This window comes from Salvelinus namaycush, chromosome 27, assembly GCF_016432855.1.
Source record: "Salvelinus namaycush isolate Seneca chromosome 27, SaNama_1.0, whole genome shotgun sequence".
NCBI classification, from domain to species: Eukaryota; Metazoa; Chordata; class Actinopteri; order Salmoniformes; family Salmonidae; genus Salvelinus; species Salvelinus namaycush.
Genome location: NC_052333.1, coordinates 36066344 through 36138432, shown reverse-complemented (window position 1 = coordinate 36138432; position 72089 = coordinate 36066344). Strand labels below are relative to the sequence as shown.

General features: G+C 42.6%; 1 protein-coding gene and 1 long non-coding RNA gene across 2 annotated transcripts; one reads left to right on the top strand and one right to left on the bottom strand.

Annotated features, from left to right (window-relative positions):
* Positions 1-3497: 3497 nt before the first annotated feature.
* On the bottom strand, positions 3498-4655 carry LOC120022719. Its single transcript, XR_005472628.1, has 2 exons — positions 4458-4655; positions 3498-4347 (listed from the first exon to the last, which is right to left on the bottom strand). It is a non-coding gene; the product is annotated as an uncharacterized LOC120022719 (long non-coding RNA).
* A 13762-nt stretch (positions 4656-18417) lies between these two features.
* LOC120022718 (plectin-like) lies at positions 18418-70369 on the top strand. The gene is made up of 33 exons (XM_038966703.1): positions 18418-18532; positions 21151-21212; positions 30122-30211; positions 31837-31914; positions 32635-32727; positions 38936-39102; positions 42240-42355; positions 42482-42588; positions 43481-43600; positions 43949-44044; positions 44176-44303; positions 45409-45502; positions 45762-45916; positions 46117-46444; positions 46604-46681; positions 46788-46949; positions 49078-49182; positions 49594-49689; positions 49799-49924; positions 50030-50182; positions 51724-51878; positions 52229-52355; positions 52694-52877; positions 54919-55076; positions 55777-55955; positions 56081-56219; positions 56455-56811; positions 57054-57137; positions 57230-57334; positions 57448-57546; positions 58895-62245; positions 62683-69993; positions 70130-70369. The coding sequence occupies exons 1-32, from the start codon at positions 18418-18420 to the stop codon at positions 69067-69069; spliced, it is 13794 nt and encodes a 4597-aa protein (XP_038822631.1). The 3' UTR covers positions 69070-69993; positions 70130-70369.
* The last annotated feature ends 1720 nt before the right edge of the window (positions 70370-72089 follow it).

Genomic DNA, 72089 nt, shown 5'->3' with positions numbered 1-72089 from the left:
CTAACTAGCTAGTCTTTTCACACCGGTTACACCCGATTTGAAAAAAAAATATATATATACACATTGCGAGATATTTGGCGAAATAGACAGACAGAGTTGTCTATATTTCCCCCATAGGAGACAATGGGAAGACCGCAGAGTTCCAAAATTATTTTTGTTGTTTACATTTTGTTGTTTACATTTGAACTATAAAACAATGTGAACAGGTCTCATTGCCAACAATAGCGAAGCAGGCATTGTGACGTTGAACAATAAGCTGGGAATAGAACATTCAGAAGGCGAGTTGGTGCCACGGTGCTCAATTGAACTAAAAGGAGCTGGCAGGGTGAAAAATGCACTAAAATAAGGCCTGTTTTTTCGCGATTACTTCAAAACAATGGCAAGCAGCTGGGACATATGGTCATATTATGAAGCTGGGCTCCACGGCGGATGCAATGAACTAGTTTTTATCTGAAAAGAACGTTGTTAAAAATGTCATGTGTCCAGCCTACTATCTACACGGATTTCAGAGCACTCTCATCTGAGTGTACCAGAGCACAGAATATAATTACTTAACGAGCGCTCAACACCCGTTGAATATGGCCAGTGTCAGTAAACGTTGGGGAAAAAGCGCAATTAAATTGTTTCCAGCACCACATTTACAGTTACCAACGCTCTGGTTAACACAAACTGCCTTATCAGCTCTGCTAGGGTGAGTAAAATGGTCAGAGTGGTCTCATTTGTGTCTGGAAGTAGCTAGCCAATGTTAGCTTGGGTGCTTGACTGCCGTTCTAAGGCCAAATCAACCCTACTCCTCGGCCTGAACGTCCAGTGTGTGCTCCGAGAGCGAAACGGCCCGAATTGACAAACTGACCAATTTTTTCTGAATGGAAACACCATAATATTAATTAAGGCAAATTTCTTAAAATCAATCCCGTATACTATGTTATTACAAAAAAGGTTTTAAATTCTCTGGTAATGCCAATACGGAATAGTGTCAAATGCTTCTCAAAGATGCTCTCTGGTGGTCAAACTAGTAATAACTTGCAGTAACAGAAGAAATGGCTGAGAATTAAATGACGTGCCACAGAATGCTGCAGCAGCACGCAAGGTGTGCCGCAGTATGACGCAACTTTTAAAGGAGGAACCATTGTATAAGGTCCCACAGTTGACAGTGCATGTCAGAGCAAAAACCAAGCCATTGTGTCGAGGCACATGACAGCCCACTTGCAGTTTGCCAAAAGGCACCTAATAGACTCTCAGACCATAAGAAACAAGATCTGGTTCGATTTAACCAAGATTGAACTCTTTGGCCTGAATGCCAAGCGACAAGTCTGGAGGAAACCTGGCACCATCCCTACATGGTGGTAGCAGCATCATGCTGTGGGTATGCTTTTCAACAGAAGGGACTGGGAGACTAGTCAGGTTTGAGGGAAAGATGAACAGAGCAAAGTACAGAGAGATCCTTGATGAAAACCTTCCCCAGAGCACTCAGGACCTCAGACTGGGTTGAAGTCACATTCCAACAAGACAACGACCCTAAGCACACAGCCAAGACAATGCAGGAGTGTCTTTGGGACAAGTGGCCCAACCAGAGCCCAGACTTGAACCTGATCGAACATCTCTAGAGACCTTAAAATATCTGTGCAACGACACTCCCCATCCAACCTGACAGAGCTTGAAGATCTGCAGAGAAGAATGGGAGAAACTCCCCAAATACAGGTGTGCCAAGCTTGTAGCGTCGTACCCAATAAGACTCAAGGCTGTAATTACTGCCAAAGGTGCTTCAACAAAATACTGAGTAAAGGGTCTCTGAATATGTCAGTTTATTTTATTTTACATATTTGCTGAAGTTCATACAAACCTGTTTTTGCTTTGTCATTATGGGGTATTGTGTGTAGATTGGTGAGGGACAATTTTTTTAAATCAATTTTAGAATAAGGCTGTAATGTAACAGAATGCACTGTATATATTTACAAAAAAAGATATATTGGGGATTGTAAATAATGATAATAATTACATTGATGGAAACCACAATATGTCTGCAATATTAAATCTGCTCTACCCCCCCCCCCCCCCCCCCCCCCCCACCTTTAAAAAATAATAATCAGTAAAGGGGTCAAATATTTTTTCACGACACTGTAGTTGAGGCCTTTTGTTGAGATGTATTTCTTATGAGTCACTCTTGTCCACGTGGTTTAAATGTGGGAGTGTTGATGTGACATCACAAAGCTAGAAGAATATTTTCTTCTGTCAGGTTCTTCATCATGACCATATTGCCCATTCAATGTCCACTTTTAACTTAAATGTGTAGGCCTATTCCATATCCCCTTGACAATTGTTTTGGTCGCTATGCTTTTGGTTGACATTTACCAGCAGGGGTAAAATAGGCAACCCTCAAAATAGCATGAAAGGGACACCCCTCATAATAGAGTTATCAGACAGAGATACGAGAGAAACCACCTCTCTGTCTCTTCAGACCAGGTCTGTCTTTGACATCCTGAATATCTCCTCTTAGGCTAAATATCCCTCTTGCGATATCTTCTATAGATGAAGATCATACCTGGTAGGTTGGTAAAAGTGTGCCTGTGTGTTGCTTATCGTTACTGGGAAACTAGCCTCGACTCCAGGCTTCACACCTTTGACAGAGGTGTAACCGACCGGAAGGTTTGCTAATTTGGCTAGAGCATACTGTATGTAGTTCAGTTTGTAGCCTAAAAGCACTGGAAGCAATACTCTCACTTATTTTGCCCACAGAATAAAGCTTTTGATGTTGTATTTTGGGGCGTGTCATGTGAAGTGTGTCTGTAGGTTTTATTTGTGTGCTTTGTGGCTTTGGGACGGTTACAAGTCATAGTTTGTTTTGTGATGGGGGGGATACGTTCCAATGTCAAGGACTTACGCATTGTGCGGCTCTGCAAAGAGAGCACCTTACAAAGAGACAGCCATGACAACAGGATCCGTGTTTTAAGGAACATTCCTACTCCGGGGTTGGCTTTTCTCTAAGATATTTCACCTTCAGGTCTTTTAATGACGTTCTTTGTCCAGAAAGAATGGGGTAGTTGTTTGGATTTACAGGCAGAAGGCTTAAACCGTGAGTTGGTATTTGGAGGTTGGATGGTTTTTATTGGTTAGTGGTCAAGAAACAAGACCCAGTTCTATAGGCTTCTGGAAACCCTGTGGACATGAGTATGGAGTTAAGACATAGCTTCTAGGAAAATGAAATGGGAAGCTTTCTAAATAGGAACATAAACATTTGGAGAGAAAAAAAAGTGAGATCCTTGGTTTTTATGACTCATGGGGAGGGTGGAAAAATAATTAGTAGCTTCCTGCTAGCAGTTTGTGAGCCTTCCCTTGGAGCAAACCAGATGGAGTAGCAACAGCCAATAGAAGATCACTTCACACTACACTACTTTGACGACAGAAACTAGGTCCAGGAGAGATACTTGTGTAAGTAAAGAGACAGATCGGGATCAACATCTCACTTTATGAGATGTCTCCCACACTACCTTCAGAGATAGTGTTTTATTTCTTTTTATTCATCCTTTATTTAATCAGAGAGGTCACATTTGAAATGTACATCTCTTTTACAAGAAAGACAAGAAAGCACCATACGTAGTAAACACAACATAAAGACACGACATAAAACATAACAATGAATGGAAGTTAAAATGGTGCGTAGTGCAAAAGTAAACTAAAACTGCAGGTTTAAAAACATTATCATTTTTATGTTTGTCTATATAATATGGTATTTACGGTATGCTCATAGCCGCGCTCACACATGAAGCAGGAATGTGGCTTTGGCCACAACACATCCAACTAAGGCTATTGTAAACAGAACAGTTGCAAATCTGATGTGGAAGAGAGATCGATCTGACTAGACATATTTTACTAATGTAAATCCATCCTATGGACTCTTTACTTTGTTACCTGAAGGCTACAATCAATCGACTTAAATGTACCTGGCTAAGTGAAGAAGAAAATAATGCAAGTCTGAGTGGACGAACGAGAAGCAGAGAGATTATGAAAGGAAGGAACGAGCGAGAGAGAGTGGGTGGGAGCTCGGCTACTTTTGCCAGCAGTCTGAGTCAGAAGGAGAAAAAAAGGTTTGAGCGGTGCTCTTTCGCTCTGCTCTCTCGTAAGTTGCAAGCATATTGGCTTCCTCTTTGGTTTGAAGTCCAGGACGGCGGCACCACACCCCTGGCTGGCCCCCCCCTTCCTCCATACACCCTCACCTTTCACCCGGGCCCTCCCACCTGTCTCTGGATCCTGCGAGATCCCACTCGGTCACAGGCCTGATGGCGGCAAGCCCCCCTGGAAACGTATTCCCAACCCTGGTGGTTGTAGGACATATTGTCACTTTGATCGCTGTTTGGCAGTGGAGGCAACGTAGGAGGCAGTTAAGAGAAGGTAAGACCAGCTGGGAAAAAAACTTGTTACGAGGCTTACTGTACTTCAGGAAAGGTAATGCTACTTACTGTAAGTCATATGTCCTTGGGGCACATGAATAGAGATCAGAAGCTTTCTGTGTGAATGGATCTGGTGAGGTCTCTAGTCTTCACCATTTGTCTTAAATGGTCTGCTCTCTCTTCCCTCTCTACTCTCTGTGCTTTTGTGGTGCACGCTGCTCCCCCTCTTTTTCCCCCTCTCATCTCGAATTTCCTGACTGTAGGAGTTGGCGGCGTTAACCCTGTAAATGCTGGCTGTAATATGATGCTGTCGGAGCTGTAGTATTTTGTTGACTGACGTTGCCTCACAGTTGGATTCACGACGTGTAGTTCCGCCTCAACCTTGTCTCACTTATCCGAAGTTGTTATGAAGTTACATGCACTAAGGAGAAATAAATGATTCCCTATCATTGAAAAATAACCCCAAGACAGATATGACCATTTTGTTTCACGTGAAGATCATTTGTTCTATTTGTGAGAGTGGAACATGTATGTGTCGTGGTGTGAAATGGGACAGAGAACGTGATCAAATAAGAACGTTTAATCTATTACATGGTGAATCCGAATGATCTTGTGTAGTATAGACTTGCATACAAGGTGAATGCAAAAGCCCTGAATTGTGATCTTCTTCTTCTTCGAACGACTCTCCTTTTGTTTATGAACATGTCACATTGGTCCTATATGGAATGTTCACAATGTTAAGAGTTATAGACGGGGGCTATTCTCAGGCCTTCTGGTCTCTGAAGAAATATCACACACAATGTGGCTCGGTTAACCTCTCATAAAGTTTAGCTTGCTACGTCTCTGTACCTGTGGCACAGACACCTCTTTCAAATGTAATGTATTGTTGACACAGCTTGTCACAGTGAGCCGGTCAGGCTTTCCTCTGCAGAACAGTGGGACAACCACACCCTTAAGCAAATTACAGGATGCCTGAGTTTAAGGCTGCAGATGTTGAGCGAGAGAGGGGATAATTACCTGCACTTGTGAAATGAGAAACACCCATATACCCCCCTACACTTAATCGATGAGTCTGATTAACAGGACAATCAAGTAAAGTTGTAATGCAGCCAGCTAGCCATAAGAGGATGCTAAAATAGCCAGCAGTCTGAGTAGCTCTTTATCTGATGCACAATCTTCTTTAAATTCGATTTTCGGGTCTAATTTGTTGTTTTCCTGAATCTTGGCAAGGTACCGTACCTTGGCTGGTAATGACTCTTGACCCTAAGCGACTCAGACTGACGAGTCAATCTCACAGGAAGTCACTAGAGGACCCACCTATTTAGATAAGGGATTTCTACAGCGTTGTACTTTATTTATCCTTTATTTAACCAGGGAAGTCACATTGACATTGACATCCCTTTTTCAAGTGAGCTCTACTTGTTTTTTAAAAGTAATATCCTTACTGTATGACCCAAATCGTATTAAGTTCACACTTGATTCTATTGAATCCGCAACTAGACATGCTAACTGATAATATGTTGGTTTGACTGTGAAATGTCAGGCAAACATTTCTTTGCACAACTAGGCTGTGGGTTATCTCTACCTCTGTGTGTTAATATTTAGCCGCTTTTGCATTTGACCTGGTCAACTTTCAGCACTGCACATGTTGCACTGCAGACAGTGCATAGGGAAGGGCAGAAGTCTATCACATTTGTGGTTTCATTGCTAATGCTACCTTAGGTGCAGTGTTTTCACTGGTGTCGTACCGTATTGGACTTCTTTTAGCAGATTATTGGATGGCTTCTGTGTTTGATGAACTTGTTACACGTTCAAGATAAATACTTACAGTTGAAGTCGGAAGTTTATGTACACTTAGGTTGGAGTCATTAAAACTCGTTTTTCAACCTCCACACATTTCTTGATAACAAACTATAGTTTTGGCAAGTCGGTTAGGACATCTACTTTGTGCATGACACAAGTCATTTTTCCAACAATTGTTTACAGACAATTATTTCACTTAAAATTCACTGTATCACAATTCCAGTGGGTCAGAAGTTTACATACATTAAGTTGATGTGCCTTTAAAGAGTTTGGAAAATTCCAGAAAATGATGTCATGGCTTTAGAAGCTTCTGATCAGTTAATTGACATAATTTGAGTCAATTGGAGGTGTACCTGTGGATGTATTTCAAGGCCTACCTTCAAACTCAGTTCCTCTTTGCTTGACATCATGGGAAAATCAAAAGAAATCAGCCAAGACCTCCGAAAAAGAAATTGTAGACCTTCACAAGTCTGGTTCATCCTTCGGAGCAATTTCCAAACGCCTGAAGGTACCATGTTCATCTGTACAAACAATAGTATGCAAGTATAAACACCATGGGACCACGCAGCCGTCATACCGTTCAGGAAGGAGACGCGTTCTGTCTCCTAGAGATGAACGTACTTTGGTGCGAAAAGTGCAAGTCAATCCCAGAACAACAGCAAAGGACCTTGTGAAGATGCTGGAGGAAACAGGTACAAAAGCATCTATATCCACAGTAAACCGAGCCCTTTATCGACATAACCTGAAAGGCCGCTCAGCAAGGAAGAAGCCACTGCTCCAAAACCGCCATAAAAAAGCCAGACTACGATTTGCAACTGCACATGGGGACAGAGATCGTACTTTTTGGAGAAATGTCCTATGGTCTGATGAAACATAAAATATAACTGCTTGGCCATCATGACCATCGTTATGTTTGGAGGAAAAAGGGGGAGGCTTGCAAGGCGAAGAACACCATCCCAACAGTGAAGCATGGGGGTGGCAGCATCATGTTGTGGGGGTGCTTTGCTGCAGGAGGGATTGGTGCACTTCACAAAATAGATGGCATCATAAGGGAGGGAAATTATGTGGATATATTGAAGCAACATCTCAAGACATCAGTCAGGAAGTTAAAACTTGGTCGCAAATGGTTCTTCCAAATGGACAATGACCCCAAGCATACTTCCAAAGTTGTGGCAAAATGGCTTAAGGACAACAAAGTCAAGGTATTGGAGTGGCCATCACAAAGCCCTGACCTCAATCCTATAGAAAATTTGTGGGCAGAACTGAAAAACCGTGTGTGAGGAAGGAGGCCTACAAACCTGTCTCGGTTACACCAGCTCTGTCAGGGGGAATGGGCTAAAATTCACCCAACTTATTGTGGGAAGCTTGTGGAAAGCTACCCGAAACGTTTGACCCAAGTCAAACAATTTAAAGGACAATGCTACCAAATACTAACTGAGTGTATGTAATCTTCTGACCCACTGGGAATGTGATGAAAGAAATAAAAGCTGAAATAAATCATTCTCTACTATTATTCTGACATTTCACATTCTTAAAATAAAGTGGTGCTCCTAACTGACCTAAGACAGGGAATTTCTTACTAGGATCAAATGTCAGGAATTGTGAAAAACAGAATTTAAATGTATTTGGCTAAGCTGTATGTAAACTTCCGACTTCAACTGTATATTGGTCACATTTTGGATGACGGGGGAGGGACAACCATGGCCGCCCTGGCAGAGAGCACTTGTTTAAGGCAGTGCTTTTATTGACATGGGTGCCTTTGACCTAGTTCAGTTATAGGGGAGGTGAGTGTGCAGCTAGCGAAGGGAGTTTACCCCCCAAACAGTTTTAAAAAAGAACTGGCCAACTCACACACACAGCAGAGGTTGGGTGATAGTGCCTTACTCAACCCCGTGCACATGGCGTGTGTTGCGTGTGTATCCTGGATACCACCATAACAGACTGGAAGTTCCCCAGACTGGTTCTGTGGGTCTATAGGCATGTGTGCTATTCAGTGACTGTGTCCCAAATGGCACCCTATCCCTACAAAGTGCACAGCCATATAGGGAATAGGGTGCAATTTAGACACACACAGTGTGTGTGCTTTAATAATTAAAGAACCATTAGCACAGCCACAGTGCAAGGTCTTAGCGTCACTGCTGAGTGAATGTGTGTATTTGTACAGCTTTTACTGTACCTTGTACAGACCAAGAAAACAGTATTTATGTATCAATCTATGGCCCCATTGAAGAGCTTTGGCGTGGGATTTGAGTTGATCTTGGCAATGGCTTCTCCTAATAGTAATTGTGGGTAATAAAGCAATCTGTTCATGCAGCCAAAGCGGTAGACTGTCTTTGTTTACGAGTTTCATTGAGATGTGATGAGAAACACTTCCTGTTGTGTTCTCAGATGTTATTCTTTTACTGCACCTTTATCCTTGATTACTTTGGTATTGTACTTTTCACCCGTTCTTGATCAGTTCTTATAAGCAGTTCTTGATTGAATCTTTATCTAATCCAGGGGTGTCAAACATACGGGCTACGGGTGGTTTGAGTAAAAACTTGAACTCAATATACTTTAAAATGACTAGAGCCAAATTGAAGCTGTGTAGAAAGGATAATGAACCTAAACTCATACTCCTACGTTCAAACAGTTTCTTGACTGTCTAGCTTGCTAATAATCACTAGACAGTCAGGGAGCATTGAAAATTCCAAAAATGATGGATAGAGGAAAAAATTTTGCACATTTTGACAGCAAGGAAATAAAACCAATTTCCAGTGCGGCCTTCTGGACCACGTTGAAGACTGAATGCGGCACCCGGTGTCAAATCAATTCGACACCCCTGATCTAATGTAATAAATGACACACCCTGGCAATATCTAATGCTGTTTGAGGACACTGGGTCTCGAAAAATACACACAATTCCACCAATACAATGTACTCCACCAAGATTCAACCAATACTAAATACTCCACCGAATACACAGTACTCCAACTCCAGAGATTCATATGCACATGTGTGCGCAAAGATGTGCCTACATCTTTGTCTCTCTCCAGCATCTTGGCATGTCCTCAACCTCTCTCATTTGCCGCATGTCCTTGCTGATGGGATGGCACTGTTCCATGTCCAGGTGGCACCGCCTCTCTGAGCACTGTCTAATTGTGTTTCATAGGTTGAAGATCCGGCCACGCCTGCCACAACCCTCATAGAACAAAACTGTCTCGCTCTTTTCAGGGAAATGCCATCAACTACCTCTGCGAAACGCTTGACTCACAACTTCCAACAAAACAGCACTTAAAAGTTTATAAAGATGAGAAGGGAGTATGCCAAATAGATTGATTAATAGATTTATAGTCAGCATTGACAATAAATGCCTACATTGTGTGACTAGTCATTAGGAATGTTTTGAAATGTGAAACTTATAATCTTATCGCCTTAAACATAGTTTGTAGTTTTCTATGAAAGTTTGAATACTATTTTATAGCACACTATATCTTGATCCTATCAGATGTTCTATACATACATTAGGACATTAGGTGACCTGAAAGGGCGGGTTCTAATAAATCCTTTTGTGTAAGCGGTTCAGTCACATATTTTCGTAATTGAATGCAGCCAAACATTCTTTATGGCTCAAAAAGTACATGAACCCTAAATATGCATTTTGTTATGATCCTTTTCTTTCTTTTTCATATTCTCTGTTAGTTAATTTATTAGTTAAAAATGCTATAAAATAGTTTAATGACATGGATGATGAAAATATAAAAAGGGGAAAAAGAGCCAATTTATTCAACATTTTGTGCAATGCTCAGTCTAGCAACCGTGATCTAATCCTGGCTGATTAAGCTGCTGAGTCTAAAACCAACCAACTCACAATGCATGTACACCCAATGTTTCAGTCTGTTACGGCAATATTACACTGAATGCATTGAGGAACTAAGTAAGCATAATAAAGTTTGGAAAATGAACTGACTCCTAATGGATTTTATCCATTTAAAATGGTTTTGGGAATGGCGTCTTCTCACAGGAAATGTACCCATTTTGTTTGTCTTATTTTTAACATCATTAAAAGACACTTTGGAAAATAAATGATGCATTGCTGTTGTCCTTAACCAACACAGCGAGGAGGAAATGAACACATCATCACACTTTCTATTAACTGTCAAACAATGCCCTTGTCAACATGAGATGAAAACCTGGTGGAGAGTAATATTGTACATGAAAGACACCCCTGCCAGTGGAACCTACCTGGTTGAGAGAATGCCAAGAGTGTGCAAAGCTGTCGTCAAAGGGTGGCTACTTTGAAAGAATCTAAAATATATTTTGATTTGTTTAACCCTTTTTTGGTTACTACATGGATCCTTATTGGATCCTTAGAACGCCTTTGTGTTATTTCAAAGTTGTGATGTCTTCACTATTATTCTACAACCTGGAAAATAGTAAAAAATAAAGAAAAACCCTGCAATGAGTAGGTGTGTCCAAACCTTTGACTGGTACTGTATGTAAAAAATAGATGTAATACATTTGACTAATTTAGCACAGTGGTTCCCAACCAGGGGTACTAGGACCCCTGGGGCTACTTGGGCTATCCACAGACGGTACTTGAAGACTTGTGAGACCATAGGTCTACTGGTAAAATGCACAGGGGTACTCCTGCTGAGCAAAATGCTGTTGGAGGTACAGTAACCGAAAAGGTTGGGAAGAGAAATGGTGCCAAAAGGCAGTCTAATATATGAAATAACCAATGAAAATGTGAGACGTTTAACATGCGTCTCACCTGTGGCAACATCATATGGGCATTGGTGACTAGTGCTATTGACACCATTCCTTCAGGGATCATTATGTAAAAGTTGAAAAACACCCTCTAGCAGCTAGTAAAAGAGACATCGCGTGTCGGGCTGAAACCGTTTAAAGTGAAACAGTCCAGGCAGATTGTTATATTGGGGATGGCCTTTAGTATCGCATTTCAATAGCACCGATTAAGAACGCTTTGTCCCGCAGAGGCGGGCGGGTGTAGAATGAAGCTCCGAGAGACTGCGCTCACTGGGTCATGTCATAAATAAAATAATGTGGGCTGGGCTTGAGAAAGTGAATATTTGACTCATTGTAACTTAATACGACAACCCCTTGTTTTTTCGTTGTATGTTGTAGAGATAGAAAATAAAGACGTCTTTTGTTTCGAACGCCGTGTAGTTCCAGGGGAACTTCTTTCGACAAAGCAGAGTGCGCGCGCGACACAACTTGTGCCCTCGGGTGGCTCCGTTTTGGTATGGCGAACGCTAAAGATACTCCTACCGCCGCTGCTATGTCTTCTCGGTATTGCGGTTTTGAACAGGAAATTATTTATGGACGTGCAAATTACATCAATGAAATGAGCTGTGGAGAAGTGGGGTCCCATTTGTACAGCAGAATGTGTTGCGCAGGTAAGCAGTGTCCAACACGCCGTCAATACAGCACTGCTGGACTGGAGAGGAGGAGATCTGGCAGAGAAGCGTTGGTTTGGGCAGATAACGTTAACCTATTCCATGCCATCATTAGTAAACAAGACTGTAAAGGACTGTTGGCTCAGGGTAGCAAAACTGTAAAATCAGACATCTCAGAATAACTGTATAAGTAACTTGTAAGTGATCTCTGCAGTAATATTAAAATACAAGTTATATAGAGTGTATTGTTATAATTGCGGTGTTACTATATGACAAAGTGCTTTATTATTTTGGTGAAGAACCAGTCAACCTCTTAATTATCAAGACCTACAGTGTGTGTTGTTTATTGTATGTGACTTTCACCAGTGTGTCTGAAATAGTTTGTTGATTATATGATTTCCGTGCAAGTAGACCAATGCATAACAGTACAACCTGGACTCTGGGGTAGAGGTAACATAGTAAATGTCAATCTGAGACACTCCAATTACTATGGTATGTTACATTTCGTGTGGTATGTATTAGTTTGTGGATGTCCATCATCCATTTCGTATGTTATGAATTGCAATTCGTACAATATTTGCTAAATATATGAGACGGTGGCTAACATTAGCTAAGCTAGGGGTTAGGGTTAAGGTTAGAAGTTAGAAGTTAGGTTAAAGGGTTAGCTAACATGCTAAGTAGTTGCAAAGTTGCTAAATATGTCCGGAATGAGTTTCGAACACGCAGCCTTTGGGTTGCTAGACATTCGCGCTATATGCCCACCCATCCACCCCGATCAACCGCGCTATATGCCCACCCATCCACCCCGATCAACCGCCATACTTTTGTTTTTGCCGTAAGTAACCTTCCCTTATGTAACCTAGCCCCCCTTTCCCCCCTTTCCCCACTGACTCAGGCTCTATCAGACTTAGGCTTTCTGGTGCTCCAGAGGTTTTTGGACAAAACCACACATCTATAAAATCTAGTTAATGGGCTCCCGGCTCCTGTGTGTTTTGGTTTGTTGTCCTGGAAACAGCTCTCACATTTCATTTTTCCACAGTCTTGCATGACTGTCGAATAACATTTGCCAGAACTCTACTAAATGTTGACCTAGGATGTTAGTAGTCAAAATGCTGATTAGGTGGTAGACTAGACATGCAGAGGAAAAGGTATTGAAATTAAGTTAAGAGGGGGAACTTAGTTCAAGTTTAATTAACCCTGATTAACTTTATGATTTTTTTGTTGTTGAAATTCTTCAGGGTGTCAATAAACAAACATTTCTGTAGTGCCTTGTTTTCAACAGAAGAGGGAGACAGCTAATTCCACTCACTTATGCCTGGGATACAATTTGGCCTCATCGTCATTGAAATATTAGAGAGTAGAGAAATTATAGTAGAGTAGAGATTGTAGACTATTACTTTATTAATCCCAATTTGGGAAATTGTTTTAACACAGCATTCATCATCAATGACAGGACATGCAACAATAACCACCACATTATAACCTGTGGTGGTTATATATATATATATATATATATATATATATATATATATATATATATATATATATATATATATATATATATATATATATATATTTATAAACACATTAAGAGACACAAAGGCACATGCACCAACCATAGTATCCCTAAAAGGAATAGTCTGTTTCAAGTGCTGTTTTCTATCCTACTCGGGGAAAACAGGCAACAACATTTTCCAATAGAACGACCTCATAAAACAGTTAATCAATTACACTCATTAAAAATGACCGTTTTAAATAGACCTCTTCCAAACTGATATATCGGTATTTGAGATCTGTTCCTTGCAGTATTTTTGGAGAAGGATGCATTTAGGAAGTGTGCAGTTTTTACACGTTTAAAATGAAACGTTAATAAATAAAATGTGCGACACATCAGATTTTTGTATACAGCGTACAACCATGTTTAAAAAAAAAAATTGTGTGTGGGCCGATCAATGTCACGTGGCTTTTTTGAGTCATAGGATTGTGTGGTAGTTTTGAATACAATAACACATGTACAATATATGAGATGAGAATATAGTTTGGGTACTGGAGTATTATTTTCTCATGAAAAACCAGGGGCACATATATGCTCTAAGATTCAATTCCAACTCAAATGCTGCGGAGCCAAGAGACTGCGCTGCAGCAATAACAATGACAGTAGTGAATTTTACTAGCTAGTATTTTCTGCCCTCCGATGCCCACGGGCTTCAATACCTTGGCCTTGCTTTAACGAGCTCCCCAAGATTCATAGCATTCCTACATCTACATCATAAATCAGAACCAGCTGTGTGTGAGTCATATTATCTCTTGTGTTTTCTGAAAATTCCTATCTTCATTATTGATGGCCATCACATGCAGAGAGATTTGGTGGGTCGGTGGAGTGGAGATGGCGCCATTGGTGTGTTATCACGGGAAGGAGGTTCCCCGTCTGTAGGGAGGGTGTGTACCGCACACCTACACCCTGAGCAGGAATGTACTATAGAGTGTCAGGCGTCTCCTCCCGCCAGTCATAATAAAACTGTTATCACATCTCTCATGTCTTGGCATTGTATCTGCGGAGGGGGTGGGGGGTGTCTGTTCATATTCAATGGTTACATTTCCTTTTTGAATTCTCATATATATATAAATACAGGTGATCCTAACTGAGCTAAGACAGGGAATTTTTACTAGGATTAAATGTCCGGGATTGTGAAAAACTGAGTTTAAAATGTATTTGGCTACGGTGTCTACAGTTGAAGTCGGAAGTTTACATACACCTTAGCCAAAATACATTTAAACTCAGTTTTTCACAATTCCTGACATTTAATCCTAGTAAAAATTCCCTGTCATAGGTTAGTTAGGATCACCACTTTATTTTAAGAATATGAAATGTCAGAATAATAGTAGAGAACGATTTATTTCAGCTTTTATTTCTTTCATCACATTCCCAGTGGGTCAGAAGTTTATATACACTCAATTAGTATTTGGTAGCATTGCCTTTAAATTGTTTAACTTGGGTCAAACGTTTTGGGTAGCCTTCCACAAGCTTCCCACAATAAGTTGGGTGAATTTTGGCCCATTCCTCTTGACAGAGCTGGTGTAACTGAGTCAGGTTTGTAGGCCTCCTAGCTCGCACATGCTTTTTCAGTTCTACCCACACATTTTCTATAGAATTGAGGTCAGGGCTTTGTGATTGCCACTCTAATACCTTGACTTTGTCCATTTGGAAGACCCATTTGCGACCAAGCTTTAAGTTCCTGACTGATGTCTTGAGATGTTGCTTCAATATATCCACATATTTTTATCCCTCATGATGCCATCTATTCTGTGAACTGCACCAATCCCTCCTGAAGCAAAGCACCCCCACAACATGATGCTGCCACCCCCATGCTTCACAGTTGGGATGGTGTTCTTTGGCTTGCAAGCCTCCCCCTTTTTCCTCCAAATATAACGATGGTCATTATGACCAAACAGTTCTATTTTTGTTTCATCAGACCAGAGGACATTTCTCCAAAAGTACGATCTTTGTCCCCATGTGTAGTTGCAAACTGTAGTCTGGCTTTTTTATGGCAGTTTTGGAGCAGTGGCTTCTTCCACGCTGAGTGGCCTTTCAGGTTATGTCGATGTAGGACTCGTTTTACTGTGGATATAGATACATTTGTACCTGTTTCCTCCAGCATCTTCACAAGGTCCTTTGCTGTTATTCTGGGATTGATTTGCACTTTTCGCACCAAAGTACGTTCATCTCCAGGAGACAGAACACATCTCCTTCCTGAACGGTATAACGGATGCTTGGTCCCGTGGTGCTTATTCTTGCGTACTATTGTTTGTACAGATGAACGTGGTACCTTCAGGCGTTTTGACATTTCTCCCAAGGCTGAACCAGACTTGTGGAGGTCTACAATTTCTTTTTCGGAAGTCTTGGCTGATTTCTTTTGATTTTCCCATGATGTCAAGCAAAGAGGCACTGCGTTTGAAGGTAGGCCTTGAAATACATCCACAGGTACACCTCCAATTGACTCAAATTATGTCAATTAGCCGATCAGAAGCTTCTAAAGCCATGACATAATTTTTCTGGAATTTTCCAAGCTGTTTATAGGTGCAGTCAACTTAGTGTATGTAAACTTCTGACCCACTGGAATTGTGATACAGTGAAATAATCTGTCTGTAAACAATTGTTGGGAAAATGACTTGTGTCGTGCACAAAGTAGATGTCCTAACCGACTTGCCAAAACTATAGTTTGTTAACAAGAAACTTGAGGAGTGGTTGAAAAACGAGTTTTAATGACTCCAACTTAAGTGTATGTACACTTCCGACTTCAACTGTATATGTGCTTTTTATGCTTTCTAAGTTTACCTGCCCTGCGGAGATACAGGGCTTGGCAGAAGAGCAGTGTCAGCACTTCCCACTACTCAAGCCCAAACAAGCCCGTGTCTTAAGCAGGTATCCAAAGTATTCTCTCTGCTCTTCTCCATGATCATGAATGTCCCCTTTGAAAGAGAAATATGTATGGTCTAGAGGGTTGAAGGTGTAAGAGGTATTTGGGTGCTATGCAACACACCTGTGGAGACCTGTGAACGGAGAAGGGGGCTTTCTGCCGCCCGCTAGCATGTCTGCCTGGACTTGTGCTATGGCCTTGACCCCTCCAAATCATCATATGAGTCTTCTGAATGAAGTGCATGTCCAGTTTCAACTTTCACCAGATATATATATTTTTTGTTAGTTATGGACAAATGGGATGTTTTTATCTAGTGAGGCACACTCACAGCACCAAATCAGTATTGTTTTGATGTCCTCCATTAAATTCAGACACTGGCTTCCTTATATAAGGAATAGGGTGGTTTTTGGAACACAGACTTGGAGTCTGCTCCGAGTCAACCCTCCACTGTGTACTGACTCCTTGATGAAAACATGTCTTGATGGAGGTTTCCCTCTAATTATGTACTGATGGAAACAGACCGTTCATAATTGAGGGTTCCCTTGTGATTGTGCCATTTGATGTATTTCCTGATGACTGATTTCCATTGCCTTGTACTATACCCTGGTCTGGTCTGCTATAATACAGGCCTTTCATTCAGAGTGGGCTGTGGTAGTTTTAGTTGCATGTACACTCTTCCTCTCTCTCACCACACGCTTACCACTGGCCAGAACACATGGAGCCCTAAGTGGCTATAGCAGATTCTAGTGGACTGTTACTATATGGTTGTATGGCCAAATCAAATCAAAGTTTATTTGTCACGTGCGCCGAATACAACAGGTGTAGGTAGACCTTACAGTGAAATGCTTACTTACAAGCTCTAACCAATAGTGCAAAAAAGGTATTAGGTGAACAATAGGTAAGTAAAGAAATAAAAACAGTAAAAAGACAGTGAAAAATAACAGTAGCGAGGCTATAAAAGTAGCAAGGCTACATACAGACACCAGTTAGTCAGGCTGATTGAGGTAGTATGTACATGTAGATATGGTTAAAGTGACTATGCATATATGATGAACAGAGAGTAGCAGTAGCATAAAACAGGGGCTGGGGGGGGGGGCACACAATGCAAATAGTCCGGGTAGCCAATTGATTACCTGTTCAGGAGTCTTATGGCTTGGGTGTAAAAACTGTTGAGAAGCCTTTTTGTCCTAGACTTGGCACTCCGGTACCGCTTGCCATGTGGTAGTAGAGAGAACAGTCTATGACTGGGGTGGCTGGGGTCTTTGACCATTTTTTGGGCCTTCCTCTGACACCGCCTGGTGTAGGGGTCCTTAGATGGCAGGCAGCTTAGCCCCAGTGATGTACTGGGCCGTACGCACTACCCTCTGTAGTGCCTTGCGGTCAGAGGCCGAGCAATTGCCATACCAGGTAGTGATGCAACCAGTCAGGATGCTCTCGATGTTGCAGCTGTAAAACCTTTTGAGGATCTCAGGACCCATGCCAAATCTTTTTAGTTTCCTGAGGGGGAATAGGCTTTGTCGTGCCCTCTTCACGACTGTCTTGTTGTGTTTGGACCATTCTAGTTAGTTGGTGAGGTGTTTAGTCCCAGGATCGTTAGCTTAGTGATGAGCTTTGAGGGTATTATGGTGTTGAACGCTGAGCTGTAGTCAATGAATAGCATTCGTTCCTTAACCTTTCCTTCATGAGTAAGAGTGGGGGAATGTCCACTCATCTAGGATTGTTCTTCTTCCATTGACTGTTTGCTGTTTTTCTACTCCTGTTTGCAAACTTAGAAAATCAAATGCCCTTTTGTCTGTCCTGTGAAAGTTTGTCAAGTCGTTGGAATAAAGCAGAATACACTGTCTTGCAGGTGGAGCGCATCAGTATTTTCATGAAAAATGTGTATGGATACGAAACTTTCACAATTATTTCTATGGCGCTTTTAACAAAAACATTTCTTCCAGGGTGAAACCTGTGGTTCTGTATTTTTAGTAAATCTGTCTAAGCCTCCGTATCTGTTCCCTCAGGGAGGTGCTGGGCTAGGCAGAGGTTTGGCCAGGGTGGGCTGGGCTGGAAGGATATGGGATGTTCCCTTTCAGTACACACAACACAGAGCAGTGAATGACGGGCCCTGACATTGTAGCCTGCAGGCATTTTTTTTTTTTTGCAAAGGCAAGAGGAAAAAAAGGCTCAAGAGAGTGAGAACAGAGAAGGGAAAGAGAGAGGGATAAAGGGGAGAGAAGGCGTGTGTAGGGACAGTTTTGAGCTAGAACACAACCACTTGACTACATGCTCTCTCTGCGCTTGTCACGAAGCAGCGTTTTGAGCAGTAAGGAGAAGCAGAAGTCTCAGAGACTAGACAGAGTAAACTTACAAGCTGTATTTGTTACTGTTATTTCTCTGAGTTAACTGCACCTACCTGACAGTGGGATGTCAATGCAGCCGGTGTACAGAACCTACTCCAGTGACAGTGTGGGAAGTGACAGGGTCTTCACTGAGGGATACCACTACCAGGGGATGCTCAAGGCCACCGATGGAAGGAAAGGTAGAATTATCATGGTGTCTAATAGTTTTTACTGGTCTAGTTGGAGTTTTCGTTTTTATCAAAAAAGAAAGACAGATCTTTGCTTGGTTTCATCTGTTAGAAATGCTTCACTTTATTGAGCTTTTATTTGATTGAGGAACTGATGTTTTTTCCTCCGGGTTATGATTTCCTCAAAAATTATGTGACTCATGTATCTGTGTTGAAGTATTTAGCTTTCACTTGTTAGCTTGTATTGCATAGGATTACCTGCGGTTACCCAGCTGTCGGCAGATATGACAATGTAATTATATACAACTAGTCCAAGTTAGTTTGTTTCATGTAAGTAAAATATACAAACAGAGACATTATCCATTGCTGTCACAGCACTGCCATGTTATGGCTCTCAAAGGGCCACACCCCTTTATGTGTCACTGGCTTTGTCCAGCCTTATTGGTTTATTAAAGTGTCACTCAAGTTTACTTTAGCAGATTACTTTAGGACAGCCAATTAAAACATAAGGTTGTGGACCATAACTAAATACCAGTGGTGTAAAGTACTTAAGTAAATATATATATTTTTTTGTGGTATCTGTACTTTACTTTACTATTTATATTTTTGACTACTTTTACTTTTACTTCACTACATTCCCAAAGAAAACGATGTACTTTTTACTCCATACATTTTCACTGACACCCAAAAGTACACGTTACATTTTCAATGCTTAGCGGGACAGGAAAATGGTCCAATTCACACACTTATCAAGAGAACATATCTGGTCATCCCTACTGCCTCTGATCTGGCAGATGAATTGAACACACACACTTCGTTTGTAAAGTATGTGATAGAATGTGCCCCTGGCTATCTGTAAATAAAACATTTTATATAAATCTGGTGTGCTTAATATAAGCTATTAGAAATGATTTATACTTTTACTTTTGATACTTAAGTAGATTTGAGCAATTACATTTACTTTTGATACTTAAGTATATTTAAAACCAAATACTTGTAGACTTTTACTCAAGTAGTATTTTACTGGGTGACTTTTACTTGAGTCATTCTCTATTAAGGTATCTTTACTTTTACTCAAGTATGACAATTGTATACTTTTTCCCACCACTGCTAAATACATGTTTGCTGAGAGAATAGACCAATAAAAATAGTCGTGCTGTTTTTGAAAGCACTATATATTACTATGGCAGTAGGAGTAGACTATGAAGGTTTTGTAGGAGATCGGACACCTTCCCAATGAATCTAACCCTTGTTTCAGTATCTCAGACTATGAAAGGCTATAGCCATGGCTCGGAGTAAAGTGTTCCAGACTGTATATGAGCTTTACAACCAAGAACACACAATCAGGATAAATGGATTTAAGTTCCCATTATTATTTTTTGAACTGGAACGTCTTTGGGCTTGCAACGATGTGTTTTTTTTTAGTTACACCTTGACCTTTGCTTCTGTCGATCATAGTCGGTGTCACAGCAGTGGGACACTTAGTCTGTGTCGCAAATGACACCCTATTCCCTGTATAGTGCACTACCGTTGACCAGATTCCTATGGGTCCTGGTCAAAAGTAGTGCACTATATAGGGAATAGAATGCCATTTGGGTGTAGCGTTACTGTTAAAAACATATCTGAGGGGGATTTGACTTGGCTGCCTACCATGGGGATGCTGCATTGGCACGACAGGAAAGGTTGTGTGGTGCCTCACGATGCCACTTCTGCGTTGGTGCGGTTTTTCCAAGACACCATGCGTGTGTGATTCACAGGCAGTACCAGTAAAGGGATTTGGCATTGGTGGGGCACATCCTCTCCTCTGTTGCCCTGCCCCATGACTCACCAGTCCCTGACATTGTTCTGTTCTTTCTCATTGTCACACAAGTTCTGCTTTGATCTAAGAGCTTATCCTGAGGATGAAATCAAACTCTGTTTCTCAAGTCACAGATGGCTTATGAAGGAATAATAGCTTATGTGTTTCAATACAGTTGAGTTGTACTCGATGTTTACTTTCTCAAGCCGTCTCTATATTTCAACCATAGATACCGTATTATACTGTATGGTCTTCATGCTGCGTTAAACTACTGTACAGAATGAGACTGAATAGGGAAGTGAGAGTTGGGTTGCTTTGGCATTGGACTTGCCAGGCTTGGATCAGGTGCCTTGTTAGGCTGTGTGGAAAACATTATAGTACTCATGTCTGCTGCTGGTAGATGTGGATTGTGACAGCAGGACAGTTTTTACTCTTGCCCCTAATCAGACATGCGTCGACAGTCCCCTAGAGTTAGTAATCACACGGTGGAATCAAAAACCGACCTGAGAACAGTATTACTCAGGGAGGATGCTCTTCCCAGTTGAGCAACAAATGGTCACGCTGTAAAGTACTCCCCCCTCACCCATCTTATGTTTCCATTTTTTTGTTCTACATTATTGTCCTCTCTGATCCAGCACTTGGGATAAATGTGTTATGGATGTGAGCATACCACCCCACTTAACTGTATGAACTATCCACACTTTTTGTGATCCCCATAGACATTACCTCAAAGACGACAGAATTCTATATCTATGTAACTCTTGGTCTCTTAGTTGAAGTTGAGTGTCTGTATGCTGTTGATGTTGACCATCACTTTTTCTCTGTCCCATAGATGAACGAGACCGGGTACAGAAAAAGACCTTCACAAAATGGGTCAACAAGCACTTGATGAAGGTAAGATGAGGACATATAACACCTGACTTGAGCTCATCCCACATCTTCTCTAAACTTGACAATAAACTGTAATGGGGTGTTCCCAAAAAACAACTAGATTCAGCTCGTTGAAACTCATCTCCTCCATGTATTTTATAGGGGTCCAGAATTCATTCAGCAGTAGGAAAGCAGCTACAAGGGAGTTATAACATTGCAGTGCACATACATATGTGATACACAGGACAACATACCAGTTTAGAGTCTCATTGAGAAAATCACTTGTAACTAAGTGATTGTGCTCTGTGGCTCTGATCTGGATAGATAAATTACATTCTCCACTGGAATAGGATATACTGCTAAAATATTAGAGAAGGTTTACTCATTACATGGTAAAGATAGTGTGTGCATCCCAACTGGCACCCTATTCCCTATACAGTCCATTCAGAAAGTATTCAGACCCCTTTACTTTTTCCACATTTTGTTATGTTACAGCCCTATTCTAAAATTGATTAAATTGTTTTTTTCCCCCTCATCAACCTACACACAATACCCCATAATAACAAAGCAAAAACAGGTTTGTGATTTTTTTTTTTGCTAAATTATAAAATAAATAAACTAAAATATCACATTTACAGTACCAGTCAAAAGTTTGGACACACCTACTCGTTCAAGAGTTTCTTTATTTTTACTGTTTTCTACATTGTAGAATAATAGTGAAGGCATCAAAACTATGAAATAACATATATGGAGTCATGTACAGTCGTTGCCAAAAGTTTTGAGAATGACACAAATATTAATTTTCACAAAGTCTGCTGCCTCAGTTTGTATGATGGCAATTTGCATATACTCCAGAATGCTATGAAGAGTGATCAGATGAATTGCAAGCTGACATCATGTCAGTGATTCTCTCGTTAACACAGGTGTGAGTGTTGACGAGGACAAGGCTGGAGATCACTTTGTCATGCTGATTGAGTTCGAATAACAGACTGGAAGCTTCAAAAGGAGGGTGGTGCTTGGAATCATTGTTCTTCCTCTGTCAACCATGGTTACCTGCAAGGAAACACGTGCCGTCATCATTGCTTTGCACAAAAAGGGCTTCACCGGCAAAGGTATTGCTGCCAGTAAGATTACACCTAAATCAACCATTTACGCACAGTGAGGCGAAGACTTTTGGAGGATGGCCTGGTGTCAAGAAGGGCAGCAAAGAAGCCACTTCTCTCCAGGAAAAACATCAGGGACAGACTGATATTCTTAAAAAGGTTCAGAGATTGGACTGCTGAGAACTGGGGTAAAGTAATTTTCTCTGACTCCCCTTTCCGATTGTTTGGGGCATCCGGTAAAAGCTTGTCCGGAGAAGACAAGGTGAGTGCTACCATCAGTCCTGTGTCATGCCAACAGTAAAGCATCCTGAGACCATTCATGTGTGGGGTTGCATCTCAGCCAAGGGAGTGGGCTCACTCACAATTTTGCCTAAGAACACAGCCATGAATAAAGAATGGTAACAACACAACTTCCGAGAGCAACTTCTCCCAACCATCCGGGAACAGTTTGGTGACGAACAATGCCTTTTCCAGCATGATGGAGCACCTTGCCATAAGGCAAAAGTGATAACTAAGTGGCTCGGGGAACAAAACATCGATATTTTGGGTCCATGGCCATGAAACTCCCCAGACCTTAATCCCATTGAGAACTTGTGGTCAATCCTCAAGAGGTGGGTGGACAAACAAAAACCCACAAATTCTGACAAACTCCAAGCATTGATTATGCAAGAATGGGCTGCCATCAATCAGGATGTGGCCCAGAAGTTAATTGACAGCATGCCAGGGCGGATTGCAGAGGTCTTGAAAAAGAAGGGTCAACACTGCAAATATTGACTCTTTGCATCAACTTCATGTAATTGTCAATAAAAGCCTTTGACACGTATGAAATGCTTGTAATTATACTTCAGTATTCCATAGTAACATCTGACAAAAATATCTAAAGACACTGAAGCAGCAAATTTTGTCAAAATTAATAGTTGTGCATTCTCAACTTTTGGCCATGACTGTAGTAAGCAAAAAAGTGTAAAACAAATCTAAATATATTTTAGATTTTAGATTGTTCAAAGTAGCCACCATTTGCCTTGATGACAGCTTTCCACACTCTTGATATTCTCTCAACCAGCTTCATGAGGTAGTCATCTGGAATGCTTTTCGAACAGTCTTGAAGGAGTTCCCACATATGCTCGGCACTTGTTGGTTCCTTTTCCTTCACTCTGCGGTCCAAATCATCCCAAACCATCTTAATTGGGTATAGGTCAGATGATTGTAGAAGCCAGGTCATCTGATGCAGCACCCCATCACTATCATTGTGTTTTTTGTCATTGTCCTGTTGAAAAACAAATGATAGTCCCACTAAGCGCAAACCAGATGGGATGGCGTATCGCTGCAGAATGCTGTGGTAGCCATGCTGGTTAAGTGTGCCTTGAATTCTAAATAAATCACAGACAGTGTCACCAGCAAAGCACCCCCACACCATCACAGCTGCTCCTTCATGCTTCACAGAGGGAACCACACATGCGGAGATCATCAGACCAAATGACAGATTTCCACCTGCTCGTGTTTCGTGGCCCAAGCAATTCTCTTCTTGTTATTGGTGTCCTTTAGTAGTGATTTCTTTGCAGCAATTCGACCATGAAGGCCTGATTCACGCAGTCTCCTCTGAATAGTTAACGTTGATGTGTCTGTTACTTGAACTCTGAAGCATTTATTTGGGCTGCAATTTCTGAGGCTGGTAACTCTAATGAACTTATCCTCTGCAGCAGAGGTAACTCTGGGTCTTCCTTTCCTGTGGCGTTCCTCATGAGAGACAGTTTCATCATAGCGCTTGATGGTTTTTGCGACTGCACTTGAAGAAACTTTAAAAGTTCTTGACATTGTCCGATTGACTGACCTTCATGTCTTAAAGTAATGATGGACTGTCATTTCTCTTTGCTTATGTGAGCTGTTCTTGCCATAATATGGACTTGGTCTTTTACCAAATAGGGCTATCTTCTGTATACCACCCCTACCTTGTCACAATCCAACTGATTGGCTCAAATGCATTACGAAGGAAAGAAATTCCACAAATTAACTTTTAACAAGGCACACCTGTTAATTGAAATGCAACCCAGGTGACTACCTCGTGAAGCTGGTTGAGAGAATGCCCAGAGTGTGCAAAGCTGTCATCAAGGCAAAGGGTGGCTAGTTTAAAGAATCTCAAATATAAAATATTTTTTAGGTTTAACACTTTTTTGGTTACTACAGGTTTCCATATGTGTTATTTCATAGTTTTGATGTCTTCACTATTGTTCTACAATGTAGACTTTTTTTTTTAAATAAAGAAAAATGTGTGTGTCCAAACTTTTGACTGGTACTGTACATAAGTATTCAGACCCTTTGTTGAAACACCTTTGGCAGCGCTTACAGCCTTGAGTGCTCTTGGGTATGATGCTACAAGCTTGGCACACCTGTATTTGGGGAGTCTCCCATTCTTCTCTGCAGATCCTCTCAAGTTTTGTCAGGTTGGATGGAGAGTGTCGCTGCACAGCTATTTTCAGGTCTCTCCAGACGTTTTCAATTGGGTTCAGTCCGGGCGCTGGCTGGGCCACTCAAGGACATTCAGAGACTTGTCCCGAAGCTACTCCTGCGCTGTCTTGGCTGTGTTCTTACGGTCATTGTCCTGTTGGAAGGTGAACCTTCGCCCCAGTCTGAATTCCTGAGCGCTCTGGAACAGGTTTTCATCAAGGACCTCGCTGTACTTTGCTCTGTTCATCTTTCCCTTGATCCTGACAAGTCTCCCAGTCCCTGCCGCTGAAAAACATCCCCACAGCATGATGCTGCCACCACCATGCTTCACCATAGGGATGGTACCAGGTTTCCTCCAGACGTGATGCTTGGCATTCAGGTCAAAGAGTTCAATCTTGGTTTCATCAGACCAGAGAATTTTGTTTCTCATGGTCTGAGTCCTTTGGTTGCCTTTTGGCAAACTTCAAGTGGGCTGTCATGTGCCTTTTTACTGAGGAGTGGCTTCCGTCTGGCCACTCTACCATAAAGGCCTTATCACGTCACCCCGCTCCTCCGCTCTCTCCACTGGCTTCCAGTTGAAGCTCGCATCCGATACAAGACCATGGTGCTTGCCTACGGAGCTGTGAGGGGAACGGCACCTCCGTACCTTCAGGCTCTGATCAGGCCCTACACCCAAACAAGGGCACTGCGTTCATCCACCTCTGGCCTGCTCGCCTCCCTACCTCTGAGGAAGTACAGTTCCCGCTCAGCCCAGTCAAAACTGTTCGCTGCTCTGGCACCCCAATGGTGGAACAAACTCCCTCACGACGCCAGGTCAGCGGAGTCAATCACCACCTTCCGGAGACACCTGAAACCCCACCTCTTTAAGGAATACCTAGGATAGGATAAAGTAATCCTTCTAACCCCCCCCCCCCCCCCTTAAAAGATTTAGATGCACTATTGTAAAGTGGCTGTTCCACTGGATATCATAAGGTGAATGCACCAATTTGTAAGTCGCTCTGGATAAGAGCGTCTGCTAAATGACTTAAATGTAAATGTAATTTGGTGGAGTGCTGCAGAGATTGTTGTCCTTCTGGTAGGTTCTCCCATCTCCACTGAGGATCTCTGGAGCTCCGTCAGAGTGACCACCGGTTTCTTGGTCACCTCCCTGACCAAGGACCTTCTCCCCCAGGTCAAAGATGAGTCTTGGTGTTTTAAACTTCTTCCATTTAAGAATGATGGAGGCCACTGTGTTCTTGGGGACCTTCAATGCTGTAGGCATTTTTTGGTACCCTTCCCCAGATCTGTGCCTCGACACAATCCTGTCTCGGAGCTCTACGGACAATTCCTTCGACCTCATGGCTTGGTTTTTGCTCTGACATGCACTGTCAATTGTGGGATCTTATATAGACAGGTGTGTGCCTTTACAAATCATGTTCAATCAATTGAATTTACCACAGGTGGACTCCAAGTTGTAAAAACATCACAAGGGTGATCAATGGAAACAGGATGCACCTGAGCTCAATTTCGAGTCTCATAGCAAAGGGTCTGAATACTTACGTAAATAAGGTACTTCTGTTTGTTATTTTTAATACATTTGCAAAAATTTCTAAAAAGCTGTGTTAACGTCATCATTATGGGGTGATGTGTGTAGATTAATGAGAAAATACATAATTTAATCCATTTTAGAATAAGACTGTAACGTAACAAAATGTGGAAAAAGTCAGGGTGTCTGAATACTTTCCGAATGCCCTGGTCAAAAGTAGTGCACTATATAGGTAATAGGGTGCCATTTGGGACGTAGCCAGAGGGCCTTGTTTTCTGTCAGTGGCCGCAGATTAATGTTTCTGTTATGAGTCGCTACTCTGACTGACTGGAGGGCACGCGGTGCAAAGCTACTTGCTAATGCGTGCTCTCTGCCTCTTGGCAAACCGTTGACCAAAAGCTTTTGAAAATGCATCAATTGATCATATGAGCAGGAAAGAGTTTTTTTTATTTCATTGCTGCAATTACAGCATGTTTCTTGACTCATCTTGGTTCACTCAAAGCCCACAGCTGTTCACATGATAGCGACTTTGAAAACCGCAAGATAGGAAAAAACAAATGTTGACCATTACGTTGATTAGAAGCAAATTAGGTCAAATATTTGATGTTCTGTCCAACCGTCCATCTCTGAATCTACTTTTGATGTAGACGGTACCATAATGATACTTTATAACGATGCCAATGGCCAAATTACTGCATCCATCCGTCACTACAATTACCACTGCTTGAGCAGTGTAAGTGCAGACTATTAGGGGTCTACTTAACGATAACTGTAGATAAGTGAAAGGACCTCAGATGGCCTGAGATGGCCTAGAGAGCCTGTACAATGGTTCCCATAAAGGCCACTGTCATATTTCCATAGTGGCCGTCACAAAAACATATTTTGGTTGCTTGTTGTTGTAGTCTATGGTATGAAGAGGAAAACACAGGCCTGTGGTGCTGCATTAATAGTATGAAGCATCAGACATTCCTCAAACAGAAGCTTGGTTTACATAAAAACGACTTGGAAAACCACTGTACTTTCACTGGAAAACATGGATATGCACCATTACATTTCCACCGTGACTCACATCGTCTCCCAAATAAGATTTGGAGCTACGTGAAAAATAAACACCCTACTTGAAAACGTATTTTTCGTACCAGTTTTGATTCTGTTCTCAGCACAGTGGCAGTACGTACGCGCATGCTATTTCTGTGCTATGTGTGGGAATGAGTCACAAGCATCTGGTCTCGCTTTAGCTCTATGAGGGAGAGCGAGGCGGGCTGGAGTTTTGGGCACGGGTCATGTTCCACACACATCTGGCCCACAGACAGTCTGGCTTCTGGGGCTGTATTGTGCGTCCCAAATGGCACCCTGTTCCCTATATAGTGCGCTACTTTTGACCAGGACCCATAGGGCACAGTTCAAAAGTAGTGCACAATATAGAGAATAGGGTGGCATTTGGGACGTAGCCCTGCAGTGGGCAGACTGGGCGAGAGAGCACCAGGGTGGAGGTGATGGACCCCTGAGGGTTTCTGGCTAGTGGGACACATGACAGAGTTTTCAATTAGTTTGTCTTGGAGAGATGTTTGTGTTACTCTCAGTAAATGCTGAGGCCCCTTGCAAGGGACTCTATGGGCCTCGTACAGTATGGATGGACAGTTGCTGCTGCTATCCCACCCTCCTCAGAAGAGGGTGGAATATACTGTATATAGGGACTGTGTAAGTGTCAGTGAACAGGAAATGTGTGAGTTCACATATTTGAAACGATGTGGAATCAACCAACTAACTAAACCGCCCCAGCAGTCTGCTGTACTGTATCTCATTGCTGAACCAGAGAAGTCAAAGTAAGGAGTCTCTATTTCCTTCTTCTTTTAGTTTTTCACCGGTGAACTCAAGTGTGTCAAACGCTGTGTGAAATGTCTGTGCGATTCATGCGATAGGGGGCGTAGATATGCTCTGGCACGGGGACGGTTGTCCTGAGTTGGTACTCCATTGTAAAGGAAATCCCTCTCGTGTTGATGCGGTGGACCTGCGTGGTTCAGGGCTTTGGCTGCCCCCGGGCTGTGTGGGCCTCGTTCAGAAAAGGACCATGGGATTAACTGGGAGGGAGATACACAGGTCTAGTTGTGGATCATTGCCAGTCAGACACCTCTCATTCCTGAGGGCTGTTGTTCATGCAAAGTCAAATGTCACATCGCACTCTTCTTATGGACTTTTTCACTATGGTAAAATATAGATTTAAGTTCAGTGCATACATCTTGCTCTGACAAACTATTTTACATATGATTGGCATGATACGAAAACAAAAGCATTCGGCAATACTGTGTTTTACCCAAACAGTCTGTCTTTTTGAACATCTCTCCAACTGTCAGTCAAATGAACGTCCACCTTTTTGCTCATTCTTCTTTCCTCTCCTCCGTTTCTCATCCTGTCTTTCCATCCTTCCATCAGCACTGGAGAGCAGAGGTAGGTGCAGACTGTCTGTGAGCCTGTTCAGAGTGCTGAGTGGACATGCATTGTTTTCTGCATGGGTTTCTTTCGCTGCTCCTCTCCTTAGGCGTTCTAGCCGGGCACCTAAATCTCTAACCTCTGTCCTGTCTGTGTCTCTTTCCCTCCTCTCTTAACTTCCTAATGTAATCGCTGCTTCAGCCTCTCTGCAGAGTAAAGTGGCTGATCAGAGCATGTCCCATCAAACCAATCTGGCAATTGCTTAGGCCTAAGTGCTATTTTTTATTAGGAGGCATATGAAAGATACCCTATTATCAAATTAACTCTCGAAAACATTGAAACGTTTGACTTTGGACAAAGTCACTGTAATTGCTACAGCAGGAGGTCGTGTGACCCTTTTTTATAAGTTGCATAGCTATTATATCATAGCTATTTATATCAAATTAGGATAAGAAGATAAACAAGTAGTTTTATTTTTACCTTTATTTAACTAGGCAAGTCAGTTAAGAACATTAAGAACAAATTCTTATTTACAATGACGGCCTAGGAACAGTGGGTTTAACTGCCTTGTTCAGGGGGAGAAAGACAGATTTTTACCTTGTCAGCTCAGGGATTCGATCGTGGAGCCTTTCGGTTACTAGTCCAACGCTCTAACCACTAGGCTACCTGCCGCCCCAAATCAATCAATCTGTAAATCAAAATGTTTAAAGTAAACTGTTCAGGTCACTCATCTAAGCCTGTGGTTCCCAACCAGGGGTACTAGCACCCCTAGGGGTACTTGGCCTATCCACAGGGGGTACTTGAGAAGCCTCACGAGAACATAGAACATGTCAAATGCACATGAGGGGATAATTTAAGGGTACTCCAGGCAGAGCAAATATCACTTAGTGGTACTGTAACCAAAAAAGTTGGCAACCACTGATCTAAGCAATGCATCTTCAGAGTCTCAGACAAACTGGCTGTGTGTGAGTAGTATAGTATGAATACAATCAAGAGATACTGACTGATACCGACAGAGATACTGTTGCATTACTGGAGGTTTCTTTAGTTTCAAATACAATGGGGACTCCAGTCTGCCAAAGTAGTGATTGCTGGAGTGTGTTTAGCCTGAATGACTGTTAGAAATAGCAAACGTCTTGGTTATTAGTTATTATGGAAAATTGCCGGGCTCTCCGTTTGATTCCTAATCCCTGATTATGTTGTCAAGAACAGTGTTGTTTCTTCACGAACAGAGCTTTTCTAAGCACCGGTCTTGTTAGATCACGAGTATTTACAGTACGTAAGCAGTGTTCATTCCTCATCCTCACAGCTGATCAGCTTATAGATAACAGAGAAACCCTTCAAGTACATTGAACCATAATGAATCCACTGTGTCTCTCTGTGAACAGTCTCTAACTGTCTCTCTCGACCCCCCCCCCCCCCCCCCACAGGCCCAGCGGCATATCACTGACCTGTACGAGGACCTCAGAGATGGACACAACCTCATCTCCCTGCTGGAGGTGCTCTCTGGAGAGACACTGGTGAGTCCCTGTAACCTTTGCCCTCTGACTGGAAGGAGAAGGACCTTCCAGTTTCTGCTGCAACCTTCCATCCTAACCTCTCATTTCCTTCTGTCCTTTTTCCCCCCATCCTACTCACATTAGTTGCTTTTCAGTCCATTATACTATACTATTTTAATTAGTCAGGATGATGCATTAGATCTTTTGTAATCTTTCCCAAACTTGATGTCACATGTAATACACAACCTGGGCTGGTAGGTTTTGTTTTCACCACCTTCTTGCATGTGTTGAAACTTGCGGGGATACAGTAGTCCACAAACAATACAGTACATGCTTAAGAGTGCCTCACGATTTGACTTAACCTATCCATGGCACTGATTTGAAGTTGTTTTTGGTAATAATGCATTTTATAAGTAATTTCTCATAGCATTAATTTAACACAAATTTCATAATTTGCTTCTCTAACCTTTTTGCACTTGTTTGACCCCTGTTTTTCCTTTTCTAATTCCTTTCTTGCCCTGCCCTTTGCCCCCTTTGCTTCTGCCTCTTCTCTTGCTATGGTCTTGCTGTGATAGCCGAGGGAGCGCGACGTTGTCAGGAACTCGCGGTTGGTGAGTGGGCCTGGACTGTATAGCGCCTCCTCGGGCGTGCCGTCTGTCACTCCCCCAGGTGGCTGCCGGGTTGTGCATGTTGATGTCACCTCCTTGTCTCTGTGTCCGCAGCGTCGTCGTCCTCTTCCATCTGCTGAAGAGCTTTCAGAGACTTGGGATGTGTCCCAAATTGCACCCTATTCCCTACATAATGCCCTATTTTTTTAACCAGAACCCTATGGGTCATGTTCATAAGTAGTACACTGTATAGGGCATAGGGTGCCATTTGGGTCATTGAGTAGGGAATGCAGATGTAAGATTATCTTTTTTGTGGTTTCCCATGGATTTGGGGATATTGTGTGGTAAATTACTGGTAGTGCCGAGTCATTGTGCTTTGATAACCTATGTGAGTGGAGTAGGAGCCTTAGAAGGCATTTAGCCATCTTTAGTTACTTATTAGAAACATGATGAATGAAGCTGGGATATTTCCTTCAGTTTCAGCACTAGATAATTTAATATTCAGTCTGCTAGTTCCGTCCACGTCTAAGCATATTAGTCTGAGGTCTCAGAACGAGATGCAGGCATCCGGTCATTTGACCCAACTTACTGTAAACCGAAGCCAGTGTGACATCACTGCAAGCCAATAAGAGATCGACCTGTAATGGTAGATGAGCTTGTGATTGGCTGAGAGTTTGTGACTTGCTGCACCTATGCATGTAATGGTGGACCAGATATGTCTCCTGAACACTTGACCATTATCTAGAGATTGAGAAGCATAAAGACTCGAATCACTGCTGCTTGGCTCCAGGTATCTGCTTGGTAAGAATGGATTGTGTTGTAGATCAAAGTGTGATAATGTCATTTAGGTATAATTTTTCTGCAAAAAAAAAATATATATATATAGGACCAAGAGTGCTGCTTGTAATCCATATAAAATGTTTTCTCAGTCAGAAATACCTTGTCTCCAGTCATGGGGCCTGCGCTTCCCTGTCCTATTGGTACTCTATGTGTGTTTTCGTCTCCCTCTAAAGTTCAATCTCTTCTCACATCTCACAGCCCAGGGAGAAGGGGCGCATGCGCTTCCACAAACTGCAGAATGTACAGATCGCACTGGACTTCCTCAAACACAGACAGGTACAGTGTGATGATTAAATGGATCAATATATCTATGTTTTTTAAGTAAAAAAATAACTTCTCACTGATTCTTCTAATGTAATCGAACAGTCCCAATACCTTATAACAGAGGTGGGACCAAGTCATTGTTTTACAAGTCACAAGTAAGTCTCAAGTCGTAGCACTCAAGTCCCAAGTCAAGTCCCAAGTCAAGACATGCAAGTCCGAGTCAAGTCTCAAGTCAAGACCGTCAAGTCTCAAGTCCTAAACTTTGAGTTTCGAGTCCTGAACAAGTCATAATGTGCTCTTCACCAAATGTAATACCATTTCATATTTTTAGCAAGAGTAATAGTTAGTATATTACATTTACACAAATCATGAATGCTTTTAAAAATATCTATTTATTTATTACTTTCCAAATAAACGTTATATTTCCATGGAAATACATGGGTAGCCATGAGAAAGACCATAATTTTTCATATTTGGGCTTGGGGAGGGTATCAAGTCAGGTCGAGTCATAAGGCTCAAGTCCAAGTCAAGTCACGAGTCATTGGTGTTAAAGTCAAAGTCGAGTTGCAAGTCATCATATTTGTGACTCCAGTCTGACTCGAGTCCAAGTCATGTGACTCGAGTCCACACCTCTGCCTTATAATTCATTAGCTAACCATTTAGATATAAATTAATCCAGAGGGCCAATTTTCTATAAGATGGTTGTACATACTTGTGTCCCATTCGTGACAGGTCAAACTGGTCAACATCAGAAATGATGACATCGCTGATGGAAACCCCAAGCTGACCCTGGGCCTGATATGGACCATCATCCTTCACTTCCAGGTATGTCATGCTTCACTCATAACATAAAACAAACCAATATGTTTATTATTATTCAAATGATAGGCCTAGGCCAGGGTGATGTGATCTAGGTAAAATATATCTAGGTAAAATATCCTATGTAGTGTAACCTGTTTGTTACACTACTACAAGGTAGCACGTCCCGTGAACAGGTCAGGGTTCCATAGCCGCGGGCAGAATAGTTGAAACTGGAGCAGCAGCATGACCAGGTGGACTGGGGACAGCAAGGAGTCATCAGGCCAGGTAGTCCTGAGGCATGATCCTAGGGCTCAGGTCCTCCGAGAGAAAGAAAGAGAGAAAGAGAGAATTAGAGAGAGCGTACTTAAATTCACACAGGACACCGGATAAGACAGGAGAAATACTCCAGATATAACATACTGACCCAAGCCCCCCGACACAAACTATTGCAGCATAGATACGGGAGTCTGAAACAGGAGGGGTCGGGAGACACTGTGGCCCCGTCCGACTATACCCCCAGACAGGCAGGATATAACCCCACCCACTTTTCCAAGCACAGCCCCCACACCACTAGAGGGATAACTTCAACCACCAACTTACTACCCTGAGACAAGGTCGAGTATAGCCCACGAAGAACTGCCCCACGGCACGAACCCGAGGGAGGCGCAAACCCAAACAGGAAGATCACGTCAGAGACTCAACCCACTCAAGTGACGCATCCCTCCTAGGGATGGCATGGAAGAGCACCAGTTAAGCCAGTGACTCAGCCCCCGTAATAGGGTTAGAGGCAGAGAATCCCAGTGGAGAGAGGGGAACCGGCCAGGCAGAGACAGCAAGGGTGGTCCGATGCTCCAGTGCCTTTCCGTTCACCTTCACACCCCTGGGCCAGACTACACTTAATCATACTACTGAAGAGATGAGTCTTCAATAAAGACTTAAAGGTTGAGATCGAGTCTGTGTCTCTCAGGCAGATCATTCCATAAAAATGGAGTTCTATGTGAGAAAGCCCTGCCTCCAGCTGTTTGCTTAGAAATTCTAGGGACAATAAGGAGGCCTGCGTCATGTGACCGTAGCGTACGTGTAAGTATGTACGGCAGGACCAAATCGGAAAGATAGGTAGGAGCAAGCCCATGTAACGCTTTGTAGGTTATCAGTAAAACCTTGAAATCAGCCCTAGCCTTTACAGGAAGCCAGTGTAGAGAGGCTAGCACTGGAGCAATATGATCAAATTTTGGGGTTCTAGTCAAAATTCGAGCAGCCGTGTTTAGCACTAACTGAAGTGTATTCAGTGCTTTATCCAGGTAGCCGGAAAGTAGAGCATTGCAGTAGTCTAATCTAAACTCAGCAAAAAAAGAAACGTCCCTTTGTCAGGACCCTGTCTTTCAAAGATAATTCGTATAAATCCGTATAACTTCATAGATCTTCAATGGAAAGTTAACACTGTTTCCCATGCTTGTTCAATGAACCATAAACAATTAATGAACATGCAACTGTGGAACGGTCGTGAAGACACTAACAGCTTACAGACGGTAGGCAATTAAGGTCACTGTTATGGAAACTTAGGACACTAAAGAGGACTTTCTACTGACTCTGAAAACACCAGAAGAAAGATGCCCAGGTTCCCTCATCTGTGTGAAGGTGCCTTAGGAATGCTGCAAGGAGGCATGAGGACTGCAGATGTGGCCAGGGCAATAAATTGCAATGTCTGTACTGTGAGACGCCTAAGACAGTGCTACAGGCAGACAGGACGGACAGCTGATGGTCCTCACAGTGGCAGACCACATGTAACAACACCTGCACAGGATCGGCACATCCGAACATCACACCTGCGGGACAGGTACAGGATGGCAACAACAACTGCCCGAGTTACACCAGGAACGCACAATCCCTCCATCAGTGCTCAGACTGTCCGCAATAGGCTGAGAGAGGATGGTCTGAGGGCTTGTAGGCCTGTTGTAAGGCAGGTCCTCACCAGACATCCCCGGCAACAACGTCGCCTATGGGCAAAAACCCACCGTCGTTGGACCAGACAAGACAGGACTGGCAAAAAGTGCTCTTCACTGACGAGTCGCGGTTTTGTCTCACCAGGGGTAATGGTCGGATTCGCGTTTATCGTCGAAGGAATGAGCGTTACACCGAGGCTTGTACTCTGGAGCAGGATCGATTTGGAGGTGGAGGGTCCGTCATGGTCTAGGGCGGTGTGTCACAGCATCATCGGACTGAGCTTGTTGTCATTGCAGGCAATCTCAACGATGTGCGTTACAGGGAAGACATCCTCCTCCCTCATGTGGTACCCTTCCTGCAGGCTCATCCTGACATGACCCTCCAGCATGACAATGCCACCAGCCATACTGCTCGTTCTGTGCGTAATTTCCTGCAAGACAGGAATGTCAGTGTTCTGCCATGGCCAGCGAAGAGCCCGGATCTCAATCCCATTGATCACGTCTGGGACCTGTTGGATCGGAGGGTGAGGGTTTGGGCCATTCCCCCAGAAATGTCCTGGGACTTGCAGGTGCCTTGGTGGAAGAGTGGGGTAACATCTCACAGCAAGAACTGGCAAATCTGATGCAGTCCATGAGGAGGAGATGCACTGTAGTACTTAATGCAGCTGGTGGCCACACCAGATACTGACTGTTACTTTTGACCCCCCCCCCCCCCCTTTGTTCAGGGACACATTATTCAATTTCTGTTAGTCACATGTCTGTGGAAGTTGTTCAGTTTATGTCTCAGTTATTGAATCTTGTTATGTTCATACAAATATTAAGTTTCCTGAATATAAATGCAGTTGACAGTGAGAGGATGTTTCTTTTTTTGCTGAGTTTAGAGGTAACAAAAGCATGGATACATTTTTCTGCATCGTTTTTGGACAGAAAGTTTCTGATTTTTGCAATATTACGTAGATGGAAAATTCATCCCAAAGATGTTCAATGGAGTTGAGTTCAAGGCTCAGTGCAGGCCAGTCAAGTTCTTCCACACCAATCTCTTCAAACCATTTCTGTTTGAACCTTGCTTTGTGCACGGGGGTATTGTCATGCTGAAACAGGAAAGGGGCTTCTCCAAACTGTTGCCACAAAGTTGGAAGCACAGAATCGTCTTGAATGTCATTGTACTGTGCATTCGGAAAGTATTCAGAGTCCTCTGAATACTTATGTAAGGTATTTCATTTTGAAATTTCTTATAAATTTGCAACAATTTCTAAAAACCTGTTTTTGCTTTGTCATTATGGGGTATTGTGTGTAGACTGATGAGGGGGGAAAACAATTATTATTCTATTTTAGAATAAGGCTGTAACTTAACAAAATGTGGAAAAAGTCAAGGTGTCTGAATACTTTCTATACTGTATTGTTAATATTTCCCTTCAATGGAACTAAGGGGCCCAGCCTGAACCATGAAAAACAGCCCCAGACCATTATTCCTCCTCCACCAATCTTTACAGTCTGCACTGCATTCGGGCAGGCAGCGTTCTCCTGGCATCCGCCAAACCCATATTAGTCCGTCAGACTGCCAGATGGTGAAGCGTGATTCATCACCCCAGACGAGGTATTTCCACTGCTCCAGAGTCCAATGGCGGGAGCTTTACACCACTCCAGCCGATACTTGGCATTGCGCATGGTGATCTTAGGCTTGTGTGCGGCTGCTGGTCCATGGAAACCTATTTCCTGAAGCTCCCGACGAACAGTTCTTGTGCTGACACTGCTTCCTGAGGCTATTTGGAACTCAGTAGTGTGTGTTGCAACCAAGGACAGACATTGTTTGCGCGCTACGCGCTTCAGCACTCGGCGGTCCCATTCTGTGAGCTTGTGTGGCCTACCACTTCGCAGCTGAGCTGTTTCATGCTCCTAGACATTTCCACTTCACAATAGCAGCACTTACAGTTGACCTGGGCAGCTCAGGCAGGGCAGAAATGTGATGAACTGACTTGTTGGAAAAGTGGCATCCTATTACATTGCCACATTGAAAGTCACTGAGCTCTTCAGTAAGGCCATTATACTGCTAATGTTTGTCTATGGAGATTGCGTGAATGTGTGCTCGATTCTATACACCTGTCAGCAACAGGTGTAGCTTACAAAGCTGAATCCACTCATTTGAAGGGGTGTCTCCATACTTTTTACCATGTAGTGTATATTTCACCTGGAAGGATCATTTCTGATCCTTGCCTGCAGTAGTAGGGAAAGCTACAGTAGTACATTATGACTTTTCTAGGCCAACTAATCAACTCCAAGCCCACCACGTCTGTTGATAGAGCAGATATGAGTCCAATTAAATTATTCAAAAAAAATCGTCCTCTTTTGGCATTTGGCACCCGATTTCTATACACAACTCTGCTACTCATTATTCCCATATGTCTGAAGAATTTCAGACTAAATATCGAAAAAAAAAACATATTGAAACTCTCATACCATGTGAGGTTTTCATCCTCAATATAACTCAATAAAGGATGGAAATTATTTCTCCCCAAATGGGAGATGCTGGGAGTATTTGGTTATTTGTTTAGCAGAAGGGCACGGAGATTCTTTGATTCTATAATGGATATACTGGTCGTACTGGGATTACCATCATGTGGAATTCCGTCCACTCCAGGGTGACTCAGTGTTTCCCGTGGGGAGGCAGGAAAGAGAGTTGGGTGTGGCAGGTAGCGGATATAAGCATTTCAACGAGTCCCACCATTGGCTATACTTTTTTTTTGATGAGAGGAATCTGACTTCGTCCTAAATGGCACCCTATTCCCTATGTAGTTCACTACTTAGGCCCATAGGCACAACCTGATTATCCTTTTGTTTACGGTTGGATGACTTGATGAAGTGGAAGGAAGCAGGAATCTCTATAGATTCTCATAAAGGCGAATTGATGTTTCCGTGTGGTGTGTGTGAGTCACATCATGAGTACCAACATAGAAGTGTGGTTCCCCCACTACAGAGAAGAAGGGAGAGGGATGGTAAGGTCTACATTTTTCCTCTCTCCACCCTTTCCTTCAAAAAAGCCTGAAAGTGATATTAGAACCACTGACAGTGTTCCACCACCGGCCAAACATTGAAAGTGTCACATTGGTCATAAAGCAATCTTTCTTGTTCCAATAAGGTTCTATAAAGTGTCCTTTTTATGACTAAAAGTAACCACTACTCCATGGATCATCCATTTTTTATTTGGTTATTGTTTTATTTTTGGTGGTTGAGAGGGGTTTGGGTTATGCATTGTATCTCTAGCAAGGCAATACGTTCATTATTTAACACTGCATGGAACAAACACAGTGTGCAATGCACATGTAGTATTGAGCATTGCGTAACAGCAACAAAACACTTAAGTGAACACAGCTCCACCATTTATCTGAAGTTACCTCAGTGTTGTTGAAGCTTCCTGTAGATGCAGTAGTTATCATCTCTCTCTCCAGAGGGAATTAGACTGCTGAGAGATTCTCAAGGATGTACCTGTGACTCGTAGCTTTATCTTCCAACTTCGTTTAAACGAGAATTCGCTGCAGGAATTCACTGCACCTTATTAAATGCTGTGCCCCATGGATGTTTTTACTCTCACATCTTGGATTCTGCAACCGGGAACATAAAGCTGTTTGGGGTGTTTTCACAGCCGCAAACCGCAATAGATTTCATATGCATTTTGCATCTGACTGTTGGTTATTGAGGTTGAAAACGTGAGTCATCTTAAGCCTGGATCAAGTCACGTTGCTTATTGGAAACAGGTTTCCCTGCCTTTGAACTTGAAATCAATGCATTATGATTATACCAAAGCACGCAGAGTTCTCTTCCGTTATGTTCCCTTTATCCACAGACCATAACCCTTTTTGCCAGCCTTTTTTCCAGTCCACCACACCTTGAACCATCTATAACACTGTTATTCAGTCCTGGGGACCTACAAGGTGTGCAAGCTTTTGTTCAAGCTCAGTTCTAACACACCTGATTCAAATAATTAACTAATCATCAAATTAGTTAAATCAGTTCCAGGCTGTATCACAACAGGCCGTGATTGGGAGTCCCATAAGGCGGTGCACAATTGGCCCAGCATCGTCCAAGTTAAGGTTTGGCCGGGGTAGGCCGTCATTGTAAATATGAATTTGTTCTTAACTGACTTGCCTAGTTAAATAAAGGTTAAACAACAAAAAAATAAAGATGTGTTAGTACTACTAGAATTGAACAAAAGCCTGTATACCCTATGGATCCTCAGGACCATGATTAAAGAACACTTCCTGCCTCACCAATACCCCCCCCCCCGCCCCCAGATCTCCGACATCCAGGTGAATGGCCAGTCAGACGACATGACGGCCAAGGAGAAGCTGCTGCTGTGGTCCCAGCGCATGGTGGAGGGATACCACGGGATGCGCTGTGACAACTTCACCACCAGCTGGAGGGACGGCAAGCTCTTCAACGCTGTAGTACACAAACACAGGTGAGATGCATCCTTGAAGGAGTAGTATTGAGGTGATCTGACTGGGACTTGAGGACATTGTGAGTGTCACAGGGGGAGGTTGTGCCAGGGGGGATACATGGACATCCAAGAACACATTTTTTAAGCTATGCCTAACCGCTTTGTGATTACATGCGATTGCCTGGACCTGCTATAATATACGTCCTTGGGACATAGTGAACCCCTGTGCTCCTTGTAAGGCTCCACCTACATGTTACATTTGACATGTATTACTGTGTATACAAAGACAGGAATGTGAAATTCATATTCACTGTCACACTGCAGAAAGGCGGACCTCTTCAGATAGTTATGCAATCAGTCGGTCAATCAAAGTCAAACATTACTTCTCATTATCTTATCTGGAAGCAGTTTCATTGATGAAAACATTTTATTTGCTGTAGCAACGCATGTCCAGGTATGCATTCAAGCACATAGCAATAATACACTGAGTGTACAAAACATTATGAACACCTGCTCTTTCCGTGATATAGACTGACCAGGTGAAAGCTATTATCCCTTTTTGATGTCACTTGTTAAATCCATGTGTAGATGAAGGGTAGGAGACGGGTTAAAGAAGGAATTTTAAGCCTTGAGACAATTGAGACATGGATTGTGTATGTGTACCATTCAGAGGGTGAGCGGGCAAGACAAAATATTTACGTGCCTTTGAACGGGTTATGGTAGTAGGTGCCAGGCGCACCGGTTCGTGTCAAGAACTGCAATGCTGTTGGGTTTTTCACGCTCAACAGTTTCCCGTGTGTATCAAGAATGGTCCACCACCCAAAGGACATCCAGCCAACTTGACACAACTGTGGGAGGCATTGGAGTCAACATGGGCCAGCATCCCTGTGGAACCCTTTCGACACCTTGTGTAATCCATGGCCCGATTAATTGAGGCTGTTCTGAGGGTAAAAGGGGTGCAACTCAATATTAGCACGGTGTTCTTAATATTTTGTACACTCAGTGTATTTAATAATGATGATAACAGATTGAATTTGTATAGCGCTTTTTATTACAGCAAGAATCTCAAAGTCTCCCTTAAAACAACAAAACCAAGCATTTCAGTTAGCCTGTTGACAGTTCTGGGTGGAAGATCTTCCTCAGTCATCCATAGAGGCATGGGGCAAGTCCAACAGGTCACACATGAATGCCTGTGTAAAAAATAATAGCATAAGAGGTCAGGGTAGATTTTTACAACAGACTTTTCATGTTTGCACGTACTGTATAAACACACCCTGTAGGCTCACACATACACACACACACACGACTCAGGAGAAAGGCACAGGTGGTGGCGAGGCAGCTTTGAGGTAGTATTTAGTTGCATGGAAAGAGAGAGGATTGTGACCCATGAGTTTGAAAATAAGACGCCCACAGGGGCTGTGCTTTTAAGTCTCGGCAGATAGCAGCACAGCTCAGGTACGCCCAGGTGTCTCAGGTGTGTCTGCCATACACACTCCACACAGACCAAGAGCAAGACAGAAACACACTGCAGAACGACAAATCAACAAAGTAGTCTGGGCTCACACACAACAAATTGAATTTGGGGAAAAGCATGAGAAAGTCATCTCTCAAATCTATGACCGTCGACGCTCAAGGCTTGCACGTTATCTAGCTGTGGAAAGCGGATGCTAAATCAAAGGCAATGTGGATACATGAGACACTGAACTGAAAAAGGACTGGAAAGCTTGAACGATAGTTGTGTTTTGGGGAGTGACTGCCGCTACAGTATGAACGTCTATTTAATTGTATCTGGAGGGTGAGAATGCATCATGAACCTTGTAAAATCTTAAAAACATCAGTCCCAGTCTCATACGCGGATGGATTTGTAAGACTGTAAGGAAAAACTGCAAGAGGAGAGTTTTTGAACACTGTTTGCAGTTGAGGACACCCACACACACCCTCACCATGATGCACAGTCTGAAGAAGAAGTTCCGCTCCTCCAAGAGACGGTTGAACAGCACCTCCAGCAGCACCCAGGGCTCCGTCAGTGACCTGGAGGACCGGGTGGTCATGCTGTGTGAGGACATCCCAGCTGAGAGCAGCTCCTTTGACTCGGGTCAGGGGTCCCAGAGCCCGGGGAAGTCCTCCTCCAGCCGAGGCTCCCAGAATGGGGAGCAGGAGTCTGGGTCAGGGTCAGAACCTCGCATAGTGCACCTGAGCAGGGACAGACACTCCTACAGACAATCTGGTATGGCGCACCAGCCCACTGGCCATGGAGACTACAATGTGCAAAGAGTTGTGAAAGGGTATGGAGGGTTTATGTGATTTTTTTCATTAAGGTGGTGGTTGGGATTCACTTTGATAGCCGTTTCCTTTTTTTTTCTACTTCTAGACATTAGTTCATTTCTAATAGGCAATATAAAAATGTATGCAATTTATGCCTTTTTATAATTTGTTTACAAAACCCCTGTATTTTGTCTAACCATGCCAGACTAAATACCTTGGCAAATATGAGGTGCCCTGTGCTCATTCCAAGCAGTCAAAGCTTGTATCTGCATGTTATTTGACTGCAATTACTTTTATTGGCAGTGTACATGGAATTACTTGCATGTTTTGTGCATGAAACGGTGGGGGAATTTCTAAGTTACTGGTTGGTAGGAGCTCTTGTTTTTTCCTGCCCTCCTCCTGTCTGTATTCACATTCCTCTGAGAGAGGCATGTCGACCAGGATCTAATGTAGGCAATTCCATCATGATTAAACTGCCTTCAGCAGGGTTCCCCAATTTATTTTTTTCTTCTTCATTGTTGGACATAAAAGACTAAAAACACCAGGAAATCAAGTGTTTTTAATTTTGGAAATCTGTTCACAAGTTTTCACATGCATAATAGAGCGACACGTGATCATATACATATGTCAGCAATGTTTGAAATGGTTATGTTTTAGTCAAATATTATATCTGTTTGAGTTTCTTGCGGTCAATTTGCAGTCTACAAATTATTATCTGCAACAAAAAAAAAGGGTTTTAGAAAATGAACTCTTATTTAATGGTTTTACCTAAATGTTTCGGGGGTTGCAAAGATGAATATAATACATCCATTTGCACTATATTCTATAAGAAAATACAGTATCTGAGATTCAATTTCATAGTTTGAACAGTCTTCTCTATGTTCTGTCCCCAGGCCTACTCTGATTGACATGAGTAAGGTGTACCGACAGACACCTGTAGAGAACCTGGAGCAGGCCTTCAGTGTGGCAGAGAGAGACCTGGGAGTCACTCGGCTGCTCGACCCAGAAGGTAACGTGCGAGTATTGTTTTCTCCATTACTGTCAATACTATTTGCAGATATTTGTATGAATACTTGCATTTAGCTTATAAAAAAATCTGTTTTTAACTGATGCTCGTCGTCTCCCCTCTATTAAGATGTGGATGTGCCACACCCAGACGAGAAGTCCATCATCACATACGTGTCCTCCCTGTATGACGTCATGCCCCGTGTACCTGACGTCCAGGATGGGGTGAAAGCCAATGTGAGTGTTGTCTTCTTGGAACCGTATAGGTCATCAACACTAAGGGGCTTCTTCCTGGTCTCACCTATGAGGTCACATCTTCCCAAACTTTAAGATGTCTTTGACGCTCCAGAGGGAATTTCCCCTTATGTACAGGTATAGGATCAGCTTCCCCTTCCCCAATTCTAACATTGACCAATAGTGGGGGAAATGCAAAACTGAACCAAGATCAGCATCTAGAGGGAACTTCACCCAACACCATGTTTGACCAGTGGAGTGATTTTTAATGCACTGGTATGGAGACTCACGGATTTGTTTTATATTGAACAAAACATATAAATGCAACATGTAACAATTTCAATGATTTTTTTGTTACAGTTCCTAGAAGGAAATCAGTCAATTGAAATAAATTCATTAAGCCCTAATCTATGGTTGGGCATAAGCCCACCCACTTGGGAGCCAGGTCCACCCACTGGGAGCCAGGCCCAGCTAATGAACATTCAATTCTCTGGCAACAGCTCTGTTGGACATTCCTGCAGTCAGCATGCCAATTGCAGGATCCCTCAAAACTTGAGACATCTGTGGCATTGTGTTGTGTGACTAAACTGCACATTTTAGAGTGGCCTTTTATTGCCCCCAGAACAAAGTGCACCTGTGTAATGATCATGTTGTTTAATTAGCTTCTTGATATGCCACATCTGTCAGGTGGATGGATTATCTTGGCAAAAGAGAAATGCTCAGTAACAGGGATGTAAACACATTTGTGCACAACATTTGAGAGAAATTAGCTTTTTGTGCATATGGAAAACTTCTGGTACCAACACTTTACATGTTGCGTTTATATTTTTGTCCAATATAGTTTCATTAAACTTTTCTCTAATGAACCTTCTCCTGTCTGCTGTGTGTCCCCCAGGAGCTGGAGCTGCGCTGGCAGGAATACTATGAGCTAGTGACCCTGCTTTTGCAGTGGATCAGACACCACATCATCGTGTTTGAGGAGAGGAAGTTCCCTACCAGCTATGAGGAGATTGAGGTAAGTCTCCTCACCTATTGGGGAAATCTTTTGCTTGATACATAAGTGAATATTTTAATTGTCTGTTTATTTAATTGTTTATAATAATTGTCTTAGAGACTTGATACTGTATATGTCAAAAGCTATGTTCAGTTGTAACAGTGAATTAAACATGATTTTTTCATGTTGGGGTGACTGTGGAGTAGCAGTTATGGAAGTGGTACTAGCCTCCATAATACCTTACGTCTCGCTTGATGAGGAAATACTGTTTGTCTCTGATTTCTGAAAATTGTCTTGAGGGATGTGATGAAACAAGAACTATGTTCACTTGTCATGTTGAATTAATTCAGCAACATTTTAAATATTCAGGTTCTTTGGCGCCAGTTTCTGAAGTTCAAGGAGACAGAGCTGCCTGCAAAGGAAGCTGACAAGAATCGATCCAAACATGTCTACAAGTCATTTGAGGTTAGTAAATAATCCTCTAAAAAGAGAAGAAGCCGAAACACCCAGAGTCAATAGTTAAATCAACTAACTGTATCAAATAGATGCTGGCCATTTTTTTTGAAAGTTTTTCCTGTCTGTGTCTGTCCTTGCAGGGTGCAGTTCAGGTGGGTCATGTCAAGGTGCCCCCTGGATACCACCCTATTGATGTGGAGAAGGAGTGGGGTCGTCTGCATGTAGCCATATTGGAGAGAGAGCGTCTTCTAAGGACAGAATTTGAGAGGTGGGTCAGCCATTATACAGACATACAAAACTGTGTCGGAGGGCCTGTGGTGTTTGAGATTATATCTTCATCTTTGAGATGAGGCTGAAATCTGTTAAGTGTTTTTGTTCGATGCAGTTTTGAAGAGAAATTCTCGATTTAGGGACTCTGTCACACAGTGTTTTTGTTGTTTCAGTTGTTAAAGCAAACTCAATGTTTACTAGAAGTAATAAATGAAACATTGGAGAAAGTAGCCAGAGGCGTCTGTAACTATGTGGCTGCTGTGACTATGTGGATTAATAACCAGTTTGGTAGATGTGAGAAGACATTGTGAGATAGCTGGACAACCCGACCATGACTCACTGAAAGATCCATGCACTGCCGTTGCCATGGCAAAGAGTTCAAAACCTTTCAATAATGTGATTATTTGCTGTCCTAAGCAAGTTATTATAGGACCATCCTTTCCAAATCACAAGCAGGGCGTATGTAGTTTTTTGGTAAGGCTTGGTCTCTCATCACAAGACTTCCAGTCTTGAAGTAAGCAGTCAGGGCAGCGGTCGGAGAAGCTACTGTGGTCTGTGAGTCACGCAACAGCCAACCACACAACACCTTATCGCACTACAACATCCTGTGGACTGTCATCATATCTACTGGGGAGGACAAGCTGTCAGTGAATCCATCATGGCCTTTGCCAGTCAGAGCTATGGTTTAGAGTATTTATTTCGCAAGAAGATCGAGAAGGAGTGAGTGTTACCATGCCTAAATAATGTTTCTGGGAAGATTGTTGGATGTTTGCTGTAATTTGCAGAAGTTTTTTTTTCTCCAGATATTATATTGAAGCTATTGAAATGAATTCATACCCACATAATGTTTTTATTTGTATTATTTATTTATATTATTATATCTTTATTCAACCAGTTTGTCCCATTTGAGGTCAAAATACTTGTTTCACAAGGGATCTGGCCAAGGGGCCAGTGTTGTCTTTGAGTAGAGTACTGCCAGTCATGATTTACAGTACCATCATTGAGTTAAATTGTTACCTCATTAGACAATACCTCAGCCAAGAGCCGAGTTATGATAGACTGTGGAACATGTCTCAACTGATGTGTTGACCTTTGACCCTCAGGCTGGAGCGGCTGCAGAGGGTTGTCAGTAAGGTCCAGATGGAGTCTGGGGTGTGTGAGGAGCAGCTCAACCAGGTTGAGGGCCTGCTACAGATGGTGAGTCTCACACCCTGCTGGGGCAGTCTATACTAGCCAATATAGACTGTATAATGTACAGTCTGTGGCCCTACAGATTTGTAACCACAAGCCCATGCTAGACTGAGTCTAGTCAATGATACAGTGAATGAATAACCCGCAGATTGGATGTGTTCTGATGTTCAAAAGCATTCTCAGGCTGATGGACTGATGTCTACTGATGCTGTATCCAAGATGGAACACATGGAGTCACGGTGTTTATACTGTGTCTATGTTCTAGGATGTCCGTTTGCTGAACTCAGGAAAGCCCGCTATGCACACAGCAGAGGTAGAGACAGACCTGGACAAGGCCGAGGGCATGATCCGGTACCTCTTCAACGACGTGCAGCTGCTGAAGGACGGACGCCACCTACAAGCTGAACAGATGTACCGCAGGTCAGGACAACCACTGAGTAAAACCTCTTCAGCGCCACGTCATTACTGTATTATTGTGAGGCCTTGTGCGACACGCGACGACACCTAAGCCTCTTACTGTATTGTAACTATTATATTATTACTATGTCTTTACATCTTTATGACAACTTGGTTTGTTGTCGTTGAACAAGTCATCATTGTTCCTGCTGTTTTACCTCCAGAGTGTACCGTCTCCACGAGCGGCTGGTGAACCTGCGCAGTGAGTACAACCTGCGCCTGAAGTCTGGTGTAACCATCACCCAGATACCCATGTCCCAGATGCAGACCCTTCAGCAGGCACCCATGAGGGTGCGTCCCGAGCTGGATGAGGTGACTCTGCGCTACATCCAGGACCTGCTGGCCTGGGTTGAGGAGAACCAGAGACGGGTGGACCAGGGGGAATGGGGCTCGGACCTGCCCACCGTGGAGTCCCAGCTGGGCAGCCACCGCGGCCTTCACCAGTCAGTGGAGGAGTTCCATGCTAAGATTGGCAGGGCAAAAGCAGACGAGGTACGTTGGGAACAACTACCTGGGATGGGATTGGAATTGGACTGATTCAGTCATACCATCATTGATCCTCTTTGGTTAATGCTCAAAGTAGTCTGACTGTTTCTTTTTCTAACCCTGCTTCTTCTCTAATCTTTAGTCTCTTTTTCTATTCCCCTTCAGAGTCAGCTCTCCCCTGTCACCAAAGGTGCCTACAGAGACAACTTATCCAAGCTAGAATTGCATTATGGCAAGCTTCTGGTATGTTCTGGACTCGAGATATTAACGTACAACTACAACTTTTCAACTGTCTGACATTTATCTAATGCGTCTTCTCCAATCTCCTTTATATTCTTTTCTCCTCAAGAGTTCTTCCAAGGCTCGTCTGCGCAGCCTGGACGGGCTTCATGCCTTTGTCACTGCAGCCACCAAGGAGTTGATGTGGCTGAATGAAAAGGAAGAGGAGGAGGTGAACTATGACTGGAGCGAACGCAACACCAACATGACAGCCAAGAAAGACAACTACTCGGTATGGCTGAAAGTTCAACTTCAATTAAATACGACGAGAGCTAAGCATAATACGTTATCTTGTAGAGTAAAGTAAAGAGCTATTGCGCTTTACAGAACAGCAGAATGCCATCTTTAATTAGCTTTTGATCAGATTCTGTTTCATAAAAAAAAAAATGTATTTGTATTTATTAAGAATCCCCATTAGCTGCTTCCAAGGCAGCAGCTACTCTTCCTGGGGTCCGAACACATAAAACAAAAGATAAAACACTACATCATATAACATTATTACACCACTACATATCTACAATACAAAATGTATAATACCACCATACAACACTATTACAATGTGTGTGTGTAGAATGTGTATGCTAGCGTATGTGTGCGTATGTGTGTGTCTGTTCCTGTGTGTGTGTGTATCTCTTCACAGTCCCGCTGTGTATATTTATCTGTTTTTTTCAATCTGATTCTACTGCTTGCATCAGTTACCTGATGTAGTCATGGCTCTATATAGTACTGTGCGCCTCCCATAGTCTGTTCTTGACTTGGGGATTGTGAAGAGACCTCTGGTGGCATGTCTCGTGGTGTATACCTGGGTGTCCGAGCTGTGTGCTAGTAGTTTAAGCAGACAGCTCGGTGCTTTCAGCATGTCAACACTTCTTACACACCAAGTAGTGATGAAGTCAATCTCTCCTCCACTTTGAGCCATGAGAGATGTACATGCATGTTATTAACGTTAGCTCTCCGTTTACATTTAAGGGCCAGCCGTGCTGCCCTGTTCTGAGCCAATTGTAAATCTCTGACGTCGCTCTTTGTGGCACCTGACCACACGACTGAACAGTAGTCCAGGTGTGATTAAACTAGGGCATGTAGGACATGCCTTGTTGATAGTGTTGTGAAGAAGGCAGAGCAGCGTATTATTATGAACAGACTTCTCCCCATCTTAGCTACTGTTGTATCAATATGTTTTGACCATGACCGTTTACAATCCAGGGTTACTACAAGCAGTTTAGCCATCTCAACTTGCTCAATTTCCACATTATTCATTACAAGATTTAGTTCAGGTTTAGGGTTTAATGAATGATATGTCCCAAATACAATGCTTTTAGGTTTTGAAATATTTAGGACTAATTTATTCCTTGCCACCCATTCTGAAACTAACTGCAGCTCTTTGTTAAGTATTGCAGTCATTTCACTCGCTGTAGTAGCTGACGTGTATAGTGTTGAGTCATCTGCAGACATAGACACAAGCCAGTGGTATGTCATTAGTAAAGATGGAAAAAGTAAGGGGCCTAAACAGCTACCCTGGGGAATTCCTGATTCTACCTGGATTATGTTTGAGAGGATTCCATTAAAGATCACCCTCTGTGTTCTGTTAGACAGGAAACTCTTTATCCACAATATAGCAGGGGGTGTAAAGCCATAACACGTGCATTTTTCCAGCAAGAGCTATGATCAATAATGTCAAAAGCTGTGCTGAAGTCTAACAAAACAGCTCCCACAATATTTGTATCATCAATTTCTTTCAGCCAATCATCAGTCATTTGTGTAAGTGCCGTGATTGTTGAATGTCCTTCCCTATAAGCATGTTGAAAGTCTGTTGTCAATTTGTTTACTGTAAAATAGCATTGTATCTGGTCAAACACAGTTTTTTCAAGAAGTTTACTAAGGGTTGGTATCAGGCGGATTGGTTAGCTATTTGAGCCAGTAAAGGGGGCTGTGCTATTCTTCGGTAGCGGAATGACTTTAGCTTCCCTCCAGGCCTGAGGGCACACTTTCTAGTAGGCTTAGATTGAAGATATGGCAACTAGGAGTAGCAATATCGTCCACTATTATCCTCAGTAATTTTCCATCCAAGTTGTCAGACCCTAGTGGCTTGTCAATGTTTATAGACAACAATACTTTTTCACCTCTTCCAAACTCACTATACGGAATTCAAAATGACAATGCTTGTCTTCCATAATTTGGTCCGATATACTTGGATGTGTAGTGTCAGCGTTTGTTGCTGGCATGTCATGCCTAAGTTTGCTTATCTTGCCAATGAAAAAATGATTAAAGTAATTACTTTATTATGATTAGGGATGCACTTGCATATCTAGTAATATCCCCACTCTTGCCATAACTCCTGTGTTTTCTTTGGTTAATTTCAGGGGTTGATGAAAGAGCTGGAGCACAGGGAGAAGAGGGTCAACAGTGTCCAGGTCCAAGGAGATAAACTGCTGAAGGAGGGACACCCTGCCAAGACGACTGTAGAGGTGAGAAAAAATACATATATATCACCAGGAATTCAGCTCAAATTTATTTAGTAAATATGTTCCCAAGTATTCCCATGAATAAAAATAAAGATTTGTGATTGTGTCTCAATGTAATAAAGGTATGAAATGATCATGTTATCTTCAAATACAATCTCTTTTTGGGCTTACTTGTGTTCAATTTACAGTGTTCAAATTATTCTAATTATGTTCCGGCCCCCTGACCATAGACTCAGACAAAAATCATCCCACGGCTAAATCTAGTGGCCTACCCCTGCATTACAGTATCTATTTAACAGGGATTTGTCTTTCATGTCTAAAAGCAGAGGACATGAGGATAGGTGGGTTGTTAAAGCGCTTTTTTTAAAGAGGCCAATGGTTGTCTTTACACCCGTCTCTCTCTCTCCAACAAAGGCCTTCACTGCAGCCCTGCAGACCCAGTGGAGCTGGATCCTGCAGCTTTGCTGTTGCGTTGAGTCCCACCTCAAAGAGAACACTGCCTACTTCCAAGTATGCCAACTCATATATCCCCCTCAGATGGTCCAATGAGCATAAAAACACTTCTTAAAATATCCTATCTTTAAAATCGTTTGTGCTCCTCCTTTTCTACCCATTGTAGTTTTTCTCTGACGTGAAAGAGGCAGAGGAGAAGATGAAAAAGATGCAGATGACAATGAAGAAGAAATACACATGCAACCGTAACATCACTGTGACAAGACTCGAGGACTTGTTACAGGACGCAGCTGTAGGTTGACTTACTTAATTCAGCAACTCTACTTCAGTGACATTACAATAGCAACAGCACCTGTCATTGTTTGTTTTATTAAATACAATGTGATATTTCCTATAGGATGAGAAGGAGCAACTGAAAGAGTTTAAGACCCATTTGGATGGGCTGAACCGGAGGGCCAAGACCATTGTCCAGCTAAAGCCACGTAACCCAGCAACACCAGTCAAGGGCAAATTGCCTGTCCAGGCCATCTGCGACTTCAAACAGATGGAGGTGAGGAGATATTAATGTTCATGTGACCAGCTTTCCAGTGGAGAAGCAAACACTCTTAGGCTACTACTTAGTACACTCCATCTCAAATACTTCTAGTAAGTTGTACTTAAAGTCAATGAAAAGTCATTATTACTTAAAATGTTTGTGGTACTGACTAAAAACTAAATTAGAAGTCACATCAACTCAGTTTTTATTGTTAGCACAGCTGAAAACTGGCCTCCTTTAGACTAGTTGAGTATCTGGAGCATCAGCATTTGTGGGTTCGATTACAGGCTCAAAATGTCCAGAAACAAATACCTTTCTTCTGAAACTTGTCAGTATATTCTTGTTCTGAGAAATGAAGGCTATTCCATGCAAGAAATTGCCAAGAAACTGAAGATCTGGTCCAACGCTGTGTACTACTCCCTTCACAGAACAGCTCAAACAGGCTCTAACCAGAATAGAAAGAGGAGTGAGAGGCCCTGGTGCAAAACTGTGCAAGAGGACAAGTGCATTACAGTGTCCAGTTTGAGAAACAGACGCCTCACAAGTCCTCAACTGGCAGCGTTAACAGTGAGGAGGCGACTCCGGGATGCTGGCCTTCTAGGCAGAGTTCCTCTGTCCAGTGTCTGTGTTCTTTTTCCCATCTTAAACTTTTTATTTTTATTGTCCAGTCTGAGATATTGCTTTTTCTTTGCAACTCTGCCTAGAAGGCCAGCATCCCGGAGTCGCCTCTTCACTGTTGATGTTGAGACTGGTGTTTTGCGGGTACTATTTAATGAAGCTGCCAGTTGAGGACTTGTGAGGCATCTGTTTCTCAAACTAGACACTCTAATGTACTTGTCCTCTTGCTCAGTTGTGCACCGGGGCCTCACACTCCTCTAGGAACTCACTTGGTGAAGGACACAGGACTGAAATTAATAAATTCAACAACCATGTCTCTGTCACATAAAAAATACGGTCATGGGTGGTAACTCTACAATTCAATTGAAGAGCCAAGGCACATGGGAAATGATTAGAGGTGCTGGCTTAGTGGGGGGTTTTAAATTTAAGTGTACCTTACTTTAAAAAACTGCATTTGTATTACTAATATGAAGGTAGTACTGCTCACTTCAGCTCTTTAAGTTTCTTGACTTTTTGAGGTGATCGGTTTCCTCAACATGTTTGAGCAGCCAGGACTTATCCGGTTTTAAGCACATTCTATCAGAATCAGTGGAAATGTAGTGTTTATTCAAAGCATACACTGAGTGTGCAAAACATTTCTCTTTTCATGACACAGACTGACCAGGTGACTGGTAAAAGCTATGATCCCTTACTGATGTTACCTTTTAAATGCACTTCAATCAGCGTAGATGAAGGGGAGGAGACAGGTTAAAAAATATATTTGTAAGCCTTGAGACAAAGTTTTGTACACTCAGCGTAGACACTTAGAAGTAGAAAAGCAGTAGTATATTTTGATTTTTTTCTCTATGTTTATCTTATTAGTCATGCTTGAAGGCTTGTCATTAGAACTGGTCAGATACAGTACAATGTGGGCGTCCATATTTTGTACCTCTTTCCAGCTCACAGTTCACAGAGGGGAGGAGTGTGCACTGCTGGACAACTCTCAGCCGTACAAGTGGAAGGTGCAGAACCCCAAAGGCAGCAAGGCCACCGTGCCCTCCATCTGTTTCCTGGTTCCTCCCACCAATAATGACGCAGTGAGCGGCGTCTCAGGGTGAGGCGACCAATCATCTCCTTACCATAAACAACATGCCTAAAGCCTTTGATTCAGCCTGACCATGAAACAAAATGGACAAAACTTTTGATTTAGCCTTACCATTAACAACATTAGCCTGTCCCAGATCTCTTTGTGTTCTTGCCCACTCCATTTTCATTGTCATGCCAAACATGTCTGGCATGGCAATTCCATAAGGAGTTGGCAAGAGAGCAGAAACATAGTGGCTACCAGAATAAAATAGCATGGCTAAAACCTTTGATTTAACCTTTGACAGACATTTGATGCCTCGTAAAGACGTTTGACCCCAGCACCTGTATGGTTCACTTACCTCTAACCTCCCCCCACAGTCTGGACACTAGTCACCAGAACCTGCTGGTCCTGTGGCAGATGCTGCACGTGGACATGAAGAGCCTCATGTCCTGGCAGTACCTGATGAGAGACATCCACCTCATCACCACATGGAACATCACCATGGTGAGCTCATAGTTTCACACAGGCTGTGTCTCAAAATGGAACCCTATTCCATAGTTAGTGCACCTTGGTCAAAGGTAATGCACTACATAGGGAATATGATGCCATTTGGGATGTGCACACATACTTTTTGGAGACAGTAGATCAGAGAATAAAGTACATTTTAGTTATTAAATGGTGTATCTTTGTTGTAGAATTGAATTAGGCCCACAGAATGATTTATTCTTAGCTTTACAATTCCAAAGGTCCCGGAAACGGAGGGCGGGGTTCGGGTGGAATTCGGCCAAAGAGAATATAACACTCTTCCTAACCACGCTCACTTTTCTTCCCCATCACCACAGTTCAAGACCCTGAGGGTGGAGGAGTACAGGCTAGCTTTGAGGAACCTGGAGCTCCACTACCAAGAGTTCCTAAGAGACAGCCAGGACTCCCAGCTGTTTGGTGCAGACGACCGCATGCAGGTGGAGAGTGGCTACAACAAGGCTAGCCAGCACTACGATGGACTGCTGCACTCTGTGGAGAAAGGTGAGTGTTGGACATCTGGGCAGGTAGAGGGTCTGTATAGTACAAGAAGTAGCATCAAACCATGTTATTTTTTTGATGACATCAGTGTTGCACTTTGTTATGCACACGTTATTGCACACCTTATGAGTTGTCGTTGCATTTTCCCGCTCGTGAACATCATGATTTCAATATTCGTTGTTGGAGATGTTGAAATTCATCACAGGCCCATTCGTCTAGAAATAATGGTTAACTGTTGAATTCACATTACAGGCTGTGCGTCACCCACTGGAGGTAAGGTGTCCTAGTTGCAGTGTCAGATTGAGCACATTTGTGACTGGCTTAGCTTTTTCTCTGATAGTTCGGATTCGTTTCACTCCATCAACTTCACTCAACCTATCCATCCTTCAAGATTTTCTCTAACTTCGCTGTTCATTGCATTAGCCACCTTGTCCAATCGCATGAGTTTGCATGTGTTGATGCATTGTGTTGTATAATCATGTTGTGTAATCATTTCTCCTGCATGAAGCTGGATTGAGTTTGATTTTGAAACTGTGCGTTGATTAGCAAAAGCATGAGTGATTTTATGGATTTCCTGAGACATATAGTTCCAGAAAATTACAATAATGATGTGGGCATAAATAATGAATTCATGATCGAAATTACTAAGAACAAAGTCTATCTCAAGGCCATCAGACTGTTAAATAGCCGCAACTAGCCGGCTACCACCCATTACCCTGAACTTACTCACTGTCACTAGCCGGCTACCACCCATTACCCTGCCCTGAACTTACTCACTGTCACTAGCCGGCTACCACCCATTACCCTGCCCTGAACTTACTCACTGTCACTAGCCGGCTACCACCCATTACCCTGCCCTGAACTTACTCACTGGCTCTAGCCGGCTACCACCCATTACCCTGCCCTGAACTTACTCACTGGCACTAGCCGGCTACCACCCATTACCCTGCCCTGATCTATATAACAAACGTAACAAAATGTGTAAAAAGTCAAGGGGTCTGAATACTTTCCAAAGGCACTGTATTCTAGTCAAGTCCATTCTATTCAACTATTGCTGTAGATATACTATCCACATATTCTTCAGCTATATATATATATATATATATATATATATATATAGCTGAAGAGGGGGAAGTCCAACAGTCCAGGTCACAACGGGCAATCACATAGCTTTTGCTCTCGTTTCTCTCACTCTTCATACCTCTCTCGTTTCTCTCACTCTTCATACCTCTCTCGTTTCTCTCACTCTTCATACCTCTCTCGTTTCTCTCACTCTTCATACCTCTCTCGTTTCTCTCACTCTTCATACCTCTCTCGTTTCTCTCACCTCCTCTGCCCCCTTTGTGCAGGCTACTTCCTCCTTTATCCCCAAGCACTCCCTGGCTTAACGACCAACAGCCTTTCCTCGTTAGGGCAGGAAGTCCATATAAGGCTTGGAGGTGGAGCAAGCTACCTGCAAGATATCTCTCTGTTACCACTCCCCTCACCTCTCCCTGCCATCTGCCACAAAAAAAATATATATATACATATTTATACTCCGAACTCCGACATTGCTCGTCCAAATATTTATATTTCTTAATTCCATTCTTTTACTCTTAGATTTGTGTGCATTGTTGTGTATTGTTAGATAGTACTGCACTGTTGGAGCTAGGAACACAAGCATTTCGCTACACCAGCAATAACATCTGCTAAAATGTGTATGCGACCTATAAAATGTGATTTTATTTTATTTTGACTGTGCTACTGTACCATAACCATGGATGCATCCCAAATGGCACCCTGTTTCCTACATAGTGCGCTACTTTTGACCACATCCCTATGAACCCTGGTCAAAAGTAATGCACTATGTAGGGAATAGGATGCCATTTGGGATGCAACCCATGTAACCAAACAATTCTAAGCAAATACATAGCTATATGCTCTTTATATCATTCAATGTTAATCAGGGAACAGAGCACTATTTTATGATCCAGAATTCTAGTCCCATTGATCTGTAAATTAATCTTCTTATACACGTTTGTAATGGTTGCTCCATTCTGTTCAGGTGAGCAAGATGAATCTGAGTGCCGGAGCTACCTGACCAAGATCAAGGACCTGTCTCTGAAGCTGGAGGGCTGTGAGACTCGCACCGTCGCACATCTGCGACAGCCCGTGGACAAGGAGCCGCTCAAGGCTTGCGCCCAGAGGACCGCTGAGCAGAAGGTACCGCAGAGACGTCACCCCTCAGTGACATTGTTTTGTCTAGTTTATTAGGATCCCCATTAGCTGTTGCACATGCTGCAGCTAGTCTTCCTGGGGTCCACACAAAATACAAAATACATGACACAGTGCATGACAGTTACAGACAAGAACAACACAAAGACAATACAACATAACATTATAGGGGCACCTTGGGAGTTTTATCACTATGGGTCTAACGGCAATGGATTTGCTGTTGTAGCTGTTTCTCAACCCAGTATCTATGTCATTTAGACTCAGGGGTAGCCAGGCCACTAGTAAACGGTTACCATAAATCACGCATCCAATCCCAAAGTAAACCGAGTTAATGGTAGATCTGTAATGAAGTTTGAGCCCAAATTAGATAACATGCCTATTTGACACAGAGCCAGGCCAAATTCAACATGGGGTTATTGTTTAAGGAAGCGATTTAAAGTTCTTGTGTGTCAAGTAAATTAAGATAGACAGTAGAAGAGACAAACTAACATTTTTAGATCAGTCGTGCTGTTTAAGTATGTTCCATCTGCTCGTTTCTGATCGTAACACGTTTCAGAAGACCTTTGTGTCCCTATTTCACTTTACAGTATATCGCTGGTTAGCTTGTCAACAACTCCATGACTGCTTGGAAGCCCAGATGGAATAGCCAGTTATGGTTTAAAGCCATTATTCCCCTTTCTGCTCATAGAAAGTCCAGTCAGAGTTGGAGGGCTTGAAGAAAGACCTGACCAATGTGGCTGAGGAGACAGAGGAGGTGCTGGCATCTCCTCAGCAGTCCAGCTCCGCCCCAGTACTGCGCTCTGAGCTGGATATTACGCTGAAGAAGATGGAGCACGTCTACAGCCTGTCCTCCGTGTACCTGGACAAGTGAGTCCCTCGCTGACTCTGATTGTTACCATATCCAAAAACCCATAGGACCAATAAGTCACATAAATAGTAGATCTGAGTCATGTTACATACACAGCTAACACTATACACCATTGCTTGTCCAGACTGAAGACCATCGACATAGTGATCCGCAGCACAAAGGGAGCAGAGGGCACACTCAAAAAGTACGAAGCCCGTTTACGAGACGTCAACAAGATGCCAACAGATGAAAAAGAGGTGGAGAAGTACCACACCCAGCTAAAGGTACAGTCTCTCTGTTAGAATGAACTGTATTCTATCCGTTGGTGTATAGACAATGCTTTTATATGGACTGGTTATCCGACAGGACCTTAATGATTTCTATGCATTTGTAGTGATGTTCCTCTCCCTCTTTCTTTCTCTATCTCTCTCGTTCTCTCTCCTTCTCTTTCTCTCTTTCTCGCTCTCCCTCTCTTTTTCTCTCTCTCTCTCTCTTTGTCTCCCTCTTTCACTCTGGTAGACAATGCGTGGCGAGGCAGAGGATGACCAGAAGACATTCGACAATCTCCAGGTGGAACTGAAGAAGGCGGCGGCCGTGAATGAGCGGATTAAGCTGGTCCACAGCGAGCACAACACCGAGCTGGAACACTACCGCCAACTAGTGGCCGGGCTAGAGGAGCGCTGGCAGGTCGTGTTTGCCCAGATAGACCTGCGCCAACAGGAACTGGACTTGCTGGGGAGGCAGATGTGCGCCTACCACGAGAGCTATGACTGGCTCATCAGATGGCTCGGTGATGCCAAGCAAAGGCAGGTGAAGATCCAGGCCGTGCCCATCGGCGACAGCAAGGCCCTTATGCAACAGTTGGCACAGGAGAAGGTACTGTACGACTAATAATAATATTTGACTGGATTTATATAGTGCTTTTCTACCTAGATGCTCAAAGCGCTTTACGTAGTAAAGGGGGAAACTCACCTCATCCACCACCAATGTGAGGCACCCAGGACAAGGTAGCAGGAGGCTTCCATTACAAATAGTAGAGATGAAGCTTCTTTGCTCAATGATGGAATATAATGTTACATTATCATGACAGTCAGTGTTCCAATCTTTTATCATTGCAGAAACTCCTAGAAGAGATCGAGAAGAACAAAGATAAGGTTGAGGAGTGTCAAAAACATGCAAGGGCATATATTGATGCAGTCAAGGTGCGTATGCAAATCACTTAAAACAAGGTCATGCATATGGAGATTTGTTGCGTTAATAAAATTATTATATTATGTCCATGTGTTTTCCCCAGGACTATGAGCTTCAGGTGGTGACGTACAAAGCTCTGGTGGAGCCCCTGGCTTCGCCCCTTAGGAAAACCAAAATGGAGTGTGCATCTGACAATATCATCCAAGAGGTAGGTCATATAGACATGATGGGGAATGTATTTCATATTATTTTACAGCTACAGTAGCTTTAAAGTTGTTAAAAATTATATGGGATTACTAAACATCTGGAATTGTCTTTCAGTATGTGACGCTAAGAACCCGCTACAGTGAGCTGATGACTCTGACCAGCCAGTACATCAAGTTTATCACGGAGACACAGCGCCGCCTTGAGGACGAGGAGGTAATTGAGGGACACATTGAAGACAGGCAGCAGCTCCCTGCTCCCGACAACTTGAATTAAACCCACTAACCATGATAACAATAGCCTGGTCCAAGGTCTGTTTGTGCGCACATGTCAACTATTTAGATGTTTGGCATGTGTCAAGGAGTGACATGATGGCACAAACAGACTTGAATACCCAGGCTATAACAACAATTACTATAAAACACTCTCTTTATGTATTAATGTATTAATTAAAGGGTTCAAAATATTTTAGCTGATGTGGTCTATGAGGGAATTAATTAGTTTTAGTGTAGCTCATCACGGTATGGAAAGTGAGTAATAAAAAGAGTCATTTAAAATTCTGGTGCTGCAGCACATCCCATTGGATGTGGATGTGTAATCGGTCTTTAAATTACACTTGCAAGTTAGTTTTGCTACAGTATCCCCTCAAATCTGAAGCAAACATCAGGCTCCCCATTCAACCCCAGCCTTTTCTTCTGCAATTGAATTTGTTATTTCACTCTTGAAACAAAATATTTCTGCACACTCCATTTTCTCTGATCTGGTGATTAGGACTCTGCAGTCTGACTAACTACCACCTCAGAATGATTCTTTCAAATGACAAGTTTTGTTTGCCCCTTTTCTAACCTAACTCAATCTAAGCATACTCTCTATGGGTAATATACTCTTTGAAAATTATTGTTTTTCTGCTTCTGTCCTTTCAAGTTTATTTCCAATTTTTAAACGTGATGGATTTAATTTGTAAAAGATAATACAATCTTAGTCCAAGGTAAAGTTGAAGAGTAGTAGCCAAGTCAGTACATTGAAAAGTGTTATTTGATTGATTGGTATTTTATACCTAATTGGCATGATACCATTCAAGATCCCAATAGTGTTGTGAAGTAATGTCTCATTATGTGTGCCATACATTAAGTAAATGTGACAAGACATGCGTGATTATTTCCCTAAAGCAAATAACAAACATTTCTCTCCCTAGATAACAAATGTTTATTCATTTGAAGTAACGTTTTGTTCATGTATTTACATCTACAATGGGGTCTGAAATGATTGACAGCCTTGATAAAGATGAGCAAAAATTACTGTATAAAATACATCATTCAAATACTGAGCTATATTGTATGTTCAAAAACATTGGAACTTAAAAAAAAAAAAAAAAAATGTAATCAGTTTTGCTCATCTTTACCATGGGTGTGAATCATTTCGGACCCCACTGTATGTGTACCTACCTACATGTACTTAAACGTTTGACTTTTTTGGAGTAATTCAATCAACTCAAACATTTATATTCTAACACTGTAATACTTAACATTGTTTTTCCCTTTACTTTTTGCTTCCACTAATACAGAAAGCTACTGAAATACTAAAGAAGGAGGAGAGAAAAAAGTTGTCTGAGATGCAGGCGGAATTAGACAAACAAAGACAGTTAGCTGAGGCACACGCAAAAGCTATCGCTAAAGCGGAACAAGAAGCCCAAGAGCTCAAGTTGAAGATGAAAGAAGAGGTCAGCAGGAGGGAGGTTGTGAAAGTGGATTCTGAGAAACAGAAGCACAACATACAGCAGCAGCTGCACGAACTCAAGAATCTGTCAGAGCAAGAGATCCAATCCAAGAGCCAGCAGGTTGAGGAGGCACTGTATAGTCACACCAAGATAGAAGAGGAGATCCACATCATCAGAATCCAATTAGAGACCACCATAAAGCAGAAGGCCACAGCTGAGGCCCAAGTTCAGCAGCTCAGGGACATGGCTGCCGAGGCTGAGAGACTGCGGAAAGTTACTCAGGAGGAGGCAGAGAAGCTTCGCAAGCAGGTGAATGAAGAGACTCAGAAAAAGCGCAACGCGGAGGAGGAGCTGAAACACAGAGCAGAGGCAGAACAAGAGGCTGCCAAGCAAAAGCAGAAGGCCCTGGATGAGGTGCAGAAGTTCAAGATGCAAGCTGAAGAGGCAGAGAGGCGCATGAAACAGGCAGAGGAGGAAAAGCAGAGGCAGGTCATGGTTGCAGAGGAGGTGGCACAGAAGAGTGCCGCCACCGAGCTGCAAACCAAACGCATGTCCTTTAACGAGAAGGCAGTAAAGCTTGAGGCATCGCTGAAACAAGAACAGGACACTGTTATTCAGTTGCAGGAACAGGCAGAGCGCCTCAAGAAGCAACAAGAGGAAGCCAACAAAGCCAGGGAGGAAGCAGAGAAGGAGCTTGAGAAGTGGAGGCAGAAAGCCAACGAGGCACTCCGTTTGAGACTCCAGGCTGAGGAAGATGCCCATAAGAAGAGCCAGGCTCAGGAGGAAGCAGAGAAGCAGAAAGAGAAAGCTCAGCAAGAGGCAAAGAAAAGGGCTAAGGCTGAAGAGGCTGCTCTTAAGCAAAAGGAAATGGCAGAGAAGGAGCTGGAGAAACAGAGGAAATTGGCAGAGGGAATGGCCCAGCAGAAACTCTCTGCAGAGCAAGAGCTAATTCGCCTAAGGGCTGACTTTGACCATGGTAAGCAACAGAGATCTCTATTGGATGAAGAGCTGCAGCGCCTGAAAAATGAGGTGAATGCTGCTGTAAAACAAAGGAAAGAGCTAGAAGACGAACTGGCCAAAGTAAGATGCGAAATGGAAGTTCTTCTTCAGATGAAGTCCAAAGCTGAGAAGGAGACCATGTCTACAACAGAGAAAAGCAGAAATCTCCTTGAGTCTGAGGCATCGAAAATGAGGCAACTAGCTGAAGAGGCGACTAAGCTGAGATCAATTGCTGAAGACGCAAAGAAGCAGAGGCAGGTAGCAGAGGATGAGGCAGCTCGGCAAAGAGGAGAGGCTGAGAAGATACTCAAGGAAAAACTGGCAGCCATTAATGAAGCAACCTGTCTGAAAACTGAAGCTGAGATTGCCCTGAAGGATAAAGAGGCAGAAAATGAGCGACTTAGGAGAAAAGCGGAAGATGAGGCTTATCAGAGAAAGATCCTGGAAGACCAAGCAAAACAGCACAAGCAAGACATTGATGAAAAGATCACCCAGCTTAAGAAAACTTCTGATTCTGAATTGGAGAGGCAGAAGAAGATTGTAGAGGAAACTCTTAAGCAGAGGAGGGTGGTCGAAGAGGAGATTCGCATACTAAAACTAAACTTTGAGGAGGCATCAACAGGCAAGTTGGATCTTGAGTTGGAGTTGAACAAGCTTAAAGGCATTGCAGATGAGACCCATAAGAACAAAGTCAAGGCTGAGGAAGAATCAGAGAAACTCAGAAAGCATGCTTTAGAGGAGGAGAACAAAAGGAAGCAAGCTGAAGAGAAAGTAAAAAAGATCACTGCAGCAGAGGAAGAGGCAGCGCGACAATGCCAGGCAGCTCAGAAAGAAGTTGAGCGCCTCAAAAAGATTGCTGCTGATGCTAACAAGCAAAAGGAGGATGCTGACAAAGAAACAGAGAAACAGATTAGTCTAGCCAAAGAGGCTGCACAGAAATGTAGTGCTGCAGAAAAGAGAGCACAGGCTGTTCTGGTCAAGCAGAAAGAGGACAATCTTTCCCAGGGCAAGCTCAAAGAGGAGTTTGACAAGGCTAAGAATCTTGTACAAGAAGCTGAGAAGGCAAAGGAGAAAGCTGAGAAAGAGGCTGCTTTACTCCGTCAAAAAGCAGAGGATGCTGAGAAACAGAAGAAAGCAGCTGAAGCTGAGGCTGCCAAACAGGCCAAGGCTCAGGGGGATGCTGAGAGACTGAGGATGGAAGCAGAGCAGGAGGCTGCAAAGCAAGCAGAAGCTGAGGCTGCTGCTCTGAAACAGAAACAGCAGGCAGATGCAGAGATGGCCAAGCACAAAAAGCTAGCTGAACAAACAGTGAAGCAGAAGAAACAAGTTGAGCAGGAGCTGACAAAGGTGAAACTGCGACTGGATGAGACCGATAAGCAGAAATCTGTTTTGGATGAAGAGCTTCAGCGCCAGAAGGATGAAGTTAGCAATGCTCTCAAGCAGAAAGCTCAAGTGGAGGATGAGCTATTCAAGATCAAGGTCCAGATGGAAGAGCTGGTCAAACTTAAGCTTAGAATTGAGAATGAAAACCAGCGTCTCATGAGTAAAGACAAAGATAATTCTCAGAAATTCCTGGAAGAGGAAGCTGAGAACATGAAGAAGCTTGCGGAGGATGCTGCCAGGCTAAGCTTAGAAGCTCAGGAGGCAGCCCGAGAGAGACAGATTACAGAGTCCGAGCTTGAAGAACAGAGGGCTCTTGCTGACAAAATGCTGAAGGAGAAAATGCAAGCTATCCAAGAAGCAACTAAACTGAAAGCTGAGGCAGAGAATCTCCAGAAACAAAAGGTCAAGGCTCAGAAGCAGGCCCAAAAACTGCTGGAGGACAAGCAGCAGATGCAGCAACGTTTTGAAGAGGAGACAGAGGGCTTCCAAAAATCCCTAGAGGCTGAGCGCAAGAGGCAGCATGAAGCTACGGTGGAGGCAGAGAAACTGAAGCTTAGGGTGACACAGCTTAGTGATGCTCAGTCTAAAGCAGAAGAGGAGGCCAAGAAATTCAAGAAACAAGCAGATGAGATCAGGGTTCGTCTTCAAGAGAAAGAGCAACATGTTTCAGAAAAAGTCATTGTAGAGAAACTGGAGGTGCAGAGATTACAGAGCAGCAAAGAGTCTGATGACCTACGCAAAGCCATAGCTGACCTTCAGAAAGAAAATGAGAAATTACAAAAAGAGGCTGCAGATCTACAGAACACGTCGAAAGAGGTATTGCAGAATGTGAAATAATCCTGTGAAATAATAAGTGCAAAACCCCTTTGCAAATATCCGTAACCTTCTCAAAAGCACTAACACATAGGGGAGGTCCAAAGTTACTATTCATGTGAATTGCAGAGACTGTCAACAATACTAAGTGTCCAGCAATTTCTCATGAATTACCAAATGTTGCTCCATTTTGTAAATCCAATTATGTTTTCTAGCAAATGTTCATAATTGCATTTCAAAATGAAACCGATTTCAAATCAATTTCCAATCATAGAATACAGAATGCAGTTATATGCTGTATATACAAATACCATTTATATGTAAATATATTGATTATATTATTTAGCAGTTATAATCAGTGTAATAGAATGTTAAGACCATGTGAAAAAGGGTTGTTTGGAGTTGTATTAATTGTGTCTTTTTTTTCTTCTCCAAATTAGATGGCCAATGCCCAACAAGAACAAATTAAAAAGGAAAAGGTCGTTCTTGAGCAGACTTTCCTGACAGAAAAACAATTGTTGTTGAAAAAAGAAAAGCTCATTGAGGAAGAGAAAAATAAGCTTGAGAAACAGTTTGAGGATGAGGTTAAGAAGGCCAAAGATCTCAGAGACGAGCAGGATCATCAAAGGAAGCAGATGGAACAGGAGAAGAAGAAACTCCACGCTACCATGGATGCCGCTGTTAAAAGGCAGAAGGATGCCGAGGAGGAGATGTGCAACAAGCAGAAAGAGATGCAGGATCTTGAAAAGAAGAGGCTTGAACAAGATAAATTGTTGGGTGAGGAGAATGAAAAGCTTCGAGAGAAGCTGCAGCAACTTTCTACATTAAAAAAATCTGCAACATCCCACACTAAAGAAATGGAGATGCAAACGGATGAGGTCCCTGAAGATCAGCTAATTGCAATGACAATGGTGGGAACTACAAAGAAAGTATTCGATGGGTCTGCAGTAGTAGATGGTGAGAAGAAAAACAAAGAATTACCATTTTCTTTTGATGGGATTAGGGAGAAGGTACCTGCCAGCAGGCTCCATGACATTGGTATACTGAACAAGAAGGACTTTGATAAGCTGAAAAAAGGCAAAACCACAGTGAAAGACCTGAGCAAGACTGAGAAAGTGAAAACATGTCTCAAAGGCAAGAATAGTGTTGGCGGAGTCTTGACCCCAGCCAAGCAGAAAATGAGTGTGTATCAGGCCATGAAAGAGAATAAACTTTCTCCTGGTGCTGCCACAATGCTTCTTGAAGCTCAGGCAGCATCTGGGTACATCGTCGATCCAGTGAAAAACAGAATGCTCACTGTGGATGAAGCTGTAAAGGAGGAGTTAATAGGTCCAGAACTCCATAACAAAATGCTTTCTGCAGAAAAAGCAGCTACTGGTTACAAAGATCCTTACACTGGAAACAAAATCTCACTCTTTGAGGCCATGAAAAAAGGTCTGATTGAACAAGACCAGGCCTTTAGACTTCTGGATGCTCAGATTGCAACTGGTGGAATAATTGACCCTGTCAATAGTCACCGTGTACCTCTCCAGACAGCCTATAAGCAGGGCCAATTGGATGCTGAGATGAGCAAAACTCTATCAAACCCTACTGATGACTCAAAGTTATTCATTGACCCAAGCTCTCAGGAGCGCCTCACTTATCAGCAACTATTGGAGAAATGCATCCCAGATGCAGAGACAGGCCTACTTATGTTACCAATCACAGAGAAAGCTACACAAAGTGACAAGACCTATACAACTGAAGAAACTAAAGATGTACTCACTAAAGCGAATATCTCTGTACCATTTGGAAGATTCCAAGGAAAGACTGTGACCATTTGGGAAATCATTAACTCAGAGTATTTCACAGAGGCACAGAGGAAGGATCTGATTCGCCAGTACAAGACCGGAAAAATTACTGTGGAAAAAATTATCAAAATTGTAATTAGCGTCGTGGAAGACAAAGAGAAGAGGAAGGAAATTGTGTTTGACGGTCTGAGGATTCCTGTCACTGCAGCTGAACTTCTAGAATCTAAGATCCTCAATAAAGACCTGTTCAACCAATTGCATAATGGTAAAACAACTGTCAAAGAAATCTCTGAGATGGAGCCTGTTAAGAAAGCCTTAAGGGGAACACATAGCATTGCTGGAGTGATTGTTGAGTCAACAAATGAGAAAATACCATTCTATCAAGCTGTAAAGGAACAGATGCTCTCTCCCGAGACTGCATTGTCTCTTCTTGAGGCTCAAGCTGGGACTGGATTTGTAATTGACCCTGTCAAAAATCAGAAGCTCACTGTGGATGAGGCTGTTAAATCAGGTCTTGTTGGCCCAGAGATGCATGAAATACTTATGTCTGCAGAGAGAGCTGTTAATGGGTACAAAGATCCCTACACTGGAAAGAATCTATCCCTATTTGAGGCAATGTTGAAAGACCTCATTAAGAAAGACCAGGGTATCCGTCTGCTAGAGGCTCAGCTTGCAACTGGAGGTATAATTGATCCAGTTAAAAGTTATCACATCCCACATGATGTTGCCTGCAAACGTGGATATTTTAACGATGAAACAAACAAGACCTTGAGCAACAACACTGATGAAACTAAAGTCTTCTTTGATCCTAACATGTGGGAGAATGCATCTTATGTACAACTCATGAAAAAATGTGTCACAGACAAAGAGACTGGTTTTCCATTGCTTCCGCTTTCAGAGAAAGCAATTCAAAAGTCAAAAGAGGAACATTATAAGTCAAAAGAGGAACATTATAAGTCAAAAGAGGAACATCAATACACGGAGGTCCAGATCAAAGATGCCCTGAACCAGGCAACTATGGAGCTGCCGTATGGACCTTTCAAAGGAAGGAAAGTCACTATTTGGGAGATCATATACTCTGAATATATTACAGAGGAACAAAGAATCGAGTTGATTCGACAGTACAGAACTGGAACAGTGACTATTGAAAGAATGATTACCATCATTGTCACAATGGTTGATGAAAAGGAGGCCAAGAAACAGGAAAAGGAACAGGCCAGCTTTGAAGGTCTTAGGTCATCTGTCACTGCCAGCTCCTTGTTTGAATCCAAAATAATTGATAAAGCTACATATGATCAGCTCCAACAGGGTAAAAAGAAACCCAAAGAAATCAGTGACATTGACTCAGTCAGAAAGTACTTGCAAGGAACAGATGGACAGATCGTAGGCATCTATATGGGTGATTCAAAGGACAAGGTTAGCATCTATCAAGCAATGAAGAAGAACATATTGAGACAAAATACAGGTCTTTCGTTGCTCAAGGCACAAGCAGCAACCGGTTTCATTATCGATCCTGTCAAAAACCAGAGGTACACTGTGGATGATGCTGTGAAAGCAGGAGTTGTTGGCCCTGAGGTTCACGAGAAACTTCTGTCAGCAGAGAAAGCAGTGACTGGTTACAGAGATCCATACACGGGCAACACGATTTCCCTCTTCCAAGCCATGAAGAAGGAGCTTGTGCTACGAGAACATGCTATTCCCCTGTTGGAAGCTCAGGTGGCCACAGGAGGGATTATTGATCCAGTCAGCAGCCACTGTGTTCCAAATGATGTGGCCTTCCAACGTGGCTATTTCAATAAGCAGATGGCTAAGACCTTTACTGACCCCTCAGAGGATATCAAAGCTTTCATTGATCCCAACAATAATGAAAGTTCCACCTATAAACAACTGCAAGAGAAATGCATAAGAGATCCAGATACCGGTCTGTGCTTCCTGCCGCTATCAAAGGCTGAAGCTCAAAGTCCAGTGGAAAAGTCCTACATATTCACAGAAGAACAGGCACAGACAGACTTGACTAACACTCAAGTGGATATCCCTCATCAGAGCTATGCAGGGAAGGTAATGACCCTATGGGATGTCATGGGGTCAAACCTTCTCCCTGAGGAGGAAAAGCTAAGGCTCCTGGAGCAGTATCGCCTTGGGCAAATCACAAAGGAGAGAATGATCATCATCGTCATTGAAATCATTGAACAAAGGGAGATACTGAAAGGAGAGCAGAGCATGTCCTGTGATGTGATCAGACGAAGAGTCACTATTGAGGAGCTCTATAGTTCTCGCATTATCGACCTTCAAACATACAACATGCTGAAGCAAGAGAAGAAAACTATCCGTGAGGTAATGGAAATGCCGTCTGTAAAGCAGTATTTGTTTGGCACAGGCAGTATTGCTGGAATCCTCTCAGACTCCCCCTCTAAGGTCAGTATTTACCAGGCCATGAAGAGAGGTCTCATTAAGCCTGATTTTGCTATCAGTCTCCTGGAGGCCCAAGCGGCAACAGGATTCATCATTGACCCCGTGAAAGAAGAATTGCTAACAGTTGACGAAGCTGTGCGCAAAGGGCTAGTCGGCCCCGAAATCCATGACAAACTTCTCTCTGCCGAGAGGGCAGTCACTGGCTACAAGGATCCTTACAGTGGAAAAGTAATCTCTCTCTTCCAAGCGATGAAAAAAGACCTTGTTCCTGAGGACTATGCCCTGAGGCTTCTTGAAGCCCAGGCCTCCACTGGGGGACTTATGGATCCAGAATACTACTTCCACCTTCCCACAGATGTTGCAATGCAACGCGGATACATCAATAAGGAAACGCATGACAGGATCACAGATCCAAACAGTGATGTACAAGGCTATGTTGATCCAACCACAGAGGAGAGACAGACCTATGCCCAGCTGCTGAAGAGATGCAAAGCTGATAAAGAGAGTGGTCTGCGATTACTTTCACTGGCCGACAGAAGGCTGCTTTTCAAGGGTCTCAGAAAGCAAATCACCTTAGATGAGCTGCTTCGTTCACAGATTATTGACCAAAAGACATACAATGATCTCATTGAAGGCCTTATCTCAGTAGAAGAGGTCAGCAAAGATGTGAAGAAGTACCTTGTGGGCACAAGCTGCATTGCTGGAGTATATGTAGAATCCAGCAAAGACCGTCTGTCCATCTACCAAGCAATGAAAAAGAACATGATAAGACCAGGGACAGCCTTTGAACTTCTTGAGGCTCAAGCAGCAACAGGATATATAATTGACCCAATAAAGAATCTGAAGCTGAATGTTGGTGAAGCTGTTAAAATGGGAGTCGTTGGTTCAGAGTTCAAAGACAAGCTCATCTCTGCTGAGCGTGCCGTTACAGGCTACAAGGATCCGTACTCTGGCAAGACCATCTCTCTATTCCAGGCCATGAAAAAGGGTCTCATTCTGAAAGACCACGGCATTCGCCTATTGGAAGCCCAAATTGCCACTGGTGGGATCATTGATCCAGAAGAGAGTCACCGCTTGCCAGTCGAGATGGCCTACACACGTGGCCTGTTTGATGAGGAGATGAATGGCATTCTTACAGACCCATCGGATGACACTAAAGGCTTCTTTGACCCTAACACTGAGGAGAACCTCACTTACCTGCAACTGATGGAGCGATGCATGATTGACCCGGAAACTGGACTAGCACTTTTGCTGTTGAAAGAAAAGAAACGTGAGAAGAAGACATCCTCTAAGTCGTCTGTGCGTAAACGCAGAGTAGTCATTGTTGACCCAGAGACAGGCAAAGAGATGTCTGTGTATGAGGCATATCACAAAGGACTTATAGATCACCAGACCTACACTGAGCTTGCAGAGCAAGAGTGTGAGTGGGAGGAGATTACTATATCCTCATCTGATGGTGTTGTGAAGTCCATGATCATTGATAGAAGGTCTGGCCGACAGTATGACATTGATGATGCAATCACAAAGGGCCTCATTGACCAGTCTGCTCTGGATCAATACCGTGCTGGAACTCTGTCCATCACAGAGTTTGCAGACATGTTGTCCGGAAACATAACTGGCACCAGATCCAGGTCATCCTCTTTTGGGTCCACATCATCTTACTCCAGTAGCCCAGCTCCCTCTATCAAACCCCCGGCAACAATATGGAATGACCCAACAGAAGAAACCGTGCCTGTGGCTGGAATACTGGATACTGACACATTGGAAAAGGTGTCTGTCACAGAAGCCATGCACAGAAATCTTGTGGACAATATCACAGGTCAAAGATTGCTGGAGGCTCAGGCTTGCGTTGGTGGCATCATTGATCCAAACACTGGAGAGAAGTTCTCAGTTTCAGATGCAATGAACATGGGACTTGTGGATAAGATCATGGTTGACCGAATCAACCTGGCACAGAAGGCCTTCAATGGATTTGAGGATCCCAGAACCAAAAAAAAAATGTCTGCTGCACAAGCATTAAAAAAAGGGTGGTTGTACTATGAGGCTGGTCAGAGATTCCTGGAAGTACAATATCTAACTGGTGGTTTGATCGAACCAGAGGTCACTGGCAGAGTTCCACTAGACGTTGCCATCAACAAGGGCACCCTAGATGCACGTACTGCACAAAAGCTACGAGATGTCAGTGGATACTCCAAATACCTCACCTGCCCAAAGACAAAGCTTAAGATCTCATACAAGGATGCCATGGATAGAAGCATGATTGAGGAGGGTTCTGGTCTGCGTCTGTTGGAAGCTTCTTCTCAATCAAGTAAAGGCCTTTACAGTCCCTACAGTGTTAGCGGTTCTGGGTCAGCATCGGGTTCCCGGCCCGACTCAAGAACTGGCTCCAGGTCAGGCTCCAGACGAGGGAGCTTTGATGCCACAGGCTCTGGTTTCTCCACTAACTTTTCCTCCTCCTCCTTCAGCTCGACGAGCTATGGGCGCAGATATAATGCAGGATTACAAAGCGGACTTAGCATGGATGAGCTAGCACAGGCCCTGACATCACTAGCAATGGGCAGGAACTGCAGTTCTAAAGAGAGAATATTCACCACATTACAACCAAATTACTCACCAGTTGCCTAATTCTTATTAGAAAAATAGACTACCTTTATTCTGCTCTGCATGTCGTTATTATGGGGCTTTTCAGCAGTATATTATACATCTTTTTGCTGGCTTTACATTTTGTCCTTAGTTTATTCAGTTAAAAAATGTTGAAGTACATTTTCGGTTGCTCTCTTTTGTTTTGTGTAGTCTGAGAAGTCACATTTTTGTAGACTTTAATGGCAATGTTGCCATTATTTATATGCTTACATACAGAAGAGCTGTATTCAGCCTATTATCTTTTTATTTTTAGCAACTACAATGATATTGATAATAAAGTTTTCATTGTTAGACATATTGACATATTTTTTCATTTTTAAGCCAAGCTTGTTATTAGTTTTAATTCATTATACTTCTATAGTTACATTTTCAGACATTTGAGTAAAAATTATATTTTAATTTTTGATATATATTTCTGTTAAATTCCATCAAAGAAAGAACAATATCTATTATAAAGTATACCTTTTTATGGCAAAACAAATTAGATGTAAAAGCTGTTAAACTGATGTCTGTCATTATAATATATAGAAATGGAAAGGAAAGCATCCAATCTGCAGAGCAGAATAAGGAGTCACAGGACAATTAATTATAACACTGGAAGAAATGCTTAAACAAAAACCAAGCTTCCAGATCTTGTGCCGCTAATACTTTGCTAATGTTTAGATTCTACCTATCCCCTTCTCGTAATATACAATGGACTACCAATCAGTTAAAACTATGCAGTCTTTATACAGTCAAGCACCTTATGGAGAGAGCATTCCAAGGATGGCAATCCCAACATAATAAAACCTGGACAAACTCACTTGAAGTGAAAAATGCCACAAATCCCCATGAAACACCTTGGTCTCATCTCAAGCTGAAATAACTTCTCAGCAGAACCATTGCTTCTCTGGAGACCTTTGAAAGGTAAGTGTCTAAATCTTTTCTTTGATTTTATATTTTTTGCTAGACATGAATCTTAAATAAATGCTGTATCTTCAAGTCTTTTTTTTTTCTTCATTTTGTTGAAACCTAAGTTTTGCCCTGTATTTTACTCCCTTAGCAATCTCCACTCCTCCTCTGTGTCCTGATGCTTTGATGTCTTCCAATATCCTGAGACCCTCAAGTCAAAAAGAAGAACTTACCTGAGATCACCGGCAATGTTCGCACTCAAGACTGCACCGACACACATTTCCATAATCTGTTTTAGACTTTTTATTTTTCAGCCATTTATTAAAAAATAAAGGATGATGTTGATGTTGATGTTAACTAAGCAAAATATAATGAATCACTGTACTGCTTTGACCGTCTTCAGCCTCGTTTCTAACTTTGACACTATGCCTGCTCACCTACACTTGATCTCAGTAACAGTCTTAACCACCGCCACACAAACCACAGTTGCTGTATTGAAATGTTTTTGTAAGTGCCTGCATATTCAATGCATCAAAGGGTTGCATAGATTGCAAGGTGTGAATTGTACTGTAAATTGAGTGATTCACAACTGGAGAAAGAACTGACACAGACTTCCCATAGTTCAAATTATATATTATCATTATTATCAGGTATTTCCCAAGTTCATGACACAATTTATGCATCATACAGTATTCATACCGCATCAAACCCCTTTTATTTCAATATAATAAAACTAAGAACATTTGTACAGGGCTAATATTTAAATAAATGTTTAGAGCTAAAAAAATATAACATTTGAAATGTACTGACAAGCTATGTACTGTATTATACACTGAATGTACAAAACATTATGCACACCTTCCTAATATTGAGTTGCACCCCATTTTGCTCTCAGAGCAGCCTCATTTCGTCGGGGCATGGACTAGAAGGTGTTGAAAGCGTTCCACAGTGATGCTGGCCCATGTTGACTCTAATGCTTCCCACAGTTGTGTTAAGTCAGCTGGATGTCCTTTGGGTGGTGGACCATTCTTGATACACATGGGAAACTGTTGAGCGTGAAAAACCCAGCAGGCTTGTAGTTCTTGACACACTCAAACCGGTGCACCTGGCACGTACTGCCATACCACGTTCAAAGGCAGGTAAATCTTTTGTCTTGCCCATTCACTCTCTGAATGGCACACATACACAATCCATGTCTCAATTGTCTCGAGGCTTAAAAATACTTATTCAACCTGTCTCCTCCCCTTCATCTACACTGATTTAAGGGGATTTAATAGGTGACATCAATAAGGGATCGTAGCTTTCACCTGGCCAGTCTATCATGGAAAGAGTAGGTGTTCCTAATGTTTTGTACACTCAGTGTATATTTGAAAAATATCTACGCTTTATCACTTGTTGCCTCCTAAACCAGTGTTCATATTTTCATCCACAATTGTTTGTTTTATTGTTCCTTAAAAGTACTTTCCTTTGTAAATCATCTAAATGTCCATAATATTGTCATACATATTTTATTATTGCTTTGCATGTTTGATCCCCCTTTAAATGACGTTCAGCTTATGAAGGCTTCATAATGCCTTCATAAGCACTACATAAATGTGTTACAAAGTATCTGCGACCGTATGTCATGCTTTGTAAAGGGTTCATAAATGTGGCGTAACGGTGTGACACAATCGCCAATGTCAAATGTGACATAACCCTCTATGTCGAATATGATATTAACATGCGCTTTATAAAGGGAGACATGTTGGGTCAAGGGATTGGAGTGCACTCAAAAGTGAAGTCATGTTAGTCACATTACACCTAATCTCGTTCCCAGACACTTCCGGGCCAAATGTACGGAAGGTCTGCTTGACCGACACATTAAACCTGGCCTTCATTGGTTAGGGTTAGCTTTAACATCGAATTTTAATGAAGATCAATTGTGGAAATGGGTAGGGTTTAGCCATAACTATGACTTTTTGACTGTTAACTAGTGATGATGACAAGTACTTGACTCTGTAAGGTCACTCCTATAGAATTCTACAGTCACTCCACTAAGGCCAGCTTTGAATGGTTGATATCACAGGCTTAATGTGCGGTGTGTGCAATAGTCTAGGGACGACATTACACCA

What these genes read in the sequence shown, in the direction of transcription:
- LOC120022718 (XM_038966703.1), top strand. Translation starts at nt 18,418, where the DNA reads ATGTCAATGCAGCCGGTGTACAGAACCTACTCCAGTGACAGTGTGGGA. An exon ending in TCCTCCGTGTACCTGGACAA is followed by an intron (nt 55,956 to 56,080) that starts GTGAGTCCCTCG and finishes TTGCTTGTCCAG; the next exon opens with ACTGAAGACCATCGACATAG. An exon ending in CATATATTGATGCAGTCAAG is followed by an intron (nt 57,138 to 57,229) that starts GTGCGTATGCAA and finishes TGTTTTCCCCAG; the next exon opens with GACTATGAGCTTCAGGTGGT.